A 72089-nucleotide genomic window follows, 5' to 3' on the forward strand; every position below is an offset into this window, starting at 1 on the left:
ATAATAATGTCACATCAATATTTGAAGATCATTATCCAAAATAACATTATATATGGGGGATAGAAAAGACCAAAGACAAGATAAGAGACAGAGAAAGAGAGAGAGAGAGAGAGAGAGAGAGAGAGACAGAAAGAGAGAGAGAAAGAGAGAGAAAGAAAGAGAGAGAGATGGGGAAAGAGGGAAGGGGGGGTGAGTAGGGGGTAAGGGACATGAGGGTGTGGAAGGCATCGATTCTTGGCTAGCAATTATTTCTCACAGTGATTATGCAGGTAATTTGTTGCTAGATCAGGGGGAGGGACAGCATTTAAGACTCACATAAATACCTATTAAAAGGTAGACATGACAAAAAGCAAAAAATATTGAATTTTTTTTAATTGTCGCTCTATTTTTGTTTATAGCGCAAAAAATAAAAACCACAGAGGTGATCAAATAACACCAAAAGAAAGCTCTATTTGTGGGAAAAAAAGGACGCCAATTTTGTTTGGAAGCCACGTCGCACGACCGCGCAATTGTCAGTTAAAGCGACGCAGTGCCGAATCTCAAAAAGTCGCCAGCTCCATTACCTGCATATTGGTCCGGGTCTTAAGTGGTTAAGAGACCCTCCTCGTCTCTCCTCTTCTCTGTGGGTTTTATCTGACCCTACCATACGCCTCTGACCTAGGTTGCCCACAAGATGTCAACGCAGGGAACTGCAGAGGATTCTCCTGATCTACACACAGTCCAACCCATGAAGGAGGACACAAACACATTCACACACACACGTTACCCAACCAGATAGGTCCGGGAGTTGTCTGGTTTCCTTGAGAAATGACAGATAGGATACATAGGAAAGGCAGAAATATAGCAAGCTTAAGGACAGCTTACCTAGCCGGCATTTAGAGGTCTGCTTTCCCGATGATCCCGGTTCCTTCTGGAGACTCTGCCAAACTCCTGATATGAATATGGAGTTTAAATTGCTAAATTTAAAACCTAATAGGGTGGGACTTTAAATGAGGCTATGGCCATCCGGCACGTAAGCCTCCATCCCCAGCAACATGAAATAGGGAAAATAAATTGTTGGGATTTTAATTGAAACAGAACACTAGGGCATAGTGAATCAATCAATATGATAAAACAATATTTATTAATGGCATGCTAGGGCACAATGCAATGTAGGTAAACAGGGTAGATCAATAAATGAGTTACAATGTATAACAGAAGCATGATTGGTAAATCATATAGCATTCTAATAGTAACATAAACAAACATAATAACACATGATGAACAATGAAACCAGCAATGTGAGCCAGAATGACATATAACCATGATAAATAGTAAAATACAATTGATGATTCAGACAATATAAAGCTCATAATAGTAGGCATCTTCACTGTGACATGACAGCTATATTGTATGTTTGTATGCTCGACGCGTTTCGTGGAATATCTCCACTCATCAGGAGCAGCTAGAGACTGGGGTAACCTACAATAAAGGATAGTTGACAATCAACCAATTTAGATAAGATGCCATACTGGGGTATTCCCGTTCCAATTACAATATTAGGCTCTATTTTGGGGTTGGCGCATAGCCATATCCGGGAGCTGCGACGCGCACTGCGGCGTCCCACCTGTTCCTCCACCCTATTGGCTGCAGGGCTGGGGGGACGTACTCGATGTGCGTCAATGTCACGCCTCACATGTCCGCGCAATTGACGTCTATCCTGACGCCGCGTGCTGGCGTCTGTTTTTCCATCTGTGTTAGCTATAAAGGGAGGGGTTAGGTGACCACTTATAGGCAATGTTTGTGTGTATGTGGTCGCCGCTCCTCTCCAGCACGCCGCGTGGCGTTAGTGGGGCTCTGTCGGCTGGTGGGGTGTCCCTCTTTTGACTAGTGTCTATGGTCACTAACTTTACCTTTTTTCCTGGACACGTCTACACCATGGTTATCATGGTTAAACCTTCTAATTCAGGTACAGTCACTTTACTGTTGTTTCTGACTCCTCTATATTGGGTCGATTCATCCCTTACCACTTTTTTGCTACCTTCACACATTAAGGTGTTTTATACGCCCTGACCTGATTTAAATATTTTCACTTTTATCATTATAGTTTTTGCCTTTCACTAGTCCAGTTTATTATTTGTATGCACAATTTATTATTTGTTACAGAAACCTTCATGGCTTCCATTGTTATACCTACCACTACATTATCACCTTGTCAATTTGGATGCTCCCTGCCACCGCTTCGCAGCCACTTCAGCTCCCAGGGATTTGATCTCTCAGCCCCCAAATGCCTTCTATCAGAATTGCTACTGCTTATACTGTTTTACCAAATACCCATAGGTAAGATGGTCAGGATCACCATGTAGTGTTCCCTCTCTTCCCTTTCTAATTAATTACCATTAATTTGTTTCTCATTATCAACTCTCATTTATTGTAGGTTACCCCAGTCCCTAGCTGCTCCTGATGAGTGGAGATATTCCACGAAACGCGTTGAGCATACGAACATACAATATAGCTGTCATGTCACAGTGAAGATGCCTACTACTATGGGCTTGATATTGTCTGAATCATCAATTGTGTTTTACTATTTATCATGGTTATATGTCATTCTGGGTCACATTGCTGGTTTCACTGTTCATCATGCGTTATTATGTTTGTTTATGTTACTATTAGAATGCTATATGATTTACCAATCATGCTTCTGTTATACATTGTATTGATCTACCCTGTTTACCTACATTGCATTGTGCCCTAGCATGCCATTAATAAATATTTTTTTTATCATATTGATTGATTCACTATGCCCTAGTGTTCTGTTTCAATTAAAGTCCCAACAATTTATTTTTCCTATTTCAAACTCCTGATATGACTCACCAACTGTGGGCGACCTGGGTCAGAGGCGTATATTGATGGAAAATTGGGCCAGTTGTGCTGCCTGGTAGTATAGTCATTAATTTGGGAGACTTAGCCTTCCCTGATTATTACAGCGGAATAAGATCTCTTTGGAAAATCGATGTACCTTGTCTCCAAAGACGAATCTGATAATTTGGTTTTGAAGCGTTGTTAAAGTTAGTTTTTTGATAGGTATTGGTAGGGAGCAAAATAATTACAGTAGGCAAGGCAAAAGTGTTTAATGGCATCCTAATGGCATTGACCCTGTGCAGCCAGGACAGACATTTCAACCAGATTTTTAGTTCTCTCCCTCAAGTTTGCGGAACATTGGCGGGTAGTTGGCCAAGTATAGGTTACCTAGGTGGTTGGTCAGTTTGTTTCATAGATAAGGGGTCGTGTCCACTGCCTAGATGAATAGGAAGTATTATTTGAGCTGGCCTACTAGTTTAGCTTGGGCAGAAATGTTTAACGCTATGGATTTGGTTGCATTAACCTGTAGACCCGAGATGGAGCCAAATTCCTGAAGCAGCCAAACTACATTGGGGGAAGATATTAGCAGAGAGGTGGACAATTACAGCATCTTGCCCCTCTAATGTTGGGAGTTAATCTAATGGCTATTGCCAATGATTTAATCACAATCGCAATGATAAAGGGCAAACGTGGGAAACCCTGTCTAGTCTCTCTTTTGACATTAAAAAAGTCGGAATAATGACCCATTAAGCAAATTTGCACATTTGGGTTAGAGTATAGGGTGTGGATAACCCTTAGAAACTTGTGTCCAAACCCCCATTGTTCAAGGACATCAAAGAGGTATGGCCATGACTCAGAGTCAAAGGCTTTCTGAAGGTCTATTGGTAATAGGAAGCCTTCCTGTTGGGGCCCCCATCCCAATGAGATTGTAGTAGGGAGATCAGATATATTGCCCTACGGATCTGGTCCGAGCCTTGTCTCCCTGGGATGAAGCCCACCTGATCTTTGTGAATGTATCCAGCAATAAGACTGGAAAGTCTTGTTGCCAGGATTTTCATCATAATCTTAAAGTCGTTATTTATGAGGGAAATGGGACGGTAATTACCAACCTCACCTGAGTCTTTCCCTAGTTTGGGTATGACTGTGATGAAAGCAGAATTCAGGTTGTTGGGAAAAGGGGCTCCATCCCGAAGAGAGTTAAAAAAACGTGCCATGAAGTGTTCTAGGTGGGTGCCAAATTTCCTGTAATAGCATATCGAGAAACCGTCAGGCCTTGGGAAGGAGGATATCTTTAAGTATTTTATAACTTCCGTTATTTTGTCCAAGGAGAGTGGTTTATATAGTAGCTCTTGGTGAGAGTGTTTCATTTTTGGGAGATTTGATTATATTGTCTAAGGGTGAGTATGGGGTTGGTTATTATATAAACTTGAGTAGAAGGCATGGAAGAAATCCATAATTTTCACTGGATTCTGGGTTAAATTTCCTGTAATTTGTGGGTAAGGCCAGTAAGCGTGGTTTTGGGATAAGTTTGGCTTTTTGGTAGTAGAAGCATACCCCGGTCCATTGTAAGTGTTTTCCGGCTAAAGTGGTCAAGGATAAGTTTAGTTGGACTCGGGCAGAGTCAAGCTGAGTCAGGTTGTCTGGAGTTGGGTTACTTTTGTGGCTTCTACTGAGCATACAAAATTCCTCTGTCAACTTCTTTATTTTGGCCCCATGTTCACACTTAATTTGAGATGCAAGCTGAATGAGTCTACCTCTCATTACTGCTTTATGTGCTACCCATAGTGCCCATGGTGAGGCCGACTCATTATCGTTCTCTGAAAAATAATATTTCAAAGCTTTTTCTAAGACCATGCAATGGACAGGGTTACTCAGTGGAGTCTCATTGCTGCGCAATTTAAAGGGACCCTTTGCCCCAGAGGTAGCTCGTAGGATCAGTGTCTTATGGAGTGATCTGATATGGAAGTGTCATGGACTTTAGAGGCAATTGCTAGTGGAATGGCAGTGGATTTCAGAAACAATGTTGTCTATCCTGGGATGGGTTCCGTGTGGAATGGAGTAGTGTGTGTAATCTTTGGTGTGGGGGTTCATTTCTACCAGGCCATTTGTTTGTAGGATTTGTGCCACTTTCAAGCTTTGCCTAGGGGGGGGCGCTTGGCTTTTGGTATCTTTGAGTTGGACTTGTCTAAGGAGAGGTCAAAGAGAGTGTTGGAATCCCCACCTAGAATGACTGTGCCTAGGAAGTGAGGCTTTGAAGTCTGCAGTACAACTTCAAAGAATCTTCCCTGGCCCTTGTTAGGGGTATAATTAATAGGAGATGAATGTGTAAATCCCCCTGTTTATTGAGACAGTTACCAGTAAATATTGCCCTACAGGGTCAATAAGTACATTAGTAGGTGAGAAGTTAACCCTGTTAGAGAAACATTCTGCTACTCCTCTCATTGTGTTCTCTTCATTTGCTAAATAGAATTGAGGAAAAATCTTGTGGAGAAATGAGGGATTGTATATAGCTGTGAAGTGCATCTCTTGTAACAGTAGAACATCTGCCTTTAGTGTGTGATGCTGCTGTAGTATTTTGCATCTATTTACTGTGGAATCAAGTCCCTCCACATTTGGGGAGAAGATCTGGAGTGAAGTCTTAATACATTCCATGTCATCCTGATCCTGTGTGCTTTGAGGTAGGAACTCCAGAGAGGCCCTGTGAGAAGTGAAGGACAGTAGAGAGAGGTGGGTAGGAAGATGAGAGGATAATGAGAAGTGAAGGAGATAGAAGAAGATGCATTAGAAAACCAACCAATTAATGCAATCCCAGACCCACTAGAGCTGGGAAAAGAAACTGCCCCTTCCAAACCCTTTACTCAAAAGTAAACCAAGTCGTCCTAGATAGGACAAGGTAATCTGACTCCTACAGGAGAATAAAATGGAGCTCTCCTATCAGTGTCAGATTGAGGTGCACTGCTACCGATCCAGTTGCCCCCACCATAACGTTTAACCATAACATTATAAAGAACATAAAGTCTGAGCCCTGTTTGCATTGCTGTAGAAAGTAGCTGGGCCTTTGTGGTGTAGCCTGTTATTGGCCATGGAGGAGCAGGAGACAGCCACCAGTGACCGGCCCTTGAATTATTTAAGAGGAGGTCTGCGCCCCAGCTGGGGATGTATCCTAAGGTGCGCTGCTGTGGTCCTTGTATTCCTTTATCCCCAATGTCCGATGAGGATGTTAAAATATGTAAAGGAAACCCGGGCCACAGGTCATTAAAAGATTAAGAAAACATTTCAAAAACATATTTTACTCTAAGAAAACAACCAGGTAACACGGGGAGCCGGGGAGTCTTGTAGGAGGCCGGCCCTTTGGAAAAGTCCCCCTTTTGGAATTTGGGGTTGAATCCAAAAGTTAATCAGAATAAATGGAATGTCAGTTGCGAGGAGGTAGGATATCCCTAAGGCACAGTTCCAAAGAGAACTGGCAGGGTGAACTGGTATTAAAGGTTGATTGTCCACATCACGGAGGGAGGGATTCCCTTGATCTCTTGGGTTTTTGCTTCTGCCACACATACGTCAGTGGGCTTGTTGGTGATGGCCATTTTGATGACAATGCCCCTCTATTGGATGATGGTTGAGGCAGTTCTTGAGTGATCAGGCCTAAATGTAGGAGTAGTCATTCACCTTCTGGAAAGGAGGAGAAATTATAGGGTTTGTTACAGTATGAGAAGTTTAGGCGAAGCAGGAAGGCCAATCTGTATGTGATATCTTTGTGTGTCAGGACTTGGAGTAATGGTTTAAGAGATGGTTGCTTTTGGACAGTGTATGGCGACAGGTCTGCAAAGATTTGAATCTGACAGCCCATGATTTCCAGCTTATCAGTGGAGTGGGACCACTTCATCACTTCTTCTTTGACTGTATAGAAGTGGGGTTTTACTATAATGTCTCTAACAAGACCAGCAGAGCACGGTAGTTGTAGAGCTCTATGTGTCCTATCCAGTTCCAGACTGTGAGCTGGTATGTCAAGGATGAGACTTTTAATAATTCTTGGACTGCCAGGTAAACTTCTCTAACAGATTCTGGTAGATCCATGATTCTGAAATTATAGCGTCTCAATCTATTTTCAAGGTCATCAATTTTGGAAAATGCTGATTCTAGTTGGTCCTGGAGATCCTGTAATTATGGCAGAGTTCTGGTTAATTCTGGAGACCGTTTGGTCTTCTTTCTTCTCAATCACTTCTATCCTGGTCCATATTTGCTGTAAGTCAGTGTGGATAGATGCTGTGATCTAGGCTGCAGCTTGGGACAGTCCCCTAGTTAGCATTTTTGGAAATTCAGCCATCGTGAAGAGAAGGTATGAGGGGGTGAGAGTGGGGTCATGGGCCTCCTGTTCCCAAGGATCCTGGATTGTCAGCAGTTCCCGCAATGTTGTCAGGACAGGGCCTCCTAAGAGCCTGTGAACATTTGGTGATAGCTGGCTGCTCCATGGTTGGCTGGTGGTGTTGCCATGCTAGAACGAGGGCTCAGACTGCTGCGGTGCAGGCTAGAAGGCTGGAGCGATGCTCCCGGGCTAAGCATCCATCATGGACGCTGCCGTGCATGCGCCTCTTCTGCACTTAGTCTTTCAAATGATCCAGTGGCAGTCTTTTGCAGGAAAGGCAGTTTAAAGAACAGAAAGGCAGTATCACATTTATGTTCTGATTTAGAGATGGAAAACATAAAAAAAAAAAATCTCTCCCTACACAAAAGTGTCAACTTCCCCCAAAAACACAGATAATATACTGTAGCTGCTGTGACCCCACCGGCCTATCGATAGGTCATCCATTCCTTCATCCATTCCTTGTGTACTGCATTAGAGGTTGTTCTCTATTTTGGTGGAGAACCTGCAAACTTTCAGCCAAAAGTTTGTTATTCACAAACTTTAAGAATCCCAGAGATTCACCACAAATGGATGGTAACTGCCAAACCTCATCCCTACACCTGTATTTATAGAGTAATAATAATAATAATAATAATAATAATAATAATAATAATAAACATGACATTCTTGGCCATCAAACTTCTCATTTTTACAGTTTCATGTACAATATGTCATAATGGTAATTTTATAACCTTCACTATCTACAGTGCTGACAAAGATGGATTCTGTGTATTTTAGGTTTGGCCTTTTTTTTCCTACTCTATAAGCAGATTCATATTCCAGTCTATCAGTAAAAAAAATAACAGAATTATTCTTTATAAACCTGACACTCTCACAGCCTTCAGCTGAGCCATTAAGTCAGTGTCAGGATCCTGGGCTGCTGTCAGTGATGATGATGAGGTCGGGAGAAGAGGAAGAACTCATTGGAGTCTATCAGAGACTCGACCATGTTGTCTTCAGATATCCACTTAGAATATTGTGGTTGTTGTCTTTGTGTGTGACCCCCTGCACATCTGACACCCAGAACTCTGCTCACCGCTGTGATATGACTATGAGGAATTATACATTTGAGTACAAGTATTCTCAGGATGGAGACATCATTATAGGAGGGATATTCGCTGTACATTCTGCAGTGTCAGTGTTGCGTGAGAAAGGAAGACTTATTAAAAATCTCATGTGTTCAGCGTAAGTGAAATATGAAGTGTAAATCTTCCAATCTGATCTACAGAGCTGTGTCTTTAAGAGAGATGTGTGATAATGTGCAGGACTCATTCAGTCTGTTACATGGCATTTATATAAAATCAAAGTATATCCTTCAATGTGTTAGTGAAAATCATGTATGGCCCATTCACAAAGTACTGGAAGGCTGGAATCCCTGTCAGTCTTGTATTTCTGTCCCTATTGTAGATTTTTCCTCTCTTCCTGTCCGGTAAAACTCTTATCTGCAGGACAGGAAGTGAGGGGAAATCTCTCTAATGGAGCCCTGGACAGTGTCTGTCCCAAAGAAAAAAGGTTTTGGTTGGACATGCATTTTAAGGCATCACAATAACATTATATAGTATTTCTGTTTCTGATGGCCGAAATTGCATTTACCTTTTCACCGGCATGAACAATTTTAAGGCTTTACATGTTGGGTTTCTATTAACTCGTTGGGTAATGCATCTTGTTTGTGTGCAGTAACATTACTTTTATTGTATTTTTTACAGAAAATATGTATTTGATAAACAGCTCCTCTCATATCATAACAATTTTAAACGACCACCATTGTATTCTGCAGGGTCTTTTCTTTCAGAAAATATATAATGTTTGGGGGGGTTTATCTAATCATCAGGCATTTTAATATTTCAAAGGATTAAAGACAACGCAGTCACAGAACAATTTTCATCGATCTGTTCTTGTTGTGAACTGACAATACACTTCTATTTGTTAAATGAAATAACAAGAAATAACAATAAATGGTGTCAGCCCTGACAAGTTTCTTTTGTTAAACTAAAGAATAACAGTATGTGTTATCCCGCGCTGTCTCCTTCAATGTCAAAATATTTTTGTGTGACAGCCGAACAACTAAAATATTGTGTTCCCACAACTGAAAAGTGTTGGCTGCGCTTATCAAAATAAAAACCCAATCCTGCATTAGTGACATCAATACACATTACTTCAGAGTGTAACAAGAAAACATATAGTTTGTAACACATTTTCTTACACACGGTGCTCCTTTAATATGACCCTCTGTAACCTTTACCCTACGTGGGTTCAATACGGCATACATGTGCGTCAATCCCCGACACCGATTCACCACTGCGATCACCTCAATAATAGACCTGTGTAGGTCCGATCTCATCTTCCCCAACTTGGGTATGTGTGTCCTTCTCCTTCTTTCCCCTCTCTGAGTTATGTTAGAGGCTTTATGTGAGCCGTGTGGAGTAACTTATTTTTTTTATCCGTTTCCCTCAATCAAAGCAAACAAGCCCCCAATGTGAAGTGTTTAAAAACACACGGAATTTATTGAAAATATCCACTCACATCTAAGATAAAAACTGTGCATTCCATCTCTATCTCCAGCGGGGTCGTGGCTCCCGTGTGCTGCCTGCGCTATGTCACCCAACTCTGCCCAACGCGTATCGCCACTACTACGTGATTTCTTCTGGGGTCAAAGATCAGGTGACCACGCATATGTGTTTTAAAAAGCTGACACTCAACATCTGACCTTTGACCCCTGAGGAAGTCACCTATTGGGTCTTTACATTGGATCATGTTGGTAATTTTTGCTTTTTCATAGAACTTGTTATGTATCCGCTCCTGAAGAAGTGGAGTTGATCCACAAAACACACCAAGCTTATGGGATGCGGTCATGTCCCTAACATCCAGTATATTTTTCACCTTCATACAGCAATTTTGTTTTTCCAATTGATCTTATGATATCCGGTACTTATGGTTTACATTACCGGTACTGCAATATGTCACCATATGATCTATGCCCATATATGATTACACTAGAACTACATTTATGTGCCACTATATGACCCGTGTGTACATATATGAATTGTTGTTATGTCATTGTGTGATGTATATATATATATATGTGAATGTTTTACTATCTAGTTATGTATCAATTGCTATGTGCCATGCCATGTTCTGATGATAATAAGCATGTTTACATTTTTTCAAGTTGCTGGTCCTATGGAGCAATACACACGGCCACCAATCCCACCATAGATCTACAGTTGAAATGTGTTCTACATTTTGTCATAAATAATTTCGGCTTGAATCCTTGTCCTGTAGACCAATGAAAAACTCTCCATTTTCTGCAGGGTTTACCAGAGAGAATACAGACATCTCCTGGCTTTTATATTTGCTATTGATGAGATAAACCGCAGTCCAGATATTCTGCCCAACATAACTCTGGGATATCATGTGTATGATTCTTGTGGACATGTGAATAAAGCTATAAAAGACGTTCTACAGATATTGTCTGGACATACAAAGGAAGCTCCAAATTATTCCTGTATGGAGCGGGGTGCCCTGGCTGGTTTCATTGGAGATCTCCATTCTGACACCACTCTCCAAATGGCCCAGCTGCTGAGTCTTTATGGTTACACCCAGGTAAGAGAAGAAGAATTTCCTATATTATGTAACGGCAGGACAGCGAGTCGTCTTATGGTGAGGTGGGTCAAAAGGGTGCAAATAATCCTTGTGGCAAAGCATCATAAAGTATAACATTGTTCTAAAAAAAGAAGGCAGTGCTGTGTAGGGATGGGCCAATGGCTCAGTCCAATATTTGGCTGTTATGGCATTTGGACAAATGCCTGAACTTTTGCCCATTCAGTCCTCTGATGATTATACCCTATGGGCCAGATCCACAAAAGGGATACGCAGGCATATCTACTGATACGCCGTCGTATCCCTGTTTCTATCTATGCGGCTGGTTCATAGAATCAGTTACGCATAGATATTCCTAAGATCCGGCAGGTGTAATTGTTTTACACTGTCGGATCTTAGGATGCAGTACCGCGGCCGCCGGCTGGGGGCATTTGTCGTCGAAATTCCGCGTCGGGTATGCAAATTGGCACTTACGGAGATCCACAAAGCTTTTTCCCTTAGTTTTTTTTCCGTAAGTGTTAGTTTGCCGTCGCAAAATTAGGGCTGCTTTTACAAAGTGTAAACTTAGTACACCATGTAAAAGTAGACCCTTCTTTCCCGCGTCGCTGTCAAATTTTTTTTTTTTTTTTTCCCGCCTCAACTCTTTTTTTTTCTTTCATGCCCGTCGCGATTCTCAAAACTTGGCGCAACGTAACTTTGCGCAAAGCAAAATCGGGAAAATCGCGGCGGGAGCATGCGCAGTACGTCCGGCACGGGAGCGCACCTAATTTAAATGGGACTCATCCCATTAGATTGGGCACGCCTTGCGCCGGACGGATTTAAGTTACACCACTGCAAATTTCTAGGTAAGTGCTTTGTGGATCGAGCACTTAGGTAGAGATTTTGCGGCGGTGTAACTTAAATCCCAATATTTAAGTTGCGCCCGCTGTACGTGGATCTGGCCCTATATTACCAAAAGTATTGGGACACCTGCCTTTACACACGCATCAACTTTAATGTCATCCCAATCTTAGTCCGTAGGGTTCAATATTGAGTTGGCCCACCCTTTGCAGCTATTACAGCTTGAACTCTTCTGGGAAGGCTGTCCACAAGGTTTAGGAGGGTGTCTATGGGAATGTTTGACCATTCTTTAGGAAGCACATTTGTGAGGTCAGGCACAGATGTTGGACGAGAAGTCCTGGCTCACAGTCTGCACTCTAATTCTTCCCAAAGGTGTTCTATCGGGTTTAGGTCAAGACTTTGTGCAGGTTAGCCAAGTTTCCCCACCCCAAATTTGCATATCCATGTATTTATGAACCTTGCTTTGCACACTGGTGCACAGTCATGTTGAAACAGGAAGGGGCCGTCCCCAAACTGTTCCCACAAAGTTGGGAGAATTGAATTGTCCAAAATGTCTTGGTATGCTGACATCTTAAGAGTTCCCTTCACTGAAACTAAGGCCCAACCCCTGAAACACCACCCTGCACCATAATCGTCCTCCACCAAATGATTTTGACCAGTGCACAAAGCAAGGTCCATAAAGACATGGATGAGGATGTTTGGGGTGGAGGAACTTGACTGACCTCAACCCGAAAGAACACCTTTTGGATAAATTAGAGCTGAGACTGTGAGTCAGGCCTTCTCATCCAAAACCGGTGCCTGATGTCTCAAATGGGCTTCCGGAAGAATTGTCAAACATTCCCATAGACACACTCCTAAATCTTGATGACAGCCTTCCCAGAAGATTTGAAGCTATTAAGATTTTGTTCTTTCCATTTGGATATTAAGAGTTCCACATTATTTATATAGACTGTTTTCTTTCTTTGTAGATTAGTTACGGAGCCAGAGATACTTTGTTGAGTGATAGAAAGATGTATCCAAACTTTTTCCGGACAGTTCCGGATGATGAGATGCAATATGTGGCCATAGCAAAGTTACTGGAAAGGTTGAAGTGGAACTGGGTCGGGATCCTTACATCTGATGATGAATACGGAGAGAGGGAGATCCGACATCTCAGCAAACATTTATCTGATCATGGAATTTGTATTGAATTCAAGATTCTGGTGTCTAAAGAGAATTGTAATAAAATTCCTGCAGAGCTGCGGAGCTCAACCACGGAAGTTCTTATTATTTGTGGCTCACTTAGTCGGACTTATTACAAGTTTTTGTATCATAATGTCCCTTATTACACGGAGAAAACATTTATTATACCAGATTCTTGGTCAATGGGTGAAATGTTTTTTTCTCTCAGTAACTGCAGCTTGGTGTTTACATTCCCCAATCTCTACATAAAGGAAATGCTGGAATATTTTTATAATATTTATCCATCCAGCCGCCCAAATGACCCCCTGATGGAGGATATTCAAATAACTGAATATGGATGCTTTTCAAAAAACCAAATGAAAAATTTCCTCATTCCACTCACAACTAGACGTCCTCTTAGGGACTGCGGTGTGGTGACACTTCCACTTGGTTTATCTTTTCCTGATGAGAAAACATCCTATAGAGTGTATATCTCAGTCTACATTTTGGCTCAAGCATTACATGACATGGATTTCTCTTTAAAAATAAATAACAAACAATCTGAAATAAATCCACACACACTAAAGTATAAGGTGAGAGCGTCCAATGAAACTTTACTCGTATCTTTTTATACTCGGTCAGTTCAGTACTGGAACACAATGCGCCCAGACAAAGATTACACCCAGCTTAGGTTCATGTTCGGTGCTGGTGCAAGGATTTTTGACACCCTAGGCAAATCTATATTTTGCTACCCCCCCCACCTTGGCTCCACCCCTGACTCCACCCCCTTTGGCCTGCCCATGTATACAGTGACATCACGCAGCACATGTTAACGTGCAAAATAAAGCCTATCAACGCGGAGAGGTTACAGCAGTTCACAGTGTGAAGAGAAGAGCTCCCAGGACTACAAATCCCAGCATGCCTGGGCTGCTATGACATTGTCAGTCATGGTCACCCCAGGATGGTGCTGGAAATGAATAGAAGGAAGGTTGTAATATATTACCCACTTATTTGGTAAAATATAAAAGATGAGGTTGCACTGAATAAATAGATAGTCAGTATGTCAAGCCAAACAATGACCGGGACCTCTGAAATGGTGACAAACTTTAGTACCTTCACTTTTCCATAGGTAATGCTTTTAGGGCTAAGTTCACTTTTTGGAACATGTTACATGGCACATCAGTATTTAGGGTGTAACATGTTCCAGCACATGTTCCCTTACCCCCCAAACCCCACATGCCAGTGGGTAGGGGTTCCTCTCCCCCAAAACCGCAGCCACATTTAAAACCAGCATGGCTCCGCCCACATGACTTTGTTACAAGAATCTGTGAATGAATAAACTACAAGTACACGATGGCAGACAGAATTGTAGTATCAATGGACAATGGTTGTGCCCACCAGTGCACTCATAGTTACATTAAAGTTGAATAAAGACAATAGTCCATCCAGTTCAACCTGTGTAGGTGTGTGTGTGTCAGTGTCTATATTTTTTTCTCAAATGCCTGTATGTTGTGTTCTTTAACCGTTTGCCAACCGACGCACTACGAGAATGGCACGGCTGCGCAAAAGGACGTATATATATATATATATATATATATACATCCCCTTTAAGAAGCAGCATTGTGGACACGCGCGTGTCGCCGGTGGCACGCACCTGGCGCGAGCTCCATGACTCCGACCGCGGGTCCCACGGACTCGATGTCCACGTTCATACCCGCGATCGTGTCATGGTGAAGAAGAATGGGAAAATCTTATGTAAACAAGCATTTCCCCAGTCTTCCTAGTGACAGGACAGTGATCACAGGTTCCTGTAATCAGAAGCGGTGATCACTGTCGTGTCACACACAGCCCATACCCCCTACAGTTAGAAGCACTCTCTTAACCCCTTCAGCGCCACATAGTAGTTAAACCCCTTCACTGCCAGTGTCATTTTCACAGCACAGATTTTTATAGCACTGATCACCGGAAAAATTACAATGGCCCCAAAAATGTGTCAAAAGTGTCCGATGTGTCCGCCATAAAGTCGCAGTCACAATAAAAATCGCGGTTCCCAGCTATTACTAGTAAAAAAAAATAATAAAAATGCCATAATTCTATCCCCTATTTTGTAGACACGGTAACTTTTGAGCAAACGGATCATTAAACACTTATTATTTTACCAAAAATATGTAGAAGAATACGTAACGGCCTAAACTGAGGAACAAAATGTTTTTTTTTATATATTTTTTGTGGATATTTATTATAGCAAAAAGTTCTATTTTTGTTTATAGCGCAAAAAATAAAAACCGCAAAAGTGATCAAATACCACCAAAAGAAAGCTCTATTTGTGGGGAAAAAAGGACGTCAATTTTGTTTGGGAGTCGCGTCGCACGACCGTGCAATTGTCAGTTAAAGGAACGCAGTGCCAAATAGCAAAAAGTGCTCTGGTCTTTGGCCAGCGAAATGGTCCGGGGCCTAAGTGTTTAAGATGCACATTTAAGAGTGTTTTAAAAATATACATACTTCACACTGACACCACCAATTGTGGAAGATACAGGCATACCCCGCTTTAAGTACACTCACTTTACATACACTCGCGAGTAAGGACATACCCACAAGTGTATGTAAAGTGCCTTACAAGCACTGTACAGACATTTTGAAGCCGCAATTGAAGGAGCTGAAGCTCAGAGAGCATAGCCTGCCCTGTTCCAGTGTGCCCCTGACACCCCCAATACAGACCCTGAGACCTTAACTACAGCTCCTAACACCCCCACTACACCTCCTGACCCCCCACTACACCCTATAAGTCAAAAAAGGTATTGTTTCACCTTAAGTACATTTTCGTTTTACATACATGCTCTGGTCCCATTGTGTACTTAAAAGTGGGGTATGCCTGTAGTTCCACATCCTTATTGCTCTGACAGTGAAAATACCCCCTGGGGAGTTTAAGGTTAAACCACTTCTCCACCAATCTCATTGTGTGGTCCCGTGTTCTCTTACACTGCATGAAGAGTTTTTTTCCTATGCTGGGATCACCATTGAGGTATTTATAAATCGCTATCTTATCTCCTCTCCAGCGAGAATAAATGTAGTGCTTGTAGGTGTTTCTTATATTTGAGGGCATCCAGTCACCTTATTAGTTTTGTTGCCTTTCTTTGAACTCTCTCCAGTTCCAGCACATCCCTTCTGAGGACTGGTGACCAGAACTGGACAGAATACTCCAGATGTGGTCTAACCAAAGATTTATAAAGTGGTAGGATTATAGTTTTATCTCTGGAGTATATCCCTTTTTATGCATGTTAATATTCTGCCGACTTTGGTAGCTGCAACTTGACATTGCAGGCTATTGCTCCTTGATTCCCCCAGAGGTTCTCCCCCTAGTGAGTAGTTTAAAAAGGTTAAAACATTTCTATATTCTGATGTGAAGTTATTGCCCTGCTTATTTTTGTGTTGTCCCCAAAAACTGAGATTGAGCTATTTGTATCCCATCCTCTATATCATTTATGAATAAATTGAATATAATTGGTCCCAAGACAGAACCTTGGGGTACTCCACTTACCACTCTGAATACACATTATTTATCACCACCCTTTGGACACGCCCCTGTAACCATTTTTTTACCCAAGAACAAACCTTATGTTCCATGCCTACAGACCTCAGCTTGTAGATTAAGCACTTATGGGGGACTGTATCAAATGCTTCACAGTCCTTCCTCTGTCTAGATGGCAGCTCACTTCCTCATAGAATGGTAGCAGATTGGTCTGGCAGGAATGACCTTTCGTAAACCCATGCTGATTACTACTAATGATATTTTTTCTCCAGTACATTTTTAGATACAGTCCCTTATCATCTCCTCCAATAATTTACCTACTATTGATGTTAGGCTGACTGGCCTGTAGTTTCCAAGGATTTGTCTCTGCCCTTTTTTTGAATATTGGTACCATATTGGCTTTTCTCCAATCAGCTGGGACAATTCCTGTCAGTAAAGATTAGGAGCAATGGTCTGGCTATAACCTGACTGAGTTCTCCTGAGGACTCTCTGGTGCAAGCCATCTGGTCCTGGGGATTTATTTGTATTAAGTATATTAAGTCTTCCCTTCACTCCGGCCTCTGTTAGCCACAAGGGTGTGTCCTGCGATGTGTTACTAACAGCAATGTCACAATATACCTCTTCTTTTCCTGCATAAAAGCTGAGGAGAAGAAGGAATTTTGTACAGTTGCCTTCTCTGTGTCATCCGTAACCATCCTCCCATCATCGTCTTTTATGTGGTCAATGTGCTCTGATCTCACTTTTTTACTGTTAATAAATATATATATATATATATATATATATATATATATATATATATATATATATATATATATATATATATATATATATAAAGATATTTATAATATATAAGTTTTTTTACTCTGCTCCACTATGTTTCTCTTGTGGTCTTTTTTTTAACCACCCTAATTGCGTTCTTACAAGTTTTATTGCATTCCTTGTAGTGTGGGCACCTCTCCCACAACCGATAAAAGTGATCTCATGGCGAATCTGCCGTGGAGATTATTTTTATCTTAAATAGAAGTGCACAGCATCCCCGAAAATACCGGGGTTATGGCAGCTAGCTGTTGGCATAACCCCGGTATTTAGCATCAAAATACCAATGTACGGGTACATTGTTTTGTTTGAAATGGTTAATATGCTCCTGAAGCATTGCCATTTTTCTTCAGTGTTCAATGTTTCTAGGATTTGATCCTAATTGATGGCATGTAGTAATGACCGCAGTTCAGAAAAATTGCCTCGTGGGCGGTAACGCGTTTCAGAGCATGCATGGCTCCTTTGTCAGACCTGCATCCATGCTTGCCTGGTGGGCATATGAGAGGGGAGGGGGGGAGAGGGGAGGGGCTGGTGTCTGCTGATAGGCTGGGGGAAAGAGAGGAGGAGTGTAGACCTGTGGATTGGATGGATCTGGAGCCAGGGATATGTAGCCGAGACTCGATCGGGATGTAGTCTGTCAAGGGCATATACATAGTGATCACATTGCGGAAATGAGAGAGATTGGTGATACAAGTCTGGGTGCAGCTCCGGGGCATTGGAAGGTGGTGAAGAATATATATGAGCCAGTGTTCATGGAATATAGTATTAATATTAAACTGCAGCATGCTGAACATGGGAGTATTGTGTTTAAATTGATGGATGTTGGTTCCATACAGGGACATAGTCATGTGACTGGACATGTGACATATTAAGCACATTAGATTTAGTGTGTGTCTGGTCTTAAAGGGGTTGTAAAGGTTCATGTTTTTTTCACCTTAATGCATCCTATGCATTAAGGTGAAAAAACACCTGACAATCACGGGCCCCCCAGCCCCCACATTTTACTTACCTGGGCCAGTTCACCTGCTCTGCACGTCCCCGGCATCCTCTTCTTCATGGAGTCTCGGCGTTGATTAGATAGATTGATAGCAGCGACACCATTGGCTCCTGAACGCCGAGTGTATGACACGGGAGCATGCCCACAAGGTAACTCCCCTCGGGAGAGAGCTTCCCAGAGGGGGTCAGCTATTGCGGAGAGGAGCCGCGAGAGCCGCTGTGGTACCCCAGAACAGGAGGATCAGGGGCACTCTGTGCAAAACAAACTTCACAGTGGAGGTAAGTATGACATGTTTGTTATAAAAAAAAGTTAAAACTTTAACTTTAACTTTAAAAAAACAACCACTTCAATGGTCCTGGAAGGGACAGACAGGGTTAGAGCATGATTGGTATAATGTAACAGCATAATGAGATCAAGGCGTGTGCATATGTATATATTGTGACAGTAGGCAGGTAAAATCACCTGGTTGCATCCAGGGTGGAATATATATATATATATATATATATATGTCCCAAATTCAGGCTTTATGCCAATTTATACCACTAAGGGGAGTGCTGTGAGTCGTCCAGGGGAAGAGTTAATGGGCCCAGCTGAAGTAAGTGGGCTCATTAAGCCCTCTACAAAAACTCCCAGCATGCTAAGGGAGAGGCTCCAACCTGGAACCAGTTCTGTGTTGTGTAGACTGGGGAGTGTGCTTTCTGTGGATCGCAATGGATTTGGTAGGTCCAATAATGAAGTCTTCTAGGGGGCATCAGTACATTTTGATTATACTGAACTATGCCACCCGCTATCCAGAAGTGATTCCTCTGCAAAATATAATTTGTAAGGAACTGCTTACGGACCAAGGTACACCCCTTATGTCCCGGGTTATGAAAGAGCTGTGCAAGTTGTTCAAAGTGACACAATTGTGTATCGGTTGAACGATTCAATAAAACCCTAAAACAAATGTTAAAGAAGGTGGTGGATAGAGATAGAAAGGATTGGGACTGTCTAATACCCTATTTGATGTCTGCCATTAGGGAGGTATCTCAATCCTCTATGGGTTTCTCACCCTTCGAGTTACTCTATGGGAGACACTCAAGAGGGCTGTTAGGAAAGTGAGAGATCTCCCCACAGGATTGTGATTGAGCATGTCGCCCTGATGCAAGATAGAATTGCACAGGTAATGCCAATCCTAAAGGAACATTTGGCCCAAGCGCAGTTAGCACAACAGAGAATGTATAACCATGGGGCCAAGACCCGTACCTCCTTCCCGGGGGGATAGGGCATTGGTACTAATCCCTGCGGTTGAAAGCAAATTCCTCGCCAAATGGCAAGGCCCCTACGAGATAATGGAAAAAGTGAGCAAAGTGAATTACAAGGTCAGACAACCAGGAAGGCAAAAGCCCAAACAGGTTTGTCACCAGCTCAGTCTGATTGCATGATTCCTGAGGTTGGAATAGCAGTTACCTTGTCAAAGCCCCAACAACAGGAGGTTAAGGAGTTTGTGCTTCGCAACAAAGAGGTTTTCTCTGAGCTGCCAGGACAAACGTTTGGGGTAGAGCATGATATTATCACCCCGCCCGGAGAAAGGGTGAAGCTAAAACCCTATTGCATCCCAGAGGCCCAACAGGAGGCAATACGTGAGGAAGTACAGAGAATGCTTAAGTTGGGGGTGATAGAAGAATCCCAAAGTGATTGGTCCAGTCCCATAGTCTTAGTGCCTAAATGGGAGCTGGCGATTTTGTAACGATTTTCGACAGCTGAACAAAGTTACAAAATTTGACACCTACCCCATGCCACATATAGATGAGTTGATCGACCGGCAGGGAACAGCCCGATACATGACAACTCTCGATCTCACCAAAGGGTATTGGCAAATTCCCCTTGCCGAATCGGCCAAGGAGGAGACCATGTTTGTAACCACAGATGGGGCGTTCCAATATAAAAGAATGCTGTTTGGGTTACAAAATGCACCGGCAACATTCCAGCGGAAAATGGACCAGATTCTGAGGCCCCATCAGAAGTATGCTGTAGCTTTCCTGGATGATGTAATTATCCATAGCACAGATTGGGTCTCACATCTGCCAAAAGTGCAATAAGTCTCAGACTCTATCCGGGAAGCTGGGTTTACGGCCAACCCAAAGAAGTGCACCAATGGACAGGAGGGGGCCAAATATCTTGGGTACACCATTGGGAGGGGAGTGAAAAAAAACCAAGTCAATAAAGTCGAGGCCATACAGAGTTGGCCATGTCCCAACAGCAAGAAGCAGATGCAAGCCTTTCTGGGAATCGCTGGCTATTATCGGCGAATCATTCCCTACTTTGCTTCTCAGGCTGTTCCCCCAACCAACCTGACAAAAGGGAAAGAGTCTGTCATGGTTAAATGGACCCCAGAGGCTGAAACAGCATTCCAGTCCCTAACCACTTAAGACCCGGACCAAAATGCAGGTAAAGGACCAGGCCCCTTTTTGCGATTCAGCACAGCGTCGATTTAACTGACAATTGCGCAGTCTTGCGATGTGGCTCCCAAACAAAATTGGCGTCCTTTTTTCCCACAAATAGAGCTTTCTTTTGGTGGTATTTGATCACCTCTGCGGTTTTTATTTTTTGCGCTATAAATAAAAATAGAGCGACAATTATGAAAAAAATTCAATACTTTTTACTATTTGCTATAATAAATATCCCACAAAAACATATATTTTTTTTTCTATGGACCCGACGGCAAAAGGGTTTAGTGGCTCTTCTCCAGAGTGAATACCTGTAATCTATCAGTCCTCATAGCTGAGATCCTCTGTCCTCCGTTTTAATTGTTTTGCCCTTTACGGAATTCTTTCTAATTCATCAACATCTTTCCTGAGGATTGGTCACCAAAACTGAACTGTATATTCAAGATGAGGCTGAGCCAGTGTATTGTAATGGGGAAGAATAATTGATTTATCTCTGGAGCGTTCTCATTCACAAATCAAATTGTTTATAAATAGTCCCATTACAATGTATCTGATTCTAAATTCTCAGCAAACAGGTCATCTGATCCCGATGACATTCTCTGATTGAGATTGGGGATGAGCAAGTTCGCTCCAGAACATGCGAACAGGCAAAAAATGTTTGTTCTAACACATGAACATAATTAAATTCTATGGAACATGAACATGAAAAATCAAAAGTGCTCATTTTAAAAAAAAGTTTTAAAAACAGCTGTTTTTTTTGGGAGCAGTGAAAAGTGAAATCTTCCTTTAAATTTCATACCTGTATTGCTGGGACCGACAATTTATTTATAGCCGCTAGTAGTTTTAAATTACTTTTTTCCTTTAGAAATGTCATTTTGTGCAGGGACAGTTCTAAACATAGGAAACATGTGCTACTTTACAGGCATACTATACACCCCCCCCCCCCCCCGTTACAAAATTTAAAGGAATATTTCACTTTTATTGTTTCACTTTAAGCATTATTAAAATCACTGCTCTCGAAAAAACTGCAGTTTTTAGAACTTTTGTTGCATTTATACATATCCCCTGGGCAGGACCCATGTCCCCAAACACTTTTTATGACAATAACTTGCATATTAACCGTTGAAATTGACACTTTTGATTTCTCCCATAGACTTTTAAATGGTGTTCTGCGGCTTTTCGAATTTGCAGCGAACACCCCAAATTGTTTGCTGTTCGCCGAACGGGCGAACAGCCAACGTTCGAGTTGAACTCATGTTTGACTCAAACATAAAGCTCCTCCCTAATTGAGATATAACTAGATAAAAAATCTATAGTCAAAAAAATATTAAACATTCTATAAAAAAGTTACCTATAATAATTTCTGTCATTATTTAAGCTGTCCCGCTATGTAAAAGAAGTCCAGTACAAGGATCAGAATGGCGAGGTCATGATTTTTAATGATAAAGGAGAACTACCCAGACCACTGGACATTGTAAATTGGATTACAAGAATTAAAGGTAGAAATATCACTGATTGGATGCATGTGGGTCACTTTGATGGGTCCCTTTCAGAGGGTCAGCAACTTACACTAGAAACAGAGCAAATATCATGGAAAGGAGACAAGGTGAGACATGGAATATCATGGAAAGGAGACAAGTGGGGAAGCTGATCCAGAACTTATACAAGAAATATTCTAGTTTTGTCCCTAAACCCATCTCCAGACAAAACCTAACCCCCTCCCCCCATCCTGTTCACAGACCACCAACATCTTCCCTGACTCATTCCATGGTGATTAGATGAAGGTGTCAGGTCTAGATGTGTGGATATAAATGCCGGGATATGTTCCCATCACTCATTATACCTGAAGAAGTGGATGAACTACAAAACATCTTCTAGACTTTGGAGTGGAATGACCTCCAGTATTATCCATGGCCAGATTCTACCCAGACCTTCTGAATTCATTAGGCTGTAAACAGAACAAAAAAACAGTTCAGAGTAGTAATTCCCCCAATCAGAAATTTGCAGTTACTGTATATACATAAAAAAAAACTAAAAAACATGGAGCTACCTGGATTTCTGTACGAGTGACTCCTAAAATGCGGTCAAATGCGGTTGATTTTCTCTTTGGATTTTTAAAGCAGTATTTATACTTGGGACAAATTATTAGAGGTTACGTGAAATCACTGAGAAAACAATGTTAAAGGGCAATTGGATAACAAACTTCATGTGGTGGAAACAATAGTGTCAACATCAAAATTCTCAATGTGAACTTAAATCTAAAAGTCCAAAATGAATACAAATTGTTTTCCTGTCCAAGCATTGCGACTGTGAGGCTTTGATTGCATGCAACCCTCAGTGATCACAGGCCGTCTGGCACATTTATTTCCACAGGGTAATCTGGATATTGCCTTTTAACTAGGGATGAGGCGAACACCACCCCGATCGGTTTGCACCAGAACCTGTGAACAGACCAAATGTTCGTGTGAACTTTAGAACTCCATTAAAGTCTATGGGACTCGAACGTTTAAAATCTAAAGTGCTAATTTTAAAGGCTAACATGCAAGTTATTGTCCTAAAAAGTGTTTGGGGACCCGGATCCTGCCCCAGGGGACATGTATCAATGCAAAAAAAAAGTTTTAAATTGCCATTTTTTCGGGAGCAGTGAACTTAATAATGCGTAAAGTGAAACAAAAAAAGTGAAATATTCCTTTAAATGTCGTACCTGGGGGTGTATAGTATGCCTGTAAAGCAGCACATGTTTCCCGTGCATAGAACTGTCTCTGCACAAAGTGTAATTTCTGAAGGAAAAAAAGTAATTTAAAATCATTCACGGCTATAATGAATTGTTGTCATTCATAAAAAAAAATGCGTGGGGGTCCCCCCAAATTCAATTACCGGGCCCTTCAAGTCTGTTATGGATATTAAGGGGAACCCTGCGTCAAATTTAAAAAACAATTACGTGGGGTTCCCCCCAAATATCCATTCTAGACCTTTCTGGTCTGGTATGGATTTTAGGGGGAACTCCACCCCAAATGAAAAAAAATGGCGTGGAGTTCCCCCCCAAAATCCACACCAGACCCTTTATCCGAGCACGCAACCTGACAGGCCGCAGGAAAAGAGGGGGACTGTACCAGTCCACATGCCCTCAACATTGGGAGGATGCTTTGGGGGTCTGCGACCCCCTCAAAGCAGCATGGCCCCATGTTGATGGGGACAAGGGCCTCATCCTCACAACCCTTTACTAGTGGTTGCTCACCCTGCTCCCGAAAAAACTGCAGTTTTTAAAACTTTTTTTGCATTGATACATGTCCATTGGGGCAGGACCCGGGTCCCCAAACACTTTTTATGACTATAACTTGCATATAAGCCTTTAAAATTAGCACTTTAGATTTCTCCCATAGGCTTTAACAGGGTGTTCCGCGGCTTTTCGAATTTGTCACAAACACCCCAAATTGTTCACTGTTCGCCGAACAGGCGAACAGGCAATGTTTGAGTTGAACATGAGAGATGGGAGGACTCCACTGTCGCCCCATTTACATGCAAGAGCTCTTTTACTTCCAGCCAAATGTAAGTTTGTTAGCTGTGAATAAACACGTATTTTTTCTTTTATACGGAGTTACGCTATGTGGCCACTTCTCTTTATTTTTCTCTATGCACCACTAACACACTGAGCCAATTGGTTTTGGGATACCAACATCAGTATAGCTTCCGGCTTACTCCTGGGGACCTATTCCATATAAGGACCTACCCACCAGTTGGACCTACGCTTCCTGCCAAGGATTGCTGTTTGACAACCGTCATATAAAGCCTTGACTGACCTCTTTTGGCATATGCCACCAGTGGTCAACAAGTTCCGGTAAGCCTACACTTTTTCCGGTGATGGGATTGTCACATTAAAGGAGTCACGCTTTTTCTATTCATTCACCTTTTCACTTGAATGACTTGTGGATGTTGATGAACTTTGCTACATACCTCGGATCATCACACTTAGGAGTTTTTGTTGGACTTTGTTTTTATGTTTGATACCACCTTAGGTGTATCAGTTCACGTGCCAGTTGGCACTGTTGTCACCCCTCGCTACAGAGGAATCTCACATGTTTCACAATTTGTGTCTAACATTTATTAATGTTATATGTGTTTTATTTTTTACTATACACATTTTTTGGTATTTTGATATTCATTTATTAATTTTAGCGCTACACATACGTATTTTTTTGGTTGTTTTGCTTTTTTGAATAAGCCGTGTCAGCAGCTACCATTTACGCACACCTGGCAGCGCAGGGTATCCACTCTCTTTGAGTTGAACATGAGTTTGACTCGAAATCGAAGCTCATCCCTACTTTTAACATTGTTTTCACAGTGATTTCACGTAACCACTAATCATTTTTCACTTCATATATATTTAGTTTCTTGTAGATATCACTGATTGCACTACTATTAGTTGTTACAGAAGCTGCGTTTAACATTTATAATTTAACTATTTTTAGTAATCAAGGTGCGGGAACTATGGGCCAGATCCACAAAGCACTTACGCCGGCGTATCTCGAGATGGGCGCGTAAGTGTAGATATGCGCCGGCGTAACTATGCGCCTTATCCACAAAACTAGATACGCCTGAAAATCGGCTTCTTCCGACCGACATAACTTTTCTGCACCGGCGCATCGTGGGCGCATATATACGCTGGACGCATCTGGCGCTCCCATTGATTTGCTATTCAAATATGCAAATGAGGGAGATACGGCGATCCACGAACGTACGTGCGCCCGACGCGGGCTATGCGCGCCGTGCGTAAGTTGTATGTCCGGCCTAAAGTTACCCCTCATAAAGCAGGGGTAAGTCAGCAGCAGACATGCACAGGTCAGCCGGAGAGCAGCTGCAGCAGCACCATTACGGACGAGCTGAGCATCCACACTTGCAGGACAACAATCTGTATGCCAACATGCCAGGGGCATCCATGGTCATAGCTATACTACTGGCTTCACAGGCGCGTAGGAGGAGGGCACAGGAGAGGATATACCGACCGCGCCTAAACGTCTTTGGCATGGGAGATTCAGAGGTGTATCGCATCTTCAGATTCAGCCCTGATGCCATCCTGGAAATAGCCACAACCCTGCATGATCAGGGAGACACATCGCTCACATGTAGTGGAGCCACTGGTCAAGGTACTGGCAACACTCCATTTCCTTGCCAGTGGCTCGTTCCAGCGCACAAGTGGAGTCGTGTCTGGGATGGCACAATCCACCATGAGCAGATGTGTGCACCAGGTTGTCCCCGAAATCCTCAGATGCATGTCCCACCACATCATCAGTGTCAAGGAAGCATGAATCAGACGTACAAAACAGATAAATGAATAAGAAGATTTTATTGGAAACCAAACAGCAAGGATAAAGTCCACACTGATGGTCGGAACAGCCAGAAGAGTAGTCCAACGGTGCCAGGGTCGATAGCGAGGGATGAGAGTCAGCCAAGCCGGAGTCTGTAGCCAGAGACGGGGTAAAACGAAGCCGGGGATCAGAAACCAGAAGGAACGTCCGAAGCCGGGTCAGTGACCAGGAGCAGCAGCAGCACGATCACAGAAGGGGTGTCAGACAAAAGGCCCAAGCGAGGAAATGCTGCAGCTGCCGTCATATATATATGCTGAGCAGCCAGCTCCTCCCAGTGGGAAGGAGGAGCCGCAGGGTGTGGCAGGTTACAAGAACCCCATGAAGCAAGATGGCTGCTAGCACATGTCAGTGATGAGAAGCCTACAAAGAGGTAAGACAATGACAGTACCTCCCCCTCAAGGGCCCCTCCTCCGCGGCGCAAAATACGGCTTCGGGGGAAGCGCGCGTGGAAGGCTCGGAGGAGGACGGGAGCATGGACATCTGCGGAAGGAACCCAGGAACGCTCCTCTGGACCATACCCACGCCAGTGGACCAAGAACTGCAACCGGCCACAGACCAAGCGTTAGTCCAGGATATCGCTCACCTCGTATTCTTCATGATCGCCCACCTGGACAGGACGAGGCCGAGGAACCGAGGAGGTGAAACGGTTGGCTTCAACAGGGAAACGTGAAACACATTGGAAACCTGCATACCAGATGGAAGCGCAAGAGCATAGGCAACCGGGTTCACCCTGCGGAGCACACGGAAAGGACCAACAAAGCGAGGAGCCAGCTTAGGAGGCACTCGGAGGTTGAGATTGCGAGTGGACAACCATACACGATCTCTGACCTGGTAGGAAGGAGCAGGCAACCGTCTGCGATCAGCCTGGAGCTTCTGGCGCTGCGCAGAGACCCTGAGGGACCTCTGGATCTGTACCCATGAAGCACGTAGGGCAGAAAGGTGGTTCTCCACAGCCGGAACATCTTGGGGAGAGAATGACTCCAGTAATACCGCAGGTTGGAACCCATAATTGGCTATGAAGGGAGACATCCCAGAGGAAGAGTTAACCGCCGTGTTCCTGGCAAACTCAGCCCATGGCAGAAGGTCAACCCAATTGTCCTGATGATCGGAGACATGGCAACAAAGAAATTGCTCCAGGGCTTGATTGGATTGCTCTGCGGCCCCATTGGACTGAGGGTGGTAAGCCGAAGAGAAGGAGAGTCGAATACCCAACTGAGAGCAAAAAGCATGCCAGAACCTGGACACAAAACTGACTCCCTCGATCTGAAACTATCTCTTTAGGCAAACCGTGCAACCGGAAGACCTCCCTGGCGAAAACCGTGGCCAACTCCTGTGCAGTGGGTAACTTCTTGAATGGAACACAATGGCACATTTTGGAGAACCGATCCACAATCATGAGAATGACCGTATGGCCTCGGGACACAGGAAGGTCCACAATAAAGTCCATTCCCAGGTGTGACCATGGGCGCTCCCCATTGGGAATGGGTGGCAGAAGTCCCAACGGAAGATGCCGAGGGGATTTATTCTGGGCACAAACAGAGCATGCCGCTACATATACGGCAATGTCGGACCATAGAGAAGGCCACCAGAACAAGTGTGAGACAGCCCAGGACAGCTTATTCTTTCCAGGATGCCCCGCTATCTTGGAGTTATGGTATGTTCGCAACAGCCGGGTGCGCAACTCCTGAGGCACGAAGCACCTACCATTGGGTCTCCCAGAGGGAGCACCAGATTGAGCTGCCAGAATCTGCTCTCCAAGGGGAGAGGTCAAGCTAGTGCGGATGGCGGCCAGGATCTGATTTGGGGGTATGACCAAAGTCGGTATCGAATCCTCTTTGGACAGCTCGGAGTATTGACGTGATAAGGCATCCGCCCTGACGTTCTTGGAACTGGGTAAGTAGGAGACCACGTAATTAAAGCGTGACAGGAACAGAGCCCATCTGGCCTGATGGGGTGTCAATCTCTTGGCCTCCGAAGGGTACGTCAGATTCTTGTGGTCCGTCAGGATGAGAACTGGAACCACAGAACCCTCGAGCAAGTGCCTCCATTCTTTGAGAGCCTGCACGATAGCTATAGCTGTCACCAATCTGGTAGTTGCATTGAGCGGGAGACAGTTTCCTGGAGTAGAACCCACAGGGAAACAGAGGACCCTCTAGTGTCCGACGCTGAGACAGAAGGGCACCTACTCCCGTCTCAGATGCATCCACCTCAAGGACGAAGGGCAACCCAGGATTGGGATGAGACAGTATTGGAGCCAAAGCAAAGGCTGATTTTAGAGCCTCAAAAGCCAGGATGGCCTTGGCCGGCCAATCATGGGAATTACTGCCCTTTCTCGTCAGATCCGTGAGAGGCTTGGCCAGCATAGAGAAGTCCCTGATGAACTTCCGATAATAATTGGCGAAGCCCAAAAAGCGCTGCAAGGAACGAAGACCAGTGGGCTGTGGCCACTGTAGGACTGCCGAAACCTTCTCAGGGTCCATGGAGAACCCCTCCGCGGAACCAGAAGGAACGTCCGAAGCCGGGTCAGTGACCAGGAGCAGCAGCACGATCACAGAAGGGGTGTCAGACAAAAGGCCCAAGCGAGGAAATGCTGCAGCTGCCGTCATATATATATATATGCTGAGCAGCCAGCTCCTCCCAGTGGGAAGGAGGAGCCGCAGGGTGTGGCAGGTTACAAGAACCCCATGAAGCAAGATGGCTGCTAGCACATGTCAGTGATGAGAAGCCTGCAAAGAGGTAAGACCATGACAATCAGACCCACCCAGGAGCATCTGCGGCAGAAGGCAATGGCACATTTCTACAGTATTGCAGGAGGTCATTGATTGTACACATGTGGCACTACGCCCCCCCCCCCGTGACACAGAGCACATATACCGCAATCGTAAGCATTGGAATTCCATCAACGTACAGGTGATAGCCGATGCCCAATGCCTCATTTGGCACGTCCGTGCCAAACACCCAGGGTCCAGCCACGACAGCTACATATACCGTCAAAGCACCATCCCAACAGAATTTGAACAGAACGTGTACGGGAACAGCTGACTGGTTGGTGAGTGACATGGGAGTCGGGCATGACTGTCCGACCCCATGATGCAGACATCACGAGGGGCACATGCATGACTAACATCCTCCTGTCTTTTCCCTTCCAGGTTACTCTGCATATGCACTTGGGCCCCATCTCATGACTCCCTTCCGGAATACCGAAACCAGAGGAGAGCAAACATACAATGAAGCACACGCACGTACCCGTGCAGTGGTGGAACGCACCTTTGGCCTCCTGAAGTTCCGTTTCCGATGCTTGGATAAGTCCGAGGGGACCCTGTTGTATTCCCCAAACTTTGTGTGCCAGATCATCGGTGCATGTTGCATGCTGCACAACTTCGCAGTGAGAAAGGGCCTGGAGACTGACATACGTGATGACCTGACCCCTGAACCAGACATTCCCCCCCTAACCGAGGCTACCCCGTCTGCTGAGGGAAGAGCAGTCAGGAGATGCCTCACAGCATCTTTGCACGTTAAACACACACATTCATCATGGCACAAGGAGAATGCACGCATGCACACCACTGTGGTCCCTAGCTCACACACACCACATCCTCATCACATTGGATTAGCCCAAGTCCACCATGCAGGACTTGGGAGCAGCAACGCCACGTCAAGTCTCCAATTATGTCGCTGTCCATTTATACCACATTCACACGGTCCTGGGGATCACTTCTCCCTGACGACTGAGGGTGACACCCCTTTTCCGGCAGGAATGTCACCCCCACATTCAAACACCAGTCACACTGTAGCCTGCACTACTGACCGTGTGCTGGGTCTACCAAAAAAAAAATACTCATAACCTGAGTTTTCACAAAACAAAAATAACTCATAACCTGAGTATTAAAAAAAAAAATTATAATCAACGGCGCTGTCGTGGCCCACACCTGGTGCCACGGCCCAGGCCCCGGCTCCTCATGGGAGACTCATGGGGTGGGAAATCAGGAGGAGGAGGAGCATCCCCTGGTCTCTCCACGGCTGGCTGCCTGCCCTCCAACACCAGGGCGATGCGGGTGAGGACCGCATTGGTGTCGGCCTGCAGCAGCCTGGACTGCCTCCCCTCTGCCTGGATGGCTGCAATGTTTTCCCTGACAGCCTCTGCCAGGGCGTGGACCTCATCCACGAGGCCTGCTGTGGTGGCCTGCAGATCCCCAGGCAGGTGACCACGGCAGCAGAATTGGAGCCAACATCCTGGACAGCTTCAATCATGGTGGCATAGGAGGCCATGCTGTCTTCCATACGCTCCATCTGCACGGCAACCTCACCCAGATGAGGCCTGTTCCCTCCTGAGGTGTTCCGGGAGGACATCAGACACCCCCTAGTCTTCCTGGTCGCCTTCCTGTGGCCAGAAGAGGCTTGGGGCCGTGTAGAAGGGGAGACCCTTGAGGGGTTAGCCCTGTTGGGGGAGGAGCCTGAGGGGCTTCCCCTGATGGAGGGCTGACTGGTCCCAGCCAAAGGGGGAGACTCCTCCAAATAGAGGCAGACCTCGTTGCCACTGGTCACCTCCTCCTCAACCACCTCCTGAGGAGAGGTGTGGCCACTCCCCTCCACTGATGAGTCATGGCTTGCCAGGGGGTCAGACTCTGACTGATGTCCGGGGGATGGTGTGAACTGGCCACTGGCATTAGATTGCCCAGCACCCTCCTACACATCTGTGGATGACACAAAACATTCACATGTTGGAGGACCCACACACTTGTCACATGTTCCCTTCCACCCCCAAACTTGCTACACACCATATAGGAGATAAAACACACTTACCTGTCCTCAAGGCATCCTCAATGGAGTCAAAGCCCTCCACTCCCTCCACTTGATGCCTGTGGAGACACTGGGCAATCACCTGCTCCTCAGGAGTGAGCGTCAAATTAGTTGCTGGTCCCCCTCTAGTGCCCCTGGCATGAGCCATCATCTTCGCCATCTTACCTTTGACCAGGCGACGCAGGTCGTTAATTTTTCGTTAATGTCATTGGTGGTCCTGACCTCGTATCCCAACACATTGACATCAGCCGCAATCTGCACCAGGATCTCCGTCCTCCTGGCCTTTGTGGTGTTGGCACTCTCTGCACCATGGGACATGGCCCTGATGATCACCTCCTTCTCCTGTGGGGAAAAGTTCAGCTTCCTCCTCTTCTCTGAACCTGGAGCAGACATGGCTGAAAAAAAAACCAGCACCAAACCAACCAGCAAAAGGTACCTTGCTTCAGGGGGGGAAACAAGCGGATGTACTTTTGCGCTCGATGGGCGCATGTCTGGGCGTATTTATGCCCTGGGCGTATCTCAGGGATTACGCCGGGCCAAGTTCTGAGTATGCGCAGAGAGGAGCGGGACATAGTCAGCGTCATGGCGCATGCGCCGTTCGTTCGGCCCTTCATTTGCATGGGGTCATGGTTCATTTAAATGGAACACGCCCACTTCCTTCCTACTTTGAATTACGGCGGCTTACGCCAATGAATTTACGTCGCGCCGGCGCAAAGTTGGCCGGAAATGCTCTGAGGATACGGTACTTGCCTCTCTGAGTTGAGCCGGCGTAGCGGAAATGAGATGCGCTAAGCCGGCCTATATATGCGCCGATGTACGTGGATCTGGTCCTATATGTTTAGCACATATACACATTTTTGAGTGTTTATGTTTGTACTGATAGTTTTGTTGCTGTAACCTTTCTAATGAAAGGATTCTGCTAGTACTCCTAGATGTCTATTTCTGTCTTCTGGATCAGAACATATTCTGTGGTATCCAGACTAATGAAGGGCCACCTTCTGGAATGGTCCATGTGTTTCCACCAAGGTATACTGTACATGCTGCATCATTGTAAACATCAGAAGCTCGGCTTCCCTACACTATTATATCTGTACTTTTACTCTTGAATAGATCATATAGCTCTATATTATCTCAGGTCCCAAGAGGTCAATGCTCCGAGGAATGTCTTCCGGGGTTCAGAAAATCTGTAAGAGAAGGATATCACCCATGTTGTTATAATTGTGCTCCGTGTTCAGAAGGAGAAATATCAAACCAACCTGGTAAGATTTATGTTTCTATAAGTATAAATTCTGATATTCAATTAGAAAATGAAAACATTTAAAGTCCTTTAAAGTGATTCTGTACACACTTTACACTTTGCAGGCCGAACATCTCCCTAAATTGTATGAAATTAATGATTACTGATGAGGCCTTTCTGCACTTTTCTTCTACCTCTGACCTTAGTAAAAACAACACACACAGTACACAAAAACACTGGCTAGGCACACTGATAACCATTTTATCTCACCTGATGTTTAACCCCTTCCCAGCCAGTGTCATTATTACAGTGACAGTGCATATTTTTAGCACAGATTACTGTATGAGGCCCCATACACATGGGAGGATTTATCCGCGGATACGGTCCAGCGGACCGTTTCCGCGGATAAATCCTCTCGAGGATTTCAGCAGATTTTAATGCGATGGAGTGTACTCACCATCGCATTGAAATCCGCGCCGAAATCCTCTGGCGATGACGTGTCGCGCCGTCGCCGCGATTATGACGCGGCGACGTGCGCGACGCTGTCATATAAGGAATTCCACGCATGCGTCGAATCATTTCCAAAATGTGTTCTATATGTATATTCCCTTGACAGACTACAACCCAATCAAGTCTTGGCTACATATCCCTGGATCCAGATCCATTCAATCCACAGGTCTACACTCCACCTCTCTATCACCCAGCCTATCAGCAGACACCAACAATATCACAGTCCCTCTATAAGTCGCTGATCACTGCCATTACTAGTATAAACAAATGTCATAAATATATACCACAGTTCACATAAACCAATTAATATACTCTTATTGGGATATATTTTTACCAAAGACATGTAGCAGAATACACTTTATGAAGAAATGCAATTTTTTTTATTGAATGTGTTTTATAGCAGAAAGTACATTTTTATTTTCAAGATTGTTGGTCTTTTTGTTGATAGCACACAAAACGCAGAGGTGAACAAAAAATGGCCTGGTCACGAAGGGGGGTAAATCTTTTGGAGGTCAAGTGGTTAAGGAAAAATACAGAAAAAATAGTTAATACTGTGAAATAGCTACCGTGCCTAATGTTATTTTCACTTCTTTTTACTCTACAGACAGTGAACTCTGCAAGAAGTGTCCTGAAAATGAATGGCCTAACAAAGCTAAAACTATTTGTAGTGACAAGGTCAATGAGTATTTATCATACGAGGAGGACATTCTAGTTTTATTTTTTTCTATAACTTCAGTCATATTTGCTACAACATCTCTCCTTATACTTGGACTATTTGTTTGGTTTCGGAGCACTCCCATAGTCAGAGCCAATAACCGGAACCTCAGCTTCATTCTGCTCCTCTCCCTCATACTCAGCTTCCTTTCTGTATTCCTGTTCCTTGGCCGTCCTGTGGATATTACCTGTATGCTGCAACAAGTCACTTTTGGAGTTCCCTTCACCATCTCAGCATCTTCTATCCTCGCCAAAACCATCATGGTCTTCATTGCTTTTAAAGCCACCAGACCTGGAAGCTCTTGTAGAAAATGGGTGGGAGTCAAACTTCCCAATACAGTCATGTTATTCTGCTCATCCATTCAGGTTATGAATTGCATTCTCTGGTTGTCCATCTCTCCACCATTTCAGGAGTATGACATGGACTCCTATCCTGGGAAGATCATCATTCAGTGTAATGAAGGGTCAGTTATCGGCTTCTACTCTATGTTGGGTTATATGGGGTTTCTGGCAGCTGTGAGTTTTCTTCTGGCTTTCATGGTGAGGACATTACCGGACAGTTTTAATGAGGCCAAGTACATCACCTTCAGCATGCTGGTGTTCTGCAGTGTCTGGATTGCCATGATCCCGGCCTATCTGAGCACCAGAGGGAAATACATGGTGGCTGTGGAGATATTCGCCATACTGACCTCCAGTGCTGGAATATTATTGTGTATGTTTTCTCCAAAACTCTACATTTTACTTTTCAAACCTGAACTGAACACAAGAGGGACAATGCTGGGGAAGAGAATGATGGAAATGTAACACATTGATTCAATGTATAATGCTGTAGATCAGATTAAACAAATTCAGTCATATTGTTTCCATCATCATCATTATGAATGACATCATCATCAGAATTATGATTTTTGGGGACATTGACTGCCTTCTGTCTGCCTATTGTACATAAGTGGGTGGAAGGTGGATGTCACAGGATTGGATGATATTTTAGAGCTTCATTTTTTTCTTGCTCTTACATGCCCCCCAGCATGCACAAGCAAAGTACTGTCACTGCATTGTCCATTGGACAGTGCTGATCACAAATAATATCCTGTGACCAATCAAAGCATCACACAATGTAACCAACACCTGAAGATAGCAGCTTGCCCCCACTTTGCCCTCACACACTGATTGGAGAGTGATAGAATAGAAAGATTCCAGATCACCAGCCAGTACAAGTGGAATCCAGTACCAGCAGTACCAGAAACAGCTTCAGTCTTCCTTCTATTATCATTCATCCCTCTACAGCACAGATATCAAACACAAGGCCCACGGGCTGAATACGGCTCGCCAGGCCCTGACATGTGATCCTCCAACCCAGTTTTGTAGCCGGAATGTGGAACTCCATTCTAGTCCAAAAGATTCACCCCCCTTCCTGACCAGCCCATTTTTTGCAATACTGCACTGTGTTGCTTTAGCTGACAATTGCGCGGTCGTGGGACGCTGTACCCAAATACAATTGTTTTACTTTTTTCCCACAAATAGAGCTTTCTTCTGGTGGTATTTTATCACATCTGCGTTTTTTATTTTTTGTGCTAAAAAAAACAATAGTTCTAAAATAAATATATATTTTTACATTCTACTATAAAACACATCCAATAAAAAATAAATTATAAAATCGAATTTCTTTCATCAATTTAGGCCAACATGTATTCTGTTTTTGGTAAAAAATCCCAATAACCATATATTGATTGGGTAGCACAAACTTTATAGCATCTACAAACTATGGGATAGATCTATGCAATCTTTTTTTCACTAGTAATGGTGGCAATCAGCGATTACTAGCGGGACTGCGACATTGTGGCAGAAAAAATCTGACATTAATTGACACTTTTTGGAGACCAATGACACCAATACAGTGATCAGTGATAAAAAATGCACTGTCACTGTACTAATGACACTGGCAGGAAAGGAGTTAACATCAGGGGTGAGCAAAGGCTTAAATGTGTTCTCTGGGAGTGTTTTTTTTTTACTGTGTGGGGGATGGTTTAACTGTACAAAGACAGAGATCTGTGTCTCTCACAAAATCTATGTCGTCCTTACTAACAGAACGGCAGTTTGTCTTGTTTACATAGGCAGACTGTCGTTCTGCCTCTCTCAGAATTATTGCCAGACCCGCTGATTGGCTACCGCTGTGTCCAATCACAGGCGAGCAGGTCTATGGCGGCGCACACGCACCCGAGGTCTAAAGACAAAATTAATATACAGTTATGTGGTTTCGCGTTTAAGGGCCGCCCTGCCGCAGTATATGTATGAGGGGCGGTCCTTAAGCACTTCCGCATATCTGTTAAATGTAATTTCCTGATAAATTTGCATTTCTGTCTACATTTCTACTTATATCTCATTGTGCTGCTGGATTCCTTATTTGAAAAAGGTGAATATTACCGCGCTTATCAGGGGAGAAAACAAGGAGGGAGGGGGGGGGGAGGGGTGAGGGTACAGCTGCGGCACTGAAAGGTGTATCAAACCATACGTAATTGTAAATAGGGAAGGTAGTGCTGCGCTAGTGGGTGGTGGATGGGTAAGTGTATGGACAGGTGGGGGAAGGGAATAAGATTGGTATAGCTGAAAATGAGAGCAGTATAACCAAAAATAGCATAAACAAAGAATAATCAGTGAACAATACTGGTGCAAATCATATAACTCCACACATTTCTCTTTGTGTGATAAATACACTAAAAAAAGAGGTAATGAATAGTGCAAAAAATTATATATAACACAACACCTAAATAACTGTGATGGGTAACAATATTAAACAGGTGATAAACAGTCCTTGAACAAGGCTTAAGCTGTGTCAGCAAAAAAAAAAATATATATATATATATATATAAATATATACAAATATATAAATAATCATTTGAAAGTCCAAAAAAAGAAAAAAGTGCTGGTGTAGGTCCGCAGTGTGAGGTTATAAGTGGGTAGATATCCAGTGATCCTTTTAAAATGAATAAGGATGTCCCCTTACCTTACTGCTGTAAGGTAACAGCATATAGATCCAACCACTTTAAATGGTTAACCAGATGGGCTCTGATCCAGGAACGACAGGTCCTCGTTGGAAGTCTCGTCCCAGACTAATCAGTATCTCGCCCCAAAGAAATAAAGCATCGATAGTGTGATATCGTTTAAAATTTTAATTCTCGTAACTTAATAAACAAGGGTACTCACATTGTTAAAAATACAATTAGGCATATAAAGCAGAAGGGGGGGGGCAGTCTGTCGCCAACATCACCTCCGATACCTCTCAGTGGTCTCATGCGCATTCGTCACTATCATGTGACTTCCTCAGGAGTAGTGAGAGGCATAGGGGAGATGTCTTATATAGGGTGACTTGTTTGGTAGACTGTCAATTAACTCAGCTGTTTGTCATACAGGAAGTGCAGCTGCAGCCATTTTCCCGTAGCCTGCTGGTGTCTATTAGGAGTAAAGATCCTAATATACCACCCAGCAAATATTTGGTTTAATGGCATTAAAAAAGATGGATGACAAGCATGCCATCTCATTTATATAAAAAACTTAGGGCAGGGAACGAAAACGGCGAGAAAATGTGAAAAATAGATAACCAGAGATATCCCATTATGTCTCCATAACATTGTGTGTTGACACTCCAAAACGTTCCACCGGAAATCCGGCAGCCGCCATTTTGTTGGAGCTCAAAAGACGCCCCCAGCGTCTCACAGGGCGCTTGGCGTCCGTTTCTTCCATTGGGCCATCTTGTCTGGCATCTGGTTGGGAGCCAACACGTGACCCCCCGACCTCGGCCAACAACACGGACCAAGCAAACAACCTGCAGTGGCGGCGTCCGTCGAGAACGAGCGCCGCCGGAAGTGGAGTCGCGGCTGTTTTGCAGCCACCGGAAGTGGAGCTGCGGCCATCTTTCCGGAGCTACAATTGTAATGATAATGTACAGCATCCTAAAAGGGAACATTAAAAACATTTAGAGCGAGGGGGAATGTATTTAATAGCTCATAATGCACCTAGAGGGGTTAAAAACTCAAATAATACCACATATAAGAGGTATTAAGAGCCCGAATAAAATTATTTGTTAAAAAATATAAAAGTTTTAAGAAAAATTTATGGCAACATATAAATATATAAATTTTTGCATTGAATAGGTATGCCACATGAGGTTAAAAATCGTAGATGACGTGTGCAAAAATATCCACATGTAAATATTAAAACAAACTGCGTCATCAATATTGAATAGCAAGGGAGAGGAACAGAGGAGATATATGAAGCGAGATATTAAAATAAATTAAAAAATATAATCCTAACGGTCACTTAAAAAACAATTAAGATCAAAATCTATATTAAGACCTCGAGGGGCAAAAGTATCCAAAGTGAATATCCAGCGAGATTCTAACTGGCTCAATGTTCTAACTTTATGGCCACCTCGCCAATGTTTCACATAGGGCTGTATGCCCCAAAATCTGAGATGTGTCGGATCTTTATTATGGTGAGTGAGAAAATGTCTGGATACGCTATGTTTATCAAAACCTTTAAGGATGTTTTGAACATGTTCTTTTATGCGCACTCGTAGTGCTCTTTTGGTCCGACCTATATATTGTAATCCGCAACTACATTCAAGTGCGTATACAACTCCCTCTGTGTTACAGCAAATAAATTCTTTTATTTCATATACATCTCCTGTACTTGTTGCAGTAAAGTCTTTCTTCTTCTGGTTCGGTTTATGTGTTCTCAAACATGCGTAGCATCTTTTGCATGGAAAAAAACCCTTACCAGTGAAAAAGGAGAGGAAGTTATTTTTATTTTTGGGCGGATCAGGCACATTTTTGACAATCTTATCCCTAATGGTAGGTGCCCTTTTATATACAAATTTTGGAATCGATGGAAGAATACTCCCTAGTTCTTTGTCAGCCAGTAATATATTCCAATGGCGTCTGATGACTTTTTCAATGCGTTTATGTTGTATACTGTAATCGAAGATGATGGGCATCAGATCTTTGTGTATTTTTTGTTTAGGTTTATCGCTCATAAGGGTCCGTCTATCCATTGTTGCCACTTCTGCAATCTTCTGGTTAATAAAGGAATTGTCGTATCCTTTTTGTTTAAACCTTTCTCCAATAACTTTTGCTTGGGCTAGGAAAATATCTTTGTCTGTACAATTTCGTCTTAGGCGCATTAATTGTCCTTTTGGAATGTTAAAAAGCCAATTTCTATGATGGCAACTTTCAAGCGGCAAGTAGCTATTACGATCCACATTTTTGAAATGAGTTTTAGACCGGAGTTGATTATTTTCTTGTTCCACCTCTAAGTCTAAAAATGTGATCTTTTTGTTGCTGATTTCCCAAGAGAGTTTAATATTTCTGTCATTGGTGTTCAAATCTTGTAGAAAATCTGCTAGTGTTTCTTTCTCGCCCTTCCACAGTATGAAGATATCGTCAATATATCTTTTATATATGTACAGATCATCAGGTGGTTCGGAAAAGATTTTCCCTTCTTCCCATTGGGCCATGAAAAGCCCAGCTACACTAGGAGCAAATTTTGCCCCCATGGCTACGCCGGTTTTTTGGACTTTCAAATGATTATTTATATATTTGTATATATTTATATATATATATATATATTTTTTTTTTTGCTGACACAGCTTAAGCCTTGTTCAAGGACTGTTTATCACCTGTTTAATATTGTTACCCATCACAGTTATTTAGGTGTTGTGTTATATATAATTTTTTGCACTATTCATTACCTCTTTTTTTAGTGTATTTATCACACAAAGAGAAATGTGTGGAGTTATATGATTTGCACCAGTATTGTTCACTGATTATTCTTTGTTTATGGATTCCTTATTTGTCTCTTTCACAAAGTTAGATTCATAATTTTTCAGTGTTGATCAGTATGTCGGGTGGCCCATACCCACCTAATTCTAGTGAATGGGCTCAGGATGTTCAGATAAGCTTCTAGTCACCTCTGTAGGTGCAGACACTGTGGAGTAATAAATGATCAATGTTTCCAGCAGAAGTAGTTTCATTCTGATCCACCTTCCATGCTTGACAGCCTGCCAGACTTCTAATCTCTAATGTAAACACAGATCAGGTACACAGGAGGAGGGGAGAGCAGAGTGCTGAGCCCTGATTAATGGCTACATTGCTTCTATTAGGAATTTAAGGATGAATTGCTCCATGATGTTAGGTTATATTGGGACAAAATCAGAGCCCCCCCACCGCAAAGCACCCCCCATGTTGAGGGCATGTGGTCTGGTATGGTTCGGGAGGTGTGACACTTGCTCTTTCCTGACCTGCTGGGCTGCATGCTCGGATAAGGGCCTGGTATGTTTTTTTGGGGGACCCCACGCCATTTGTTTTAAAATGTTTTTGTTTTTCCGGCATTTTGTTGTTTACATTTCAGCTGTCGGTGGGGAAGCCCGCTGACAGCTGATGAGTCATCGTTTGTTAAGGACGAGGTGGCCGGCTTCCCGTCCCCGCTGCTTAACAATCAGCTATTCTTCACACAGACTTTGAATCGGTCGATCATTTTTCGTCTGTTCCGAATTGTAATTGTTCTGAAAACTTGGAATTTATTACAAAATGAATAAACAAAATTAAATTGAATGAATTTAAACTAAATTTGTTACTATTTGTTACAATTTTATTTAGAGATTCAGATACAACCATATCTCTGAATAACCCAAAACTTCCCAGAATTTGTATTCACACCGAAACAAATCTCACATGTGTAATGAGCACGGCTTGGTTTCCTCCAGACATAACATTTAGAACTGAGGCCAAACATTTCCATTTTGGTTTCATCAGATGAGAGAATCTCGGTCCTCACAGTCTGAGATTTCTTCAGGGGATTGTTTTGTGATCTCCAAGAGAATCTTTATGTGTTTTGTACTGAGGAGAGTCTTCCATGTAGACACTAGACATGTGCAATTCATTTATTTACACATCAAAATTCAGACAACATTTTCATCAATTGGAGATTCGGATGTCTCTGAATTTCCAAATCACAATCATAACAAATGTCAGCTAATAAATTATAACAAAATGAATTATACAAATTTGCAAATTAATATGAATTTGAAATAGAAACATATTACAATAACACTGGACTACAAAGAGTAGAAAGGAAATGAAATGAAAGTAGCAAAATGTTACCAGAATTGTGTCACTAATAAAGGAAAACAAAGTCCTGAGTATTCATTGGCTCCAGTTTCCAAGATACAACTTCAGGTCAAAATTGCATCAAAATAATACTAAATGATGAGGGGGATGTGCGATTATACACCATGGGGTAAAAGACGCAGTGCGGAGGGAATGTTTGGATATTATTTTTAGATCTCTTTTACAATTGGGGGAACCATGAAAAAATATCAGTCACTACTATGATTGGTGGGTTCCTCCACACCATTGGGACTGGGAAAGACATGGAATTTTTCTTCTTGTTTAGCCAATGACTCAGATAAGTTGCACATGTAATGCAACAACAACGAGGGGCCCGACTCTTGTCCTGATCCCCTGATTTATCACTGCTGTCACTTTTGGGGTGCAAATGTAACATTGTCACAAATGTATCAGACATGGGCTAGCACAAAGGTACCTTAAATAACAACACAACACACAAGTATGATCCAACATATTTATTAAATGGAAAATATATGGCCACGGTGTTACCCATAGGGGGAGGGGTTAAATTAATTTAATTAAATAAATAATTAATAATACATATTTCAAAGGGAATAACCTGCTGTCCATCCAGCCAAAGCTGGACGACTAATCCCCCATTTCGGATAACAACGTGACTTGAGAATAGGGAGGGAGGGTGGGCGACGCTGGCTGACAGGACGGGCTGAGGAGACCGCCGCGCTGGAGCCCTTTTATAACCTCCTACAGCGCGGGTTTCTCCCGCCCGATTCGACCAATCGGCGGATCCGCTTCTTCCGCCAATCACACGCTGTTGCTACCCAGCATCTGCACGGCACCTGAAACGAAAGGACACAGCAGGAGAGACTGCACAGCGGTGCTTCTCGTCCTTTGGTCCAGCCCATGTTGGTCCAGCATATTGCTGGGACCTTTCATGGGCTAGCACAAAGGTACCTTAAATAACAACACAACACACAAGTATGATCCAACATATTTATTAAATGGAAAATATATGGCCACGGTGTTACCCATAGGGGGAGGGGTTAAATTAATTTAATTAAATAAATAATTAATAATACATATTTCAAAGGGAATAACCTGCTGTCCATCCAGCCAAAGCTGGACGACTAATCCCCACCGGCCGGCGCCGGCAGAGCAACTGCCGGCTGAGGCCCCCCCACCACCGTGGCTGCTTCTATCAGGTTTTGCAAACCCATATTGAAAATGTCGATGCCAATGGGTGACAAATGGACTCTATCCCTGCGAAAAAGGCCTGGGATAAAACCTTCTAATTCCGAGTGGCGGAACGACACTCCGCCAGAAGAAATTAGGAAACTGTGGATGGTCCTATTAAGTCTCCTCCGAATTCTGTCCAAATAAAACAGGCTACTCTGAGGGGACCACAGAATTCTTGGAATCATTTCAGAAAAGGCCAACACAGAACCTGGAAACATGAGACTTATCGTATGCAAATCCCTTTTTATTTCACATAATAGATCCCAAGTGCCCAATTTACCTAAATCGTTTCCCCCCGCATGTAGAACCAGAATCTGAGGTGAGGGCCATATGGCCGACAAATACACCAAATGTTCCTTCACATTACGCCATCTCAAACCCCTAACACCTGACCATAGTAAAGTAAAAAATGAGGAGTCTAGACCTAGGTTAGTGGAGTAGGGCCTCGATTCGGCATGCTTGGCGGCCCAGAAAACATAAGAGTGGCCCACTATCCATACCACCTTCTTGACTTGCTCTGAAAGAAAAATTATAAAATTAATAGTTCCGGACGAACATATAACTTGTACCTAGAACTATTCCAGCGCCCAACATACTTCAACCTGTCCTCTGAAAAGCCCATGGCGTTAGCTATCGTGGCTGCCCCTATCCTAAAGGAATGTGACGAAAAACGAAATGCTGACAAATTCAAAAGTCTCAAACAAGCAGAAAAAACGGCCGAAAATTTATACCTGGTAAGAGGGGATAAATCATTGTGAACAAAAAACGAGCCAGAATGAGTCGGCCTTACCGCCAAATACCTTTTGACTTGAATGACCGGGCATAAGGAATCGTTAGGAGAACTAGAAAGGGAAAACCAACAACCTTTACCTACTGGCATAGATTTGGACCTGCAAAGAAAAATAAGAAGACAGCCATCCTGCACACGAATATGATTGAACCTAAGAAAAGATGAGGAAGACTTGTTAGCTGCTGTGAATTCTCCTACCCTGAGAGCTCCGAAAAAGGCAACTGAAAAAACGGCTTTAAAAAGCAGAACCTCAAAACCGGATGAACATACCTCTTGAAGCGAACCCAGGAGGTCCAATAAAAGTTCGACCGAAATGGGACGCCTGCCGTCACTTGAAGGCCTGGACCTCCTAAAACCTTTCAAAACTTGAGTCACTTGGAAGAAAGACGTCAAGGCTGGTAGACCTGAAAATTTCAAAAAGAATGACACCCCCGCAAGGATCTTGCTCACTGACGCCGGGGATAACCGTGCCTGGATTAAATTGGATAAAAAAGATAAAGCTAACAACGGAGTGACACTAAAAGGATCCGCTCCCACAATCTGGCAAAAAGAAAACCATCTGGACCAAGATAACTTATAGTCCGACCATGTCTTACTTGAAACTGAATTGCGTAGGTTACTGAAAATTAGTCCCATATTAAGCCCCAGAGGAATTCCGGGCAAGGGGTCCCCTGTTGATCTGCCGCTGGCGCCAGGTCCCGGAACTTCGCAAACTGTAGGCGAGACAAAGCATCGGCAATATTGTTATGAATTCCAGCTATATGTTCAGCCTTAAGCCAAATATTGTGGCGCATGCAGTGCAATACCAAAAAACGCAGCAGTTTAACAACTGGCTCAGATCTAGAAGATAAAGCATTAATAGCGAAAAGGACCCCTTTATTGTCCGTATGGACCATGACTCTCCTATTCTCAAAGAATTCTTTCCAGATTACTACTGAAACTACCACTGGAAATAATTCCAGGAGGACCAGGTTTTGTAAGATGTCCTCCTGCAACCATTCCTGATGCCAAACACCAGCGCACCAATGCCCATTAAGGAAGGCCCCAAAGCCTACCGAGCCGGCTGCGTCCGTAAAGAAATTCATCTGGCTACTTACTACAAACTCCTGTTGCCACACTGTGGAACCGTTAAAATTGGTCAAAAAAGCATCCCAGATCTTAAGATCCTCCCTAACCCCTTTCGACAACCGGATGTGCGCCCGCGGGTTAGTAAGGCCTTTAATGGCCAAGGAGAAACTACGTGAGAAAACCCTAGCCATTGGGATGACCCGGGCAGCAAACGCAAACAGCCCCAGTAAAGACTGGGCTTCTTTCAATAGCACTTTCTTCCTGGATAAGAATGAAGAGATCAAGGATCTTAGTTTCCGCAATTTTTGCTCCGGTAATCTGAACTCCATGTGTATCGAATCAATGATAATGCCGAGGAATTCGATAGACGTGGAGGGAAAAAAGGTTTTTTCCTGCGCTAGGGGAACGCCAAAGTCTTCACAGATTTCAAAGAAAACCTGTAAAGCCTCAGAGCATTCCGAGGATCCCTCCTTCCCAAAGAATAAAAAATCATCTAGGTAATGCAAAGCAGCCCCATGGGGAAACCTTTGGGATAGGACCCAGTGCAAAAAGGTGGAGAAGGCTTCAAAGTAAAAGCATGAAAGGGAAAATCCCATGGGCATAGCCTTATCAAAGAAAAATTGACCCAAAAAATGAAATCCCAAAGAATTAAATCCTTGGGGGTGTACAGGCAATAAACGAAAAGCCGCTTTGATGTCGGCTTTAGCCAGCAATGAACCTTTGCCCATCTGCCTTAAGATGACCAAAGCTTCATCAAATGAAGAATAACATACAGGAGCTAATATGTTAGAAACCTCATCATTCAGGGAGGATTTGGGAGGGTAGGAAAGATGATGAATTAACCTATATGCTCCCTCTTCTTTTTTGGGCACTATGCCCAATGGGGACAAACGAAAATTTGTAAAGGGGGGAGCCTGGAAAGGGCCCGCAACCCTACCTTCAGCCAGTTCTTTGGATATTTTTTCATACACAACATCAACATGGCAATCAACTGATAGTAAATTTTTTACCATCACACAACCCGGGCCTGTAAAGGCCGGGACTAAAAACCCGTCTCTGAATCCTTCAATTAGCAGAGCCGCCATCCTGCGGTCTGGGTAGCGCTCTAACCATGGTTGCATTATGGCCAGCCTCACTGGAGTCGGCGCCTTTTCCATGGTTATCCTTGGAAACTGGCTGAAAAGAGGATGCGGCGGATTTGCGGAAACACCTGCTGGCTGCATGAGAACCGCTGCAGTAGGAGCAGTCGTGCCTATACCGACAATTTGTAAGGAACTTGCACTGGCCCTCATTGAAGGCAAAGCAAAAACCTTTGCGAAAATTGCTTTGGCTATTTGTCGGGGGCCTAGGAGTAAACTGGGGTTTTGCTGGCAACATTAAGTTTAACCATAGACCCACGTCTTTTGTCCCCCAGTGTAGCGAAGGGTGGACTGCCAATTTTTGCCGAAAATTCTCGTCATACGAGAACCAAGACGAGCCCCCGAAATGGCGAAACGCCTCAGCAATAATGTCCAAGTGCTGGAATAGACCCGAGCACTTGCTGGGGAAACGCTCTCCCATTACAGCTGCATAAATGCAGAAAGCCTGAAGCCAATTTTGAAAAGTTTTAGGCACGGCCCTCCTCCTATCCTCCTCAGACCTATCACCCGCTGGTTTATCAGCCTTAGATAAAAACTCCTTGGAGGAGGGCAATAAAGACAACAAGTCGATGAACTCTCCCCTCCAAATTTTTTCTTTCACTGTCTTGGGCAAATGAAAGCCCAACGGGGACAGAACACATGGGAGGGGCTCCTTAAACGAAGACTCCCCCACTGTCACAGCTGACGGCCTAATAGGCAATGAGGGGTTAATAGCATTAACCAAGCCCTTAGCAGTAATTGGCTTTCTAATATCCTGCAATGCATGAGTACCTGACTCCTGCCAAATTGCATTAACATCCTCCAAATACTGCATATCATGCGGGATAAAATCATTACTGGACTCATGTAAATAATCAGCACCATACACTTGTGCCTTCTGCCTCACTCTGTGATTGTTGTTCTGCACCCATGGCTTGTGCACCTGTATAATTAATACATAAATTCCTGTCACTATAAGCACCAGACACCTGTGCCCCCTGTATACCTCTATCAGCACCACTAGCATGTGCCCCTTGAAATTGGTGTAAAACATTTGACAGGGAATTAACCAGTACAGACAACTGAGACATATCAGGATATGATTTCTCACCAACTTGGGACATAGGCTGCTCACTCTCCTCCACTTGTATAGGGTGTGTAGCGCTGCTCTCTCGCTGCCGAGATGCACTTCTTGTCACAGCTGCTTCTTTCTTCAGACTTGACTGAGGAGAAGGGGCTGCACTCTGAACTTTTCTCTTTCTCCCTGGCTTCTGTTTTGCTGCGCTCCCCGCAGCAGCTGAGCCTTTTCTCTGCACCGGAGGGGATGGTGTGGGCTGTACTGAAGTGTTACCTTCTTCTAGACAGCGGAGCAGCCATTCCTCACCCCCCTTGCTCTCAGCCCTCTCCAGCAGTTGGCACAGGAGGGCTTCCCTGCTACTGGTGGCGCGGCGCTTCATCCTGAGGTGCTGACAGGCACTGTCCCTGCTGCGACGCTGGCTGACAGGACGGGCTGAGGAGACCGCCGCGCTGGAGCCCTTTTATAACCTCCTACAGCGCGGGTTTCTCCCGCCCGATTCGACCAATCGGCGGATCCGCTTCTTCCGCCAATCACACGCTGTTGCTACCCAGCATCTGCACGGCACCTGAAACGAAAGGACACAGCAGGAGAGACTGCACAGCGGTGCTTCTCGTCCTTTGGTCCAGCCCATGTTGGTCCAGCATATTGCTGGGACCTTTCATTATCTTTGTTGTTTACACAGTTTGGAGGCATCTTGGCTAGACATGTGCACTGCCGGAAAAAAAATATTTTCTTTTAGTTTTATTCATTTTTTTCCGGGAAAACCGTTATGATCTCAATTTGTAAATTCAGGAATTTGTAAGTTTGAAAATTCATAAATTCATAAATTAGAAAATTTGAAAATCTGAAAATAGGAAAGAATAACTTACTCTCTAACTAACTAATAACATCTAACTAATAAATTATAGGTATTGGAATTTCCTTTCAAATTTGACTATTAGTGAACGGGACAAATACAAATTTATCCAAAGTTACAAATTATCCAAACTAATGAATGCTGCATCTCAGCAAAACAGATGGAGCACAACAAAAAATTTATAAATAATAATAATAATAAAAAGTTGTTATTATTTATTTTTATTAATTTGTCACGTCACTTTTGTTGTAGATGTGGCATTCAGTGTTTCGGATAATTTGTAACTTCAGATAAATTTGTATTTGTTACATTCACTAGCTGCCAAATTTGAAAGGAAATTCCAATACCTATTATTTATTAGTCAGTAATAGTTAAGTTATTATTAGTTAGTTATTATTTCAGATTTTCAAATTTTCAGGTTTTCGGATTCTCAAATTTCAAACTTCCGAATTTCCGAATTTTCATTTTACCAATTTCCGAATTTTCAAATTGACCAATTTATGAATTTTCAAACATTAAAATTTATGAATATTCCGAAAAAATGTGTTAAATGGGTTTTCATTTGTTTGGATTTTTCCGGATTAACAAATTTCTTGAAATACTTTTTAAAGTATAACAAATACAAATGTATCTGAAATTACAAATTATTCCGAAACAACGAATGCTGCATCTAAACAAAAGTGACATGACAATTTAATAAAAATAAATAATAATAATAATAATAATAATAATAAAAACGTTTTATTATTATTATTTATTAATTATTTGTTGCGTTCTATCTGTTTTGCTGAGATGCAGCATTTATTATTTCGGATAATTTGTAACTTCGGATAAATTCGTATTTGTTCCAATCACTAACAGCCACATTTGAAAGGAAATTTCAATACCTATAATGTATTAGTTAGATATTATTAGTTTGTTAGATAGTTAGATAGTTAGTTATTCTTTAAAATTTTCAGATTTTCTTTCTTATTTTCAGATCTTCAAATTTTCTAATTTTACGAATTTTCCAACTTACAAATGTTCAAACTTCGAAATGTATGAATTTTCAAATTCCGAATTTACAAATTGCGTTTATAATGAATGACATGGAAAAAAATGAATAAAACTAAAATATTTTTTTTTTCCGGCAGTGCACATGTCTAGACAAGACGCCTCCAAACTGTGTAAACAACACAGATAACTTCTCATACATTTGTGACAATGTTACATTTGCACCCCAAAAGTGACAGCAGTGATAAATCAGGGGATCAGGACAAGAGTCGGGCCCCTCGTTGTTGTTGCATTACATGTGCAACTTATCTGAGTCATTGGCTAAACAAGAAGAAAAATTCCATGTCTTTCCCAGTCCCAATGGTGTGGAGGAACCCACCAATCATAGTAGTGACTGATATTTTTTCATGGTTCCCCCAATTGTAAAAGGGATCTAAAAAAGAATATCCAAACATTCCCTCCGCACTGCGTCTTTTACCCCATGGTGTATAATCTCACATCCCCCTCATCATTTAGAATGATTTTGATGCAATTTTGACCTGAAGTTGTATCTTGGAAACTGGAGCCAATGAATACTCAGGACTTCGTTTTCCTTTATTAGTGACACAATTCTGGTAACATTTTGCTACTTTCATTTCATTTCCTTTCTACTCTTTGTAGTCCAGTGTTATTGTAATATGTTTCTATTTCTGATTCACTTTCTTTTATTTCATTGTATTTATTTTAATTTTGCAGGACAAATTGATTTATTCAAAATTCAAATTTTGGAATTTGAAATGAAACATTTTGGATGGCAGTTATGTTCTTTCTAATTCATTCTTTTATACTCTAATTTTACTTTAATACTTTAATTTTGAAATCTTAATTTTAAAAGTTGGCTTTATTTTTTCCTATTCTATTCTATTTTGTTTGAAATGATGGGTTTTAGCAGATTACTGTGTAGTTTTTATTCTATTGTATTCAAAATTTGAAACTCAAATTTCAACATTTAAATTTCAGAAGGTTGCTATAGTCTTTATATTTTATTCTATTTTATGCTATTATTTTCTATTACAAATTTAAACTTTGAAAGATGGCTGTATTCTTTCAAAATTCAAATTTCAAAATTTTAATTTCTGAAGACATCTTTAGTCTTTCTATTTAACTTTGTTTTATTATATTCAAATTTTGAAGATTACATTTCAAAAGATGGCTTTCTATTTTATTCCATTCCATTCTTTTGTATTCAGAATTCAAATTCTGAAATGTAAAATGTAAATGTTAAAAGACAGATATATTTTTCCTTTTTTCTTATTCTATTTGAAATACCAATTTTGGAAACCAGCTACATTCTTTCTACTTTATTCTTTTCTATTCAAAATTTTAACTTCAAAATTCAAATATTGAAAGTTAGTTATGTATTTTTTCTATTTCATTCAAAATATTTAAAATTTGAATGTAAGAAGATGTCTATTTTCCTTCTTTTTTTTACTTTATTCTATTTAATTAAAATTTTGAAATTCAAAATTAAAATTTTGGATGAAACCTATATTCTTTCTATTTTATTCTTTCTATTCTAAGTTTGAAATTCAAATTTTTCGCAAAATAGCTACATTATTTCTATGTTATTCTATGTGTTTCTATTCAAAATTCATATTTCAAAATTAAAATTGCCAAACATAGATATATATATTTTTATATTTTATTTTATGGTATTTGAAATACAAATTTTAGCTATATTCTTTCTAATTTATTTCATTCTCTTGTTTTCAATTTTCAAATTTGGGAAGAACTCCATTCTGTTTTAATCTATTCAAATTTAGATTTTTAGAAGACAGTTATATTCTTTCTATTTTAGTATTTTTTTTTCTCAAATTTTTAATTGTTTATATTTTAAATAGGAATTAGAATGACAGCTATATTCTTTCTATTCTATTCTATTCAAAATGTTAAATACTAATTTTGAAATTCAAATTTTGGAATTGTGTTATAGATTTTATTTTATTCTATTGTTTTTGAAATTATGGATTTTAGAATTCCATTGTATTCAACATATGAAATTCATATTTCAAACTTTGAATTTCAGAAGAATGCTATAATCTTTTTATTGTATTAAATAATATTATTTTATATTCTATTCTATTAAATTCTGTTCAAAATTAGCATTTCAGAAGAGGGCTATATGCTTTCTATTTTTTTCTGTTCTATTTTGTTCAAAATTTGAAATTCAAATTTCAGAGGACAGCTGCATTCTTTCTATTTCATTCTATTCTATTATTTATTTATTTTTTAAAACATGTTTTAATTAAATTTAACATTTTGGAAGACAGATGTCTTATTTTCTATTTTTTTTTTATTCTATTTGAAATGTTAATTTTGGAAACCATCTACATTATTTCTATTTTATTCTATTCTATTATATTCAAAATTCTAAATTTTAATTTCTAAATTCAAATCATGAAAGTCACCTATATATTTTTTATATGTTATGCTATTCTTTTTGAAATTTGAATTTTCGGAAGAAGGTTGTATTCTTTTGATTCTATTCGAAATTTGATTTTCTAAATTAGATTTTTGGAAGGTGGCTATATTTGTTCTCTTTTACTCTATTCTATTAAATTCAAAATTCAAACTTTGAAATTCAAAATTCAAACTTTGAAATTCAAAATTCAAATTTTGAACAAAAGCTATATTCTTTCTATTTTCTTCTGGTCAATTATTTTTTACATTTGAAATTCAAAATTCGGAAGATGGTTATATTTTTTCTATTTTATTAAATTCTATTATTTTCTATTCAAAATTCATATTTCAAAATGTGAATTTTTGAAGACAGCTTGTATTTATTATTTTATAATTGAAATACAAATTTCAGAAAATTGCTATATTCTTCCTATTCTATTCAAAATTCTACTTTGGGAATACGGCTATATTCTTTCTATTTTGTTCTACTCCATTACATTTTAATCTATTCAAATTTAGATTTTCGAAAGATGTCTATATTCTTTCTATATAATTAAATTCAAATTCAAATTTTGGAAGACAGTTCTATTCCTTTGTTTTATTCTATTCTATTATTATCTATTGTCTATTCTATTATTTTCTATTCTAATCTGTTCTTTTTTTCTATAATGTTTTATTCTTTTATTGTCTATTATATTCTATTGTATGCTATTCTTTTATATTATATTTGATTCTTTAAATACTTTTTATTCTATTGCATACTATTTTATTCTATACTAATTTATTGTGTTATTTTCCATTCTATTCAGTTTTATTCTTTTTTATTCTGTTCTATTCTGTTCTTTTCTATTCTATTTTATCCAGTTTTATTCTATTCTATTATAATATATCATATTTTATTCAGCTTTACCTTAGTATTTTCTATTCTATTATATTCTATAAAGCAGCCCAAGTAGTTGTTATTCCATTGGTCTACAAATTTGGGGAAATTATCACCCTCTGAGATAAAATGTGATAATTCTTACATATTTTGATTAGATGAATTAGAAAACAGATGATAAAGGTGCTGGTTGGCAAAAGTTTTCCAGATATTTCACAATAAATATTTATACACAGAAGAGTATATTTCCCTACAAGGGGGGGGAGGAGTCTGATGGTCATGATGTCTCGTAACTTCTCCACAAAGTACGGAGAACAATGAAAATGGCACCACATGGAAGTATAAATGTATCTTCACTGTGACACTAAAGATTATTACCTGACTGTAATTTATTCTTCTTTTATTACAAGGTATATTTGTCTTGGTCAGATCTACGCCTCATACAGTTACATCTGGTGACTTGTGAAAGTGTCATTGCCCAACATTTCCAAGGGACAGTTGTGTGATATTTTCCCTCAGAAGACAAAATTAGACATGTGCCATTTGTTTCGATCCAAATTAGTTTTTTTTAAAAAATTCAGAAATGTGTTAATCCGGAAATATCCAAATGAATGAAAACACATTTAACATTTTTTTCTGAATATTTGTAAATTTGAATGTTTGAAAATTCCTAAATTCAGAAATTTGTGAATTTGAAGATTTCGGAAGTTTGAAATTTAAATATCCGAAAATTTGAAATGATGAAATAATAAATAACTAATAATAACTTAACTATTTACTAACTATTAAATTATAGGTATTGGAATTCCCATTCAAATTTGGCAGTTAGTGAACGTAACAAATACACATTTATCTGAAGTTACAATTTAACCGAAACAATGAATGCCGCATCTAAACAAAAGAAACGTGACAAATTAATAATAATAAATAACAATGATAATGATGTTATTATTTATTAATTATTTGTTCTGTTCCATTTGTTTAGATTTCAGTTAATTATTTTGGGTAATTCATAACTTTGGATACATTTGTATTTGTTTCGTTCACTAACAGCCAAATTTGAAAGGAAATTCCAATACCTATAATTTAATAGTTAGATATTATTAGTTAGTTAGTTAAATAGTTAAATATTTAGTTATTCTTTAAAACCTTTGGATTTCCTTTCTTATTTTCAGATTTTCTAATATTTTAATTTATGAGCTTTGAAATTTATGTATTTATAAATTTTCAATTTCATACATTTTTGTACAAATTTACGAATTGCGATAATAACGAATGGCCCGATAGAAAAAAAGAAAACAAAAAGAAAACAAAACTTTTTTCAGCAGTGCACAAGTCTAGACAAAACACCTCCAAACTGTGTAAACAACACAGATAACTTCTGATACATTTGTGACAATGTTACATTTGCACCCCAAAAGTGACAGCAGTGGTAAAAAGACATTCCATCTTTATTTTGGATGCAAAATATGGGATCAGGACAAGAGTCGGGCCCCTCATTGTTGTTGCATTACATGTGCAACTTATCTGAGTCATTGGCTAAAAGAAAAAAAGAAAAAAAATTCCATGTCTTTCCCAGTCCCAATGGTGTGGAGCAATCATAGTAGTGACTGATATTTTTCATGGTTCCCCCAATTGTAAAAGAGATCTAAAAAAAAATATCAAAACATTCCCTCCGCACTGCGTCTTTTACCCCATGGTGTATAATCGCACATCCCCCTCATCATTTAGAATTATTTTGATGCAATTTTGACCTGAAGTTGTATCTTGGAAACTGGAGCCAATGAATACTCAGGACTTCGTTTTCCTTTATTAGTGACACAATTCTGGTAACATTTTGCTACTTTCATTTCATTTCCTTTCTACTCTTTGTAGTCCAGTGTTATTGTAATATGTTTCTATTTCAAATTCACATTCATTTGTAAATTTGTATAATTCATTTTGTTATAATTTATTAGTTGACATTTGTTATGATTGTGATTTGGAAATTCAGAGACATCCGAATCTCCAATTAATGAAAATGTTGTCTGAATTTTGATGTGTAAATAAATGAATTGCACATGTCTAGTGTCTACATGGAAGACTCTCCTCAGTGCAAAACACATAAAGGTTCTCTTGGAGATCACAAAACAATCCCCTGAAGAAATCTCAGACTGTGAGGACCGAGATTCTCTCATCTGATGAAACCAAAATGGAAATGTTTGGCCTCAATTCTAAATGTTATGTCTGGAGGAAACCAAGCCGTGCTCATTACACATGTGTGATTTGTTTCGGTGTGAATACAAATTCTGACAAGTTTTTGGTTATTCGGAGATTTGGTTGTATCTGAATCTCTGAATAAAATTGTAACAAATAGTAACACATTTTGTTGAAATTCATTCAATTTAATTTTGTTTATTCATTTTGTAATAAATTCCAAATTTTCAGTCGGAACAGTGGAAAAATGATCGACTGATTGAAATTCTGTGTGAAGAATAGCTGGTTGTTAAGCAGCTTGCACGGGAAGCCGGCCACCTCGTCCTTAACAACCGATGACTCATCAGCTGTCAGCGGGCTTCCCCACCGACAGCTGAAATGTAAACAACAAAATGCCGGAAAAAGAAAAACATTTTAAAATAAATGGCTTGGGGTCCCCAAAAAACATACCAGGCCCTTATCCGAGCATGCAGCCCAGCAGGTCAGGAAAGAGCAAGTGCCACACCTCCCGACCCATACCAGACCACATGCCCTCAATATGTGGGGGTGCTTTGGGGTGGGGGGCTCTGATTTTGTCCCAATATAACCTAGCATCATGGAGCAATTCATCATTAATTTCCTAAAAGAAGCAATGTAGCCATTAATCAGGGCTCAGCACTCTGCTCTCCCCTCCTCCTGTGTACCTGATCTGTGTTTACATTAGATATTAGAAGTCTGGCAGGCTGTCAAGCATGGAAGGTGGGTCAGAATGAAACTACTTCTGCTGGAAACATTGAAGATTAATTACTCCACAGTGTCTGCACCTACAGAGGTGACTAGGAACTTATCTGAACATCCTGAGCCCATTCACTAGAATTAAGTGGGTATGGGCCACCCGACATACTGATCAACACTGAAAAAGTATGAATCTAACTTTGTGAAAGAGACAAGGAAGGAATCCAGCAGCACAATGAGATATAAGTAGAAATGTTCACAGAAATAATATTCAGAAATGCAAATTCATCAGGAAATTACATTCATCAGATATGTGTAACTGCCTAAGGACCCATACCACATACATATACTGCGGCAGGGCGGCCCTTAAACGCAAAACCACTTAACTGTATATTAATTTTGTCTTTAGGTCTTGGGTGCGTGTGCGCCGCCATAGACCTGCTCCCCTGTGATTGGACACAGTGGGAGCCAATCAGCGGGTATAGCAAAAATTCTGAGAGAGGCAGAACGACAGTCTGCCTATGTAAACAAGGCAGACTGCCGTTCTGTTAGTAAGGAAGACATAGATTTTGTGATAGACACAGATCTCTGTCTTTGTACAGTTAAACCATCCCCCACACAGTAAAAAAAAACACTCCCAGAGAACACATTTAACCCTTTGCTCACCCCTGATGTTAACTCCTTTCCTGCCAGTGTCATTAGTACAGTGACAGTGCATTGTTTTATCACTGATCACTGTATTGGTGTCACTGGTCTCCAAAAAGTGTCAATTAATGTCAGATTTTTTCTGCCGCAATGTCGCAGTCCCGATAATAATCGCTGATTGCCACCATTACTAGTGAAAAAAAGATTCCATAAATCCATCCCATAGTTTGTAGATGCTATAAAGTTTGTGCAAACCAATCAATATATGGTTATTGGGATTAATTACCAAAAATAGAATACATGTTGGCCTAAATTGATGAAGACATTTGATTGTATAATCAATTTTTTTATTGGATGTGTTTATAGAAGAATGTAAAAATATATACTTTTCAGAATTATTGTTTTTTTAGCGCAAAAAATAAAAACTGCAGAGGTGCTCAAATATCACCAAAATAAAGTTCTATATGTGGGGGAAAAATAGGAAAACATTTTTTATTTGGGTAAAGCGTCGCACGACCTCACAATTGTCAGCTAACGAAACACAGTGCGGTATTGCAAAAAATGGGCTGTTTAGGAAGGGGGGTGAACCTTCAAGAGCTGAAGTGGTTAATGGCCAAATATGTGTAGTCACCTGACCCTCACACCTATATGGGCTGATGTGTGTTTACAAGTGACAGTGAGGAGCGGAGGGTGAGAACTAGAATGGAGTTCCACATTCCGGCTATAAAACTGGGTTGGAGGGTCACATGTCAGGGCCTAGCGAGCCATATTCAGCCCGTGGGCCTTGTGTTTGATATCTGTGCTGTAGAGGGATGAATGATAATAGAAGGAAGACTGAAGCTGTTTCTGGTACTGCTGGTACTGGATTCCACTTGTACTGGCTGGTGATCTGGAATCTTTCTATTCTATCACTCTCCAATCAGTGTGTGAGGGCAAAGTGGGGGCAAGCTGCTATCTTCAGGTGTTGGTTACATTGTGTGATGCTTTGATTGGTCACAGGATATTATTTGTGATCAGCACTGTCCAATGGACAATGCAGTGACAGTACTTTGCTTGTGCATGCTGGGGGGCGTGTAAGAGCAAGAAAAAAATGAAGCTCTAAAATATCATCCAATCCTGTGACATCCACCTTCCATCCACTTATGTACAATAGGCAGACAGAAGGCAGTCAATGTCCCCAAAAATCATAATTCTGATGATGATGTCATTCATAATGATGATGATGGAAACAATATGACTGAATTTGTTTAATCTGATCTACAGCATTATACATTGAATCAATGTGTTACATTTCCATCATTCTCTTCCCCAGCATTGTCCCTCTTGTGTTCAGTTCAGGTTTGAAAAGTAAAATGTAGAGTTTTGGAGAAAACATACACAATAATATTCCAGCACTGGAGGTCAGTATGGCGAATATCTCCACAGCCACCATGTATTTCCCTCTGGTGCTCAGATAGGCCGGGATCATGGCAATCCAGACACTGCAGAACACCAGCATGCTGAAGGTGATGTACTTGGCCTCATTAAAACTGTCCGGTAATGTCCTCACCATGAAAGCCAGAAGAAAACTCACAGCTGCCAGAAACCCCATATAACCCAACATAGAGTAGAAGCCGATAACTGACCCTTCATTACACTGAATGATGATCTTCCCAGGATAGGAGTCCATGTCATACTCCTGAAATGGTGGAGAGATGGACAACCAGAGAATGCAATTCATAACCTGAATGGATGAGCAGAATAACATGACTGTATTGGGAAGTTTGACTCCCACCCATTTTCTACAAGAGCTTCCGGGTCTGGTGGCTTTAAAAGCAATGAAGACCATGATGGTTTTGGTGAGGATAGAAGATGCTGAGATGGTGAAGGGAACTCCAAAAGTGACTTGTTGCAGCATACAGGTAATATCCACAGGACGGCCAAGGAACAGGAATACAGAAAGGAAGCTCAGTATGAGGGAGAGGAGCAGAATGAAGCTGAGGTTCCGGTTATTGGCTCTGACTATGGGAGTGCTCCGAAACCAAACAAATAGTCCAAGTATAAGGAGAGATGTTGTAGCAAATATGACTGAAGTAATAGAAAAAAATAAAACTAGAATGTCCTCCTCGTATGATAAATACTCATTGACCTTGTCACTACAAATAGTTTTAGCTTTGTTAGGCCATTCATTTTCAGGACACTTCTTGCAGAGTTCACTGTCTGTAGAGTAAAAAGAAGTGAAAATAACATTAGGCACGGTATACCGAGAATGCAACTTTTTGACAGTTTTAGCCGCTTCAGTGTAATCAGTTTCCAGACTATTACTCTGTATTAATCATACGTCCTTTTTTTCCACAAATAGAGCTTTCTTTTGGTGGTATTTGATCACCTCTGCGGTTTTTATTTTTTGCGCTATAAACAAAGAATGACAATTTTGAACAAAATATTTTTTTTTTACTTTTTGCTATAATACATATTCAAATATATATATATATAAAAAAATGTATTCATAAGTTTAGGCCAATTTATATTCTTCTACATAGTTTTGATAAAAACAATTGCAATAGGGTATATTGATTGGTTTCTGCAAAACGTATTGTGTCTACAAACTATGGGGTAGATTTAGAGACTGTAATTGTTTTAATGTTTTTACTGGTAATGGCGATGATCTGCAATTTTTAGCATGACTGCGACATTGCAATGGACAAATCTGTCCTCAAATTATACTTTTTGAAGACCAGTGACAGTATTTCATTGATCAGTGCTATAAAAATGCACTGATCAATGTAAAAATGACACTGGCAGGGAAGGGGTTAACAGTAGGGGTTACTCAAGGGGTTACTCAAGGGGTTAACTGTATTTTTCATTTTTTTCTTGTGTTCTAATTGTAGGGGATGGACTGCCATGGACATGACAGAGATCACTGTTCCCGATCACTGGGAACAGTAGATCTCTGTCATGTCTCCTATCAGAATGGGGATCCGCCCTGTTTACAAAGGCGGATCCCCAATCTGCCTTTGTACTAGGCAATTGCAGGTCGCTTTCAGACACCAAGTCCACCCGACCCGCGGGCACGCTCCTGCACAAGCCAATGTACAGCTACAAAGATTAGAATAGGAGAGCCAACCTGCTGCCGTATAATGACCCCGGCTGGTCGGCTAGTGGTTAAACGTTTTTATTTTCTAATTTAATATCAGAATTTATACTTAAATTTACTTAAATTAACATAAATCTTACCAGATTGGTTTGATATTTCTCCTTCTGAACACGGAGCACAATTAAAACAACATGGGTGATATCCTTCTCTTATAGATTTTCTGAACCCCGGAAGACATTCCTCGGAGCATTGACCTCTTGGGACCTGACATAATATAGAAGGATATGATCTATTCAAGAGAAAAACTACAAATATAATAGTATAAGTAATCCAAGCTTCTGATGTATACAATGATGTACAATGCAAACCTTGGTGGAAACACATGGACCATTAAAGAAAGGTGGCCCTTCATTAGTCTGGATAGCACAGAATATGTTCTGATCCAGAAGACAGAAATAGACATCTAGGAGTACTAGCAGAATCATTTCATTAGAAAAGTTACACCAACAAAACTATCAGTACAGTATAAACGCTGCCTTAGAAACCCAAAGAGAAAATCTCCTACAATACAAAGAGAAGAAAACAAATAGCCGTGTACCTCTAGTAATCACATACAATCCGGCACTAGAAGGGATGAGAGAGATAATGAAATAGATGGAACCCATCATAACAGAGGACAGAACCCTGAAAGGAATATTCCAACAACCCCCAGTGCTGAGCAACCACCCAACCTCAGACATCAATTAATCAGCGAGAAGCTTCATTCTGAGGACCGGGAATCAAGTAAGGGAACAAAACCAACAAGTGCTGCAAATGTTGCAAACTATGCAGCCACATAAATGTATTAAACATCGTCACACAAACAAAAGGAGCCTTCAGTATTACAGGATCATACAGCTTGGCCTCCAGTAATGGGATGTACTTCATTCAGTGCAAGCATGGGTCATACATTGGTGAGACAGGACAGTTGTTACAATAAAAGAATGAATCTTTATAGACACAATAAAAGAACATAAAGAAGAGGATTACTGAGCACATGTGGGACATCATTTCCCACAACCCGACCATTCCATGGAAATTTTGGTTACTAAAGGAACTTTTTTTAAAAATACTCAGGAAATGAAAACCTTTTAACTGTGAATAAAAATTCTATATGACAAAAAAGGGAATGATCTGAATGTGGACCACAGTATTTTAAATCACTACCACGTGATTTTTTTTAACAAACTAAGCTTTATTGAGTTCCACACAAAATACAACATATAGGTATAAGTAGCATACTAGACATTAACATAAAACCCAATAGCAAAGAACAAATTGAGGACATTGATTTATGCAGCAGCACCAATTCACAATGCGACACAAAAATAAAAATAACAGAAAATAATAACATTGACACAGAGGGGGGCCTCTCGGGCGAGAGGCAGAGTCACAATCAGCAGTATAAATTATTAAAGAAGCAATATCACAATTAGCCTCAGTGATATATTGGGGACAACCTAAAGCCCTGTACACACGATCAGTCCATCCGATGACAACGGTCTGATGGACCGTTTTCATCGGTTAACCGATGAAGCTGACTGATAGCCAGTCGCGCCTACACACCATCGGTTAAAAAAACGATCGTCTCAGAATGCGGTGACGTAAAACACAACGACGTGCTGAAAAAAATAAATTTCAATGCTTCCAAGCATGCGTCGACTTGATTCTGAGCATGCATGGATTTTTAACCGATGGTTGTGCCTACTAACAATCATTTTTTTCTATCGGTTAGGAATCCATCAGTTAAATTTAAAACAAATTGGATTTTTTTAACCGATGGATAAATAACCAATGGCGCCCACACACGATCTGTTTAACCAATCGTGTGTATGCGGCCTAAGTGTTAATTTATACAATGGAGGGAGTAGGAGTCTAAGTTACCACTACAAAGTACAAGTCAATGGAGACTGTAGCCATCTGTCTAATGCCCCGTACACACGATCGGAATTTCTGATGGCTTAAAATCTGATGGAATTTTTCGTCGGAATTCCGTTCAGCCCAGGTTCACACTGGGTACGATTTCCTTCGATTTGAGATGCGATTTCACATGTGAAATCACATCTCAAATCGGCGGCATTTGCCACCAATTGTCAGCAATGACACTGTCCTAATCTGCCGCGCTGCACCGATTTCAAAAAGTAGTTCCTGTACTACTTTCTGTGATTTCGGCCCTTGATTTACATAGACATCTGTGCAGAAACCTGCACAGATGTCTCTTAAATCGCGGCCGAAATCGGGACTGCCAGCGGGAGTGAAATCGTGCGAGTTCAGCTGAACTTGCACGGCTTCACTCCCGCAGCCCAGTGTGAACCAGGGCTCAAGCTGTCTTGCATACACATTGTCAGACCAAATTCCCACTATCTAAAATGCGGTGACATAAAACAATACGACGAGACGAGAAAAATGAAGTTCAATGCTTCCGAGTGTGCATCGACTTGATTCTGACTTGATTCTGAGCATGCATGTGTTTTTTCTCCGTTGGAGTTGCACACAGACGATAGGAATTTCCTATTGTTTTTTTTATTCATTGGAAAAAGTCCAATGGGGCCCACACACAAACAGAAATTCCGATGAAAATAGTCCATCTGACTTTTTTCATCGGAAATTGCGATCGTGTGCACACGGCATTAAGATTTTGTTTTATTTGCCCGGACAGCCCCTATTGGTATAAATAACCTTTTTGTAAGGTAAATTGTTATATATTACATTAATCCAGGAGTGTGTTTATCCATATCGGAGTCCGGGAATAGACCCAACAAGCATTGTCTAGGATTAGTTGTCACTGGTGAGCCCATCTGACCATGAAGTTATTGGACAACTTGCGCCCAAAATCCTTGAATATGAGGACAATGCCAGAGTAAATGACCAAAGGTACCAGTGGAGATTAGACATTTGGGGCTTGGGGAGGGACAAAACTTAACCATAAGTTCTGGGGTAAGATATGATCTAGGACTAATGTATATTTAAGTAAGTCCTTTAGGAGACACTCATTTACCATCCTCCAACAAATCACTCCAATCTTCATTATCCAGTTAACCTGCCTCAGCTTCCCATCTAGGTTTGAGGGAGTGAGCACATTGGGATGCAGATGGGGTGATTAGCATATATTAGAATTCTGATATCAACTTACGGGGCTCATCACTGCTTATCATGGCCAAGGCATCTAGAGTAGACAGAATTGGGTAATTACCTCCAAACTGCACATGCAATGTATGATGCAGCTGGAGGTACCTAAACAACACGTGGTTCGGAAAAGTGACTGATTTTAGTTGGTCAAAGGCTTTGAGTCTACCATCATGAAAGACATGTGAAAGCATATATATACCCTTTGTGATCCAGACCTTTGGGTAGGGAATCTGTGAAATTTCACCCAGGTGTTTAATATACCACAATGGAGTATTGTTATGTAACATAGAGGAGTTCATTTTAGACACGGCCAGGTGCCAGATCCATTTGTGCTGGAAAAGGAGGCTAGAGTGGCTTGAAGAAACAAGGGAGCAACCCAGACCCCTCAGCAAATCACAGAACAGATGCAAGAGATGTGACTCAGGGACTTGACAGACCAGAGAGAGGTATCTATGGTTATCATATTTATCAAAATGGCAAAAGTGGGAGAGTTGTGCCTCTGGGTAATATAAACCAAAGTCAGGGATTGCCAATCCACCGAGAGACATTGGGTTTTTGAGGACCTTCCATGACAGCGTATGTCTACTGGCACCCCAGATAAAGGACTGTAACAAAATAGCCATAATTTTTAAGTATTTTAGTGGAATATACACTGGAGAGTGCCAGAGGACATATAAGATTTTAGGCAGTAAGATATTTTTTTTCAAGGCTTATCCGACCCATAACTCCCAATGGCAATTTTGCCCATATCTGAGTTTTACATGTAAGCAATAGTATTAGGGGCTCCACATTCGATAAATGAAGTCTGATATGGTCCTAGAGACCCGGATACCCAAATATTTAAAGGAATTGACTCACTGAGGACAGGGTTGTCTGATCCATTGATGAGTGAGTGAGTGAGAAACTTATATAGCGCAACACATGCAAACTGAATCTCCTCTGGGCGCTTAGTATCCAATTCACCTACTGTACATTTGCCTTTGATGGAGGGAAAACATCAGTCGGGAGGATTTGGGATTTACCCCAGTTGATTTTAAGACCTGAGAACCTAGAAAATTGTTCAATGATATGAAGTGCCGATGATAAGCAGGGACCTGAGTAAAAAATATATAAAATAATATAATCAGCATTGAGCCCCACTTTTTCCACTAAGGAACCAGAACACAGACCTTGAATTCCAGGGTGGGACCTAAATGACATAGTCTGGGGTTCAACTGGCATACAGTAAGTAAAGCCATTCTACTGAATCGAAAGCTTTGGCAGCATCAAGTGTGACTACCACCATGGAGTCAATTTAATTGTGAGAGGCCTAAAGATTCATAAATGGACGTCTGGTGTTAAAGGCTGTGTTCTTGGCCTGCATAAAACCTGTCTGATCTGGATGAATTAAAGACAAAATCACCTTGTTCAGACAAAGGGCTAGGACCTTGGCTAGTATTTTGATATCAGTTTGCAATAGGGAGATAGGCCTATATGACTCAGGATGAAGGGGGTCCTTTCTGGGCTTGGGTATTAGCACTATAAGAGCTTCACGTATGGAATCAGAAAGGGTAGAAGCCTCATATATATTGTGATAAAGTGGCAATGATTTAGGTACTAGAGGGTATAGAACTCAATAGGCAAGCCATCTAATCCCGGAGCCTTGGTCATGGCAAAGTGAGCCATAGCAAGCTATGTATCATCTACTGAAATAGGAGCCTCCAATATAACTTCCTGTGCCTTTGTCAATTTAGAGAAGGTAAGAGCATCCAAAAAGTCATGTCGAGTTTGGGCAGTGTAATCGACTTTAAATGTACAAATGTCCCCAAAAAAATGACAAACTCTCTTGTAATCATTTCTGGGTCTGTAATGAAACCATGTGGAGGTGATCTTAGCGCAATAACCACTGGGGGTCTGGAATCTATATGAGCCAGATGAGCTATAGATTTACCTGGGTGAGGTCCATGTTTAAAAATTCTTTGCTTATTGAAAAAAATGTTATGTCTAGACCACTCATAACACATCTGATATACAACTCGAATTTTGAGTCTAGTAAGATCATCTGCAGAGGGTAAAGTTTCATATAGCACCTCCAAAGAGGTTACCTGAGCTACTGCCTGAACATAGGAAGATTTAGAAGACTGCTTATATCTAGAGATGTGCTCTGTTAGTAGTAGACGGGCATATTTTTTAAATGCTTTCCATACCACCAGCGGGATTGCTGTGCCGGAATTAAAGTTAAAGAAAAACTTCCATTCTGTATTCAATTTATCTGTATCCGGTAATATAGATAACCAGAATGGATTCAGCCTCCAGTTTGGTGTAGAGGAACTAGTAAAAGGCGTTATGGTGACCCAATATGGGGCATGATCTGATAACAAACAGGAGCAGAATCCAGCCTTCTGTAGTCTTGAGATTAGCTGCTGGAAGAACAGAATAAAGTCAATTTGAGACAAAGTGGAATGAGGGGTAGAAAAACAGGAGTAAGCCTTTCGACTGGGATAGAGATGTATCCATGTATCTATAAGGGCAAAGTCCACCAATAGTCAACTAAATCCGGTCTTATGATATAGCTGTGGTGCTTGTGGCTCTAAGCCCATTCTATCCAGACTAGGATTGGCTACCATATTAACATCACTCAATCACAAAGCCGTGACAGATGGGTGTTGGGACATAAAATTAAAACCTTCACTTAAGATGGTAGTGTACACTGCATGGAGAGGACCTAGGAGACATGGGCCCCCTCCTCTACCGCCCTCCTCCCTGGCCTGGGGAACACCTCTTAGAGTGATCCGTGGCCTTGAGTGGCCCCTGCTCCCTACATGGACATACGGGACACAGCACATGGTGCAGCCAACATGGCGCCCGTTCCTCGTCCTGAAGGCCTCTGCTGCAGAATCTTCTGTGCTGCATCTATCACCTTTTAAGCTCCAACAAATGGACCCTGACTCTTCAGCAAGCATTGCACAGGCAGTGATGACTCTCCTGACCCACATTATAGCTGAGGACATGGATCAAGCTGTTCTTAAAGGACTAGAGCACCTTCATAATGAGCTTCAGGTCCAGAAAATCAAACAGAGGAGTGTATCTCCTCTATAGAAGATGATACTGCCGCTGTGTCTGTGGCTCTTGCCAGGCTATCCACAGTGCAAAAGGTGCTCCAGGATAAAGTGGACGACTTGGAAAATTGTTCCAGGTGCAACAACCTGCGCATAATAGGACTTCCAGAATTCTACTCTTCTTCCACGCTCACCACCATCTGCTCGACCAATAACAGTTAGGGCTATGCACCCCCTGCCTTGTGGAACGGGGTCATCGTATTGGTCATCAATCTGAATCATGATCCAACCCCCGGTCTGTAAATGTGAGATATCTTAGTTACATGGACAAGCATGCACTACTTCAAAAATTCCACCAAGCCCGCGCTCTGACCATTAATGATCAGCCACTGCTCCTCTTTGCAGATTACTCCATCAAAGTCATGCCCCAGCACAAGGCCTTCTCCGTGGTCTATTCCTCTACAACAGCCACATAAAATTTACACTGGCATGCCCAGCTATTCTGCATATACAACCTGCCACGAGAGCGGGTCGCATTCACTTTTGCATCTAAAGCTGAGCACTACCTTAACATCACACACCCTTCAGCCATCAATTCTTCCTCCCCTGGAAGATCTGCTCTGTCAACCATAAACCAGCAAGTCCTGAGAAACCTCCCTACACTGCTGATCACACATTCCTGATAATCAATACGGTTTGTGCCTATTGTCTCTTTATAGCTGCCTAGACTGTGCTATCTCATACATCTGAAGAACCGATCATCTGGAACATCATTTCCAGGGGAGACCCTCTCTCTATGTTAAGTCCTCACCACCTGCTGTTACTTTGCCTCATCTAGCGGACCTTATTAGCTGCCGCCCACAGCCTACTCTGATTTACTTAATGCACAAGATTGTTATCCCTACTTGCTTGTTGGCTTTCCTTTCTCCTTCCATCACCAACCCTTCCCTCCCCTACCTCTGCCCATTCTCCCTAATCATCCCACCTTCTATAGACCCCCCTCTTCCGGAGATGTTTCATGTCTACGAATACAGAGGATGCACTCTTTGACGGGGTATCTTGGGAGTGTGCACCATAGGTAAAAGAGTGAAGTCCCTGTTTTTTTTTCTGAAGGCTTACCCTCCTTTTTTTGTTGTTCACAATTTGTGTTTTATTGTGCTATCTTTTCTTGTTTTATCTCTAGGATTCTACCAAAGCTCTAGTGATGTTGGATCCAATGGGACAATGTCTGTGGTGATACCATCTCTGTTTGGGCTTCCTCATGTCCATCTGTCACAACAGCCATGGCTCCTTTGGATGTTGGGGTTCACCTAAAGGTAATATCATGGAATGTCAAGGGGTTACGCTCCCCTAGTAAGCGTATGCAAATTTTGAAACACCTCAAGCACTTGCAGGCAGTTGTGGCTCTCTTACAGGAGACTCACCTGACAGCCGATGATCTCTCTTGCTTTTGTAAACTGTGGGTAGGCAAGGTCTTTGGCTCCCCAGGTGTGGGACACAAATCTGGGGTTGCTATTCTTCTTCATAAGAACCTCCACCACATAATCAGGACCATTGAAACAGACTTGGTCGGTCGCAGACTTACCTTTCATCTAACTATTGCCTCTTGTGACATTGGTATTTCTAATGTCTATGCCCCCAACTCCCTGGGACATTCCTTTTTTCAATACTTTGCCTCTTGGGTCCTGCATGTTACTGAAACCTCCATATTATTGGTGGGGACTTTAATTCAGTCATGCACCTATCTGAGGATCGCACCCCAGGGCTTTGCAAATGAATCCCCTCAGCCAACACACCCACTATGATAGCTCATTCGATCTCCTCGCTCCACCTCACGGATATCTGGCATACTTCTCATCCCACTGATCTAGAATACACCTTTTTTTCCCATCCGCACAACTCTTTCTAGAGAGAAGATAGTCACCGCTCCAATAGGGTATGTGGATGAATCCGTATCCTCTCAGAGAAACCCAGGTGCCGGCAATGCACGAAGCAATAGTAGAAAGAAATGTTTGGACAGCCGCACTCTGGAAAAACCTTCTTGGTTGCCTTTTATTGATAAAAGTTTTCAAACACCACACATCACAGCAAAGACAGGGGCATACAGCTGACGTCCAAACATTTCTTTCTACTATAGCACAACTCTTTCTTTCATACTGACTACCTTTTTTGCTCATAAAGCACTTTCCTTATGGTGTCCTCGCCGACTATCGAGAACGTGGTCATCTCTAATCACTCCCCCGTTAGTGTCCAGTTTCTGGTATCACATGCTCTTGTGGCACAGGCACTTGGCGTTTTCCCTCTTATCTGGCTAGCAATGATGACTTGTTCTTCGCTGTGCTTGGGCTGAATTTGCCTAAACCAATGGGGCCCATCTGACCAACCATAATTTGTTTTGGGAAGCGGTGAAAGCTTTTCTCAGAGGACGCATTATCTCTTACACATACCAGCTCAAAAAACAAACTTGCCTCCAATATCTGCAGGCCATTGAGTCTCTACGATTGGCCCACTGTACCTTAACTTTAAACCGTACTACAGCCAATACGCCTAACTGGCAAGCAGCTAAAAACACTTTTGACCATTATTCCATGCAACAGGAGATTACACTTCTGGCAAAACTATTCTCTGGCTGCCACCCACCTACCCATATTGGAGCCCTACGATGTCCTAAGGGTGGTATTGTTATTGCGCCCTCTGAGATTAGCACCCTTCTTACTAACTACTATACATCCCTCTACTCGGAAGTCCCCATTGATATGGAAGCAGCACATAAATTACTTGCAGGAATACACCTGTCTGCTTTATCTCCTGAACAGTTGGAGACCTTAAACTCCCTCATATCCCTTGATGACATAAATAATTACATAAATAATTTTCCTTGGCCTAAATAGTACACCCTCTTACTAGCGGCGTAACTATCCTTAACTATGTTTGCCTTACAATCTAGTCTATAAAGTTTGTTTTCTATAACAATTTATGAGTACTAATATTGTTATTACAAAGTATGTAATTCTAACTAGGCATTCTACTCTATACCAAAATGCAGCTATTATAGCGTATTATAAGCACTACATTAGTATCTATTTTATTAAATTTATAGACATTTACGATACATCTCTTGATTTGCTGAAACGATCCAACATCCTCATATACCGGTACCTCCCGTCCTGGATCTGGCTTCCACCGGGACAGCCGCGGGTTGTGCCTTACTGGTGCCGGTGCCTGTGCTAAGCAGTGTGTAGGTTATTTAACTTCATAGACCAGGTGAGCACGGGGCAGTCTCTACTGTCACTATATAATAACTACTATGACAAAACTTTTATGTATGTATTTTTCTTTATTGTTTAAAGTTCCCTGTTTGACACTGTACTAATGACATATTTTTGTGTTCTGTACAAATCAGATGAAACTAAAGATGTGTGCAAGGCCCTGACAAAGCACTTGTGTGAAACATGTTGGCTGATCGCACCATGAAGTATCTTGTTTCATACATCAAACAGCAATTTATTGTCTATGTATATGAACTGAATTTTAATGTTATCATTAATAAATGTATATTTTTCTAAAAACAATTTGTTCAGTGTGCTCACCTTATAAAGCAGACCTAATATTTCCCATTAAAGTCTATTATTTTTCTGGATCCTGAGAAGGTATTCAACAGCATTAGCTTCTCTTGGACTGTTCATGGTCACGAGGGCGTTTGGCATGTCAGGACCCATTCTACACTTTTTTCAAAAAATGAACACCTCTCCGACTGCTCACCTCGTTAGCCCTGATTTTATGTCCCCTGACATTCCACTCACCAAAAGTACACGCCAAGATTATCCTCTTTCCTCCCCTGCTTTTCAACATCGCCATAAATCCACTTTACACAATTCTGAATTCTCCATCTGCGATTAGCGGAGTCAGGATAGGCAATCAAGTTTTTCACTCAGCTCTATTTGCTGACAACATTCTCTTTTTCTCTACTACTCCTTCCTCTGAAATTTCCCTCCTTTAGGAATTGTTTGCAACCTTCGGACCTGCTTGGGACTACATATTATTTTTGACAAAAGTGAAATCTTAGAGCTTAATCCACGACTAAGGCTGGATCGACTCATCTCCATTTATAGTGTCAAAGCAACATATCACCTACCTAGGCATACGTATTGGTAGGGAACCTTCCTCCTTGTATACTCTGAATTATCCCCTGGTGATAGTCAAGATTGTCAAGGAGTTGGAAGCATGGGTGGCCCATCCCCTTTCACTATTTGGGAGATGTCATCTCTTCAAAATGGCCTTGTTTGCAATAATAATGTACACTTTCAGACCCTTACTGCTTAAACATAAAGATGTCCAAAGAATTCATATGGCCCTGCTTGTATTTCTTTGGCACGGCAGATGGCCTTGAATCACGCTTCAAAAATGATGTCTCCCAAGGAGTGAAGGAGGAGCAGTTCTGCCCAATATTAGATTCTATAATCTCTCATGCATATTAAGGCAGGGTATTGATTGGCTGACCAAAAATTATTGTTATTCCAACCATATGCTGGAGGGCGCCCTTGTGCCCCCATTCAATCTCCAGGCTATCCTTCACTCTAGCTTATGCTCCCTGCGCCACTCCCTAAGATCTAACCTGTTAATCAGGGACACAGTTATTGCCTGTAGGGAGGTACAGAGACTCCTGTGTCTACTCTACACCATCTCATCTCACCTTCCCATACTTGGTAACCCAATGTTCCCCCTTCATCAGAACACAAAACCTTCACTCAATGGTCCTCCTCTGCCCTGACTGTAACCAATTTCATCAATATGGCCTAGGAACTTTCAAACACCACTAAGAGCTGGCTAATCAATGCTCTCTTCCATCATCACAGGCATTTTACTACCACCAGTTAACCAGCTTTCTCAAAACTTTCTTTAGCTCACATCAAAACCCCTGCCAGCACTCGTTCATTGACGTCATGGTGCACCGGGGTTAGTACTCCAAGTCAGAAATATACTCTAACCTTATTACACAGCAGGCTACCAAATTCCGCATTGCCTCAATCAGTCACCGGGCTTTGATTCTTGACAACCAGAATGCCGCAAAGAAGATCCTGGCAGGATACCAAAGAGTCCACTCTCTGGTAATCTGTGAAATGTGGTGGGAAACTCAATTCAAATTTGCCCACCATGAATATTTCCCATTTTTACACAGCAAAGTTAACCCCTCTCTCTACTTATGCCCCTGGCGTAACACCCCCTGCCCATCTCTTTTCCATAGGTTGTGGACCTGCCAATCAACTTCTACCTTTTAGAATCAGATACCAACCTATATTGACAAGATTCAGCATTTTACTCTGCCCAAAGACCCTATGCTATGCCTTTTCAGCTGTGACACTCTGCTGGCTCATCACAGTGTCTCTCTCCCTCAATGGATTCACATCTGTCTCCTCACAGCTCACAGAATCCTCATGCAGGCTTGGATCCACATCACCTCAAGAGGGAGAAAATGGACACTGTCATTCAAAACGTCAAATCCTTAAAATGTTTTATTTCCAGATGACGTTGCTTTATGGAAAATTCCTTAATTCCAGAAAAAATCTCCCTTCACGTGATGTCCTTCTGTTTTATGGACTGGTATCTGCGTTCAGGAATAACCAACACCCTGGGAAAACTTGGGATCCGAGACACTTCTGGCTCTTAGACCTATCATACCCCCCCCCCCCACCAAGCATTCCATCTACTTTATATGTTCCATCACTACCTTACTTGACTTGAAATATACATATGATTATAACCTTGCTAACCTTTATTTCCCTCTCCAGTTATAATGTATACCTGCTTCCACTCATCAGGGTATTCCTTTGGTAGAATCCACCATCAGGTACCTTTCTTAAGCCTGACACTATGATATCAGTTGTTCTACATCTACTCAATGATGTTAAGCCTAATGCTTCGTCTTGTCTATGACTTCTCGTACAATTTTAAACTGTGAAGGTTATGTTTTTTTTGTTTTTGTTTGGATACACCTCTGGAATAGGTAGTATGGGTGGAATGAAAAGCCCACCCAATCCAGAGTTTCTTTAATTCTACAAGGATCCTACAACATGTGTTTCTACCAGGACAATGACATCAATACGTTGACATTTCAGAAATGACTCATCTCTGAGACCACGGACGTTTCCAAATAAAAATTATTAGGGGGCCATTGGAAAAACAGGGAATAGTATATGGGATCAGTGGAGGTGGAATCCTCAGGCATAACCAACATAGACATGTAATAAAAATAAAACAGCATAAGTAACTAAGATGATTGTAAAAATCAATGCAATTACATTATGACTCAAATGCCTATGTTGTACATAAGCAAAAGGCCCCAGTAAAAAAAGAAAAAAAACCTAACCCACCCAGCTCTACATTCACCCCGACTTATGTGAGCATAATTTCCAAACTGTGTTATAGTCAAAGTAGCAATAAACATACATCAGCATGATGTCTGAAGTAGGGAATGACAACAAAGCACTAGCTGGGAGATTATACTTGAAGAAGAGGAAAACTCTTTGTCTTTATTACTCCACTAGGAGGGCAAAAATCCTATGAAGGGCAGTGGATATAGAACGACTTAGGCTGCTTGCTGCAAGTGTTCGGTAGAGATGACACAAATCTGAGCATCAAACAGCATCAGCCCTGTCAGCATAAGTATAACAAGGTGTAATTCCAGTAATAGTAGCAGTGGCATCCTGATACAGACCTTCAAAACCGGTTATGAAAACAACAAAGGCCCTCATAAGATGGCCATTTCCTTATGGCTAGGTATCCAAATGTGTAGGAACATAAAACAAACACCATGTCTCTTTATAGGTGAATATGAGAGGAAGAATAATCACAAACCATAGGCAGCCTCCCTGCACATAGGAGGGAAATGAAAGGGGTAGAAGTCCTCAAAGTGCTCACAGCTCAGGTAGGGTCTAGTCGATCCAACCATGCAGTAGCTGTCTCGGGTTCCTTGAAAAAGTAAATTTGATCTTCTCCAACAGCATAGAGGCATTGCAAACTTGGTGAACCCGTAGGCGCCGACTGACTTCCGTGAAGCAGATGCGTTGTCAATGGACCTCCGCAGAAAAGTCTGAAAATGCCAGAATCTGGGTGTTATAAAAGGGTATAATAGCTTTTTCCCTGGATAAGTGAAGGATGGCATCTCAGCCTTTATAGTTAAGGATCTTGGCAATAAAGACCTGTGGAGGCATTCTTTGTGGTGGTGGTTTGGCAGGCATGTAATAGACATTCTAGGGTCAGCAACTTACACTACTCAATGATGTTAAGCCTAATGCTTTGCTTGTCTACGACTTCTCGTACTATTTTACACTGTGAAGGTTATGTTTTTTGTTTTTGTTTGGATACACCTCTGGAATAGGTAGTATGGTCACTACAAAAGTTTGCGAGAAGGCCTCTCTACCATATGTAGCAATAAGGAAATGCTCCAGAAATGTGGCGGGGAAGTTGAGCAGCGAGGGTGGCAAGGACCAATACACCTGGAGCGAGAAGAGCTCTGAAGACCTCCCAGGACCAGAGGACAGGCTGACTGGGGCCAGAAAACGAGGATTGGCAGAAGGTGCAGGCAGCCAGGGACCACTCCATCTCACAGCAAACATATCCTCTGGAAGGAGCAGAGAACTGTCCCCACCCAGAACGAGAACGGACTCTGCCTGCTGCTGGCCATCATAAAAATCCTGCTGGCATGGGAGATGCCATATCAAGCATCACATACAACTTACCATAGACAGGGATTGCAGACTGGGACATGGGTGCACTCTTTCTCTCCCCCCCCTCTCTCTCTCCCCCTCTCTCTATCTCTCTCGCTCTCCTTCTATGAGTGTCCATGTCCCGGTCTGTGTGATTAGGAGGGGGGAGGTATTAGTAGTCAGTCACATTCAGCTGGACTTGATCTGTAATGTAGAAGGTGTTTTGTAGTTCATCCACTTCTTCAGTTATATAGAGTGATGGGAACATATCCCGGCATTTATACACACACATCTAGACCTGACACCTTCATCTAATCACCATGGAATGAGTCAGGGAAGATGTTGGCCGTCTATGAACAGGATGGGGGGAGGGGGTTAGGATTTATCTGGAGATGGGTTTAAGGACAAAACTAGAATGTTTCTTGTATAAGTTGTGGATCAGCTTCCCCAGTGTAACTCACCTTGTCTCCTTTCCATGATATTTGCTCTGGATCTAGTGTAAGTTGCTGACCCTCTGAAAGGAACCCATCAAAGTGACCCACAATCATCCAATCAGTGATATTTCTATCTTTAATTCTTGTAATCCAATTTACAATGTCCATTGGGCTGGGCAGTTCTCTTTTATCATTAAAAATCATGACCGCGCCATTCTGATCCTTGTACTGGACTTCTTTTACATAGCGGGACAGCTTAAAAAATGACAG

The 72089-nt window shown here is 41.7% G+C and overlaps 2 protein-coding genes across 2 annotated transcripts; one reads left to right on the plus strand and one right to left on the minus strand.

Annotated features, from left to right (window-relative positions):
- Positions 1-8294: 8294 nt before the first annotated feature.
- Positions 8295-34099, plus strand: LOC120925109 (vomeronasal type-2 receptor 26-like). The gene is made up of 6 exons (XM_040335982.1): positions 8295-8428; positions 10555-10846; positions 12652-13437; positions 21994-22221; positions 31917-32040; positions 33133-34099. Exons 1-6 carry the CDS (start codon positions 8295-8297, stop codon positions 34044-34046), a joined length of 2478 nt encoding a protein of 825 aa, XP_040191916.1. The 3' UTR covers positions 34047-34099.
- A 21530-nt stretch (positions 34100-55629) lies between these two features.
- On the minus strand, positions 55630-65271 carry LOC120925110 (vomeronasal type-2 receptor 26-like). Its single transcript, XM_040335983.1, has 5 exons — positions 65104-65271; positions 62726-63043; positions 62572-62682; positions 57614-57737; positions 55630-56596 (listed from the first exon to the last, which is right to left on the minus strand). Exons 1-5 carry the CDS (start codon positions 65269-65271, stop codon positions 55683-55685), a joined length of 1635 nt encoding a protein of 544 aa, XP_040191917.1. The 3' UTR covers positions 55630-55682.
- Between the last annotated feature and the right edge of the window lie 6818 nt (positions 65272-72089).

The sequence above is a fragment of the Rana temporaria genome, chromosome 1 (assembly GCF_905171775.1).
Source record: "Rana temporaria chromosome 1, aRanTem1.1, whole genome shotgun sequence".
NCBI classification, from domain to species: Eukaryota; Metazoa; Chordata; class Amphibia; order Anura; family Ranidae; genus Rana; species Rana temporaria.

Coding starts and splice junctions, on each gene's coding strand:
- LOC120925110 (XM_040335983.1), bottom strand. CDS start 65,271: ATGAAAGGTAAGTCTGCGACCGACCAAGTCTGTTTCAATGGTCCTGAT. Junction 63,044..65,103: donor GAGAGATCATCGGCTGTCAG/GTGAGTCTCCTG, acceptor CTGTTCTTCCAG/CAGCTAATCTCAAGACTACA. Junction 56,597..57,613: donor AGAAATATCAAACCAATCTG/GTAAGATTTATG, acceptor TTTACTCTACAG/ACAGTGAACTCTGCAAGAAG.
- LOC120925109 (XM_040335982.1), top strand. CDS start 8,295: ATGAGGAATTATACATTTGAGTACAAGTATTCTCAGGATGGAGACATC. Junction 10,847..12,651: donor GTCTTTATGGTTACACCCAG/GTAAGAGAAGAA, acceptor CTTTCTTTGTAG/ATTAGTTACGGAGCCAGAGA. Junction 32,041..33,132: donor AGAAATATCAAACCAACCTG/GTAAGATTTATG, acceptor TTTACTCTACAG/ACAGTGAACTCTGCAAGAAG.